Raw genomic sequence first — 69,084 nt, 5'->3', positions numbered from 1 at the left:
TGAACAGAGCTAAAGGATGAGGATCCTATAATATGGGGAAATTCAGCTCGAGGTTTGCATGACTTAAAGTTTCCCAGAGTCTGACGTTTCCTTCAGACCCCTTTTTCATGGGAATCGGAATTTTTCAAGGAGAATTGGTAGATACCAACCATCAATTTGTGTAGACTTGTCAAATTATCGTAGAAGGATGTTTGGTTTCTCTGTTACTTGCCGTAGTAGATATAAGTCCTTGCATCATTTGGCCATAGCTACAAGTTGTGACCGTTTTCTTTCTTGATTTGATATTTCACATTTAGTCTCAGTGCTTAGGAAGTAGGTGTGAAACACGACACATGCTAATTTCTCCAATTTCTAAACTATTCTTCTGCCATCGGTTTTGATTAATGTTGTTTTTATTGACTAAAGTAAAAGGACTGAAAAGGTGAATGAATACCAGTGCACCTGGAAATAGTGAAAATGGAAATATGTCAAAGAGAGGAGTCAGCAGAGTGCAGGCTGGGAATAGCACATTTGGCATTGCACAAGTTCTCATAAAGCTGACATGGGCAAAATAGGAATGTGTGTGTTATGGTGTACAACAGCCACAACATATTGCAGTAAATGGAAGGATTTGGGTTATATCAGGTGGCTTGCAGGCATGCTGGCTGGCACAGAAGCATATAAACTGTGTGTATAGACAAATACGAACCTCACTCAAGTTACACTGCACACACATCCAGCACAGAGCAGTCCAGGAGGAGTAATGTCAAGCAGATAGACGATACCATCCCAGCAAGAGATCTGTGAAAGAAGTGGGGGAAGATAGTGACAAGTTATTTTTGCATTTTTCAGAGGCTCTACTAGCACTAAATCAAAGCCAATTCACCTCCACAAGCAGGCAATTTGAAAAGAAACTGTTTCTATAATACCAACTTGTCAGCAGTATGACTTGGTTAAATCCTCTGCTCTAGCAACGAGGGAAGCTGGTGTGTGTCTCACCTGCCCTGCTGCTTTCTGAGCAAGCCTTTCCTAAATCTGGGATGGATTTTCACGGCTCGTGTTGAGATCTGGGTCTCGAAAGTGACAATTGGTTTTGTGGGCATTCATTTTTAATTAAACTACTTTTGTTAATACTTTTGAAATTGACTTCTAATGGCTCAAAAATGTATTAATATAGCAGATATGTAAATGTTTAATTTGGTGTTATGCATACACAGTAATTGCTTTCCATGATGGTTCTTGTAGAGGGAACGAACTCATCCTACGATTCTATTCTCATGGAAACATTCTTTTATCCAGAAATAGGAAGCACAAATTAATTACTGAATTATCACTTCAGAAAGAGAAACTTTCCTTCTGCCTTTCATCAGAAAACGTAAAAATGCCACTGCATAACCATAGCTCTGACACCTTGCATGTATCTTTCCAAGGTTGCCCTCAACCACATAGAAACATAAACAAATTTGTATTTGCCAACATTTTTAGCACAACTCTGCTCAGAAGCTTTGGTGGGTGGTGGGAAGCAAGGAGGGTCATGCTGTTTTGAAGTTCCCTATGTGGCAGGGGTTTTTATTTACAAAATTAGGCAACTAAAAGCTAAGTTGCAGTTTGTGCAGCTTAAATGAGGATTCTTTTGTGCCTGGAGTTGGAGATCACAAGAAGGTCACTCCAGTACTTAGCCCACACCATGCTGATAGTGCATACAATAAAATGTACTTTCATACTGAAAAACCACAACGTATTTCCTTTTATCTTTTCACTAGATTTTAGATATTTCCAGCTGTTCTGAATCACTGACATGAAGCTTTCAAGCTGTGTCTTATTATGAAATGGGAAATGTTGAACCTGTAAATCCTTATGACTGAATACAGGATGTCCCACTGAGCAGCACGTTTGTCTTTGATTCCTTTTTCACTGTCAGTGTGTTGTTCCTGTGTATTTGCAGTTACCGTATTTCATTAGTAACTACTTTAGTCCTGTGGAATTTTAATAGTACCTTGACAGCCTTGCCCGTGTCTCAGTTGTTTGTGCTGCAAGACAAGCAAGACAGTCTTGTTCAGACATCATGATGAGTTGATAATAAGAGGAATGAAGCAAAGAAGAAAGGAATAAACGGGCCTAAGAGCTTACTGTACCATGTTGTGGCTGCAAAGTGTATTAGATTTTTCTCCTGCATAATTCATTAGAGAATGTCATTCATTAGAGATTGTTAGAGAAGACTTGCTTACTGTGAGTTCAAAATGTTGTCGTTAAGAATGTCTGTTTCACACAAACCTCATTTGCTTAATTGGTAAAACAGGGGCAGTATGTCCAAATATTTGAAATTTCTCTGTCACTTTGGATTCTGGAGTGTTGGTGCAGCACCATTCATGCTGAACCATTCATGTCTTGACTGCTGGCCGTGCTGTCATGAGAGTGCCGCAGCGTGCTGTGCGACTGTTTCAGAGACAGTTCTCAAACCTGTTGGTCATCTGTGATGTTCAGCCTTTAGTGCTACACGTGCTGTTTCCGTTAGGTTCCCAGTAGAGGGCAACACACGCTGATTTTTGAGTGTAAGACATTTTCTTATCTGTTTCGCAAGGCAAAGAAACAGCAGTCCTTGTCCTGAGCTCTTCGAAACTGATTTACTGAGCATAGTAAATCTCGTTATGTCGAGCTGCTGTATTACAAGTGTCGGGATATGAAACCAGGTACTGTAGTGCTCATTCACTGACACTGGGATCATTTCTCACTAGAAATCTACTGAGTTGGATTTTTGCTGCATAGTGTTTGAGGTTAAATAGATTTTAAATATCTATATGCTGTGACTTTCTTTTTATAGCTTGACTGAGTTTCAACATGAAGATTTTGGGCAAGATAAAACTGGACAGGCTGTACCAGACAGTTTACAGTCCTGCACAGGTATGTTGCATATAGCTGTTACACTAACCTTAGGAGATTTAAGCCTACTTCTCTTTGGGTCCCAAACAGGCCACAAAGATACCTTTATAACCCCTCTTCGTCAAGACAGCTCTTCTGTATGTCTGGCTCCATCAGCCTCTGGGGAGCCACTGTACCAAGCTCTTGCTAATGTCATACTCTGCTCAGTTGTGTCCCTGATGTGTTCTAAAGGGTGTCGGGAAGGACAACCTTGGGCTGTTTCCCAGTATGGAGAATAAATTCTCAGTGTTGCTTTATACAAGTTAGTTTTGTACCTCAGAAGCCCTTGGTAGCATAAGACCTCACATTTTCTGTTGGCAATTTCTTGCTACAGTGATCTACGTATGATGAAATTGTCCCTCTCTGGGAAGGTAGTCCCAAAGCTATGTGAATACCTACTTCAAAAGGCAAATATAAGATGTGGGGAGGAAATGGATGAAACATACAAACCAGTAATAAGAGTGAGATTTGGCTTAGGGATTTTTCTAAGTTAGTATTATTTTTTCTTTCTTCCCTCTGCAATTGAAAAATAAACTCACATTCCGTGCAGTTGGCTTCTTCATGTCTGTTTGTGCATGAGGAAGGCTGTCTGATTTGTCAGTATATGCAGCTTGGTCTGGTTTTTATTTTAAGCAAATATTTTGACATGTTTGCCTCTTTTCAAAGCTGACTGAATATACTCTGAGTCACGTCATTTTATCTAAAAGTTCATTTACTACTAGAATCTGGCCCAACATTAATACCTGCCAGTTTCCATCTCTGTATAGCTGTAGTGCGTATGATGTTGCCCATCCTTTTATTTTTGCAAGACAGCAGTTCAGCTTTATTTAGGAATGACCACGAGAGGTTGTCTTTGTAGCCAGTTGATGATGATCTACTTCATTGTGCTGCTTTAAAGCAATAGAAATTAGTGTATTTTCCCAAATCTTTAATATATTAAGAGACTGGAAGGATGAGGAAACTTTGAAATTGGACAAGAATTAGTACAAGTGATTGTTTAAAGTGAAATTTTATGCCAAAGAGAGAGCAGCCTCAGGTACTGTGCAGAGATCCATTCTTCAACAGTAAGAATACATGAACGTGGTTGGGATAAGGGTCACTCACTGGAATTCCATTTACTCCATTTATTCCATTTACTGCCTTGGCAAGAAGTGTCAAAGGGGGAGTAAAAGGTTGCAGTCAGTGCTGTCAGATAACATAACTGTGAAGCAGAAGTGCACTGACTTGGATTTACTACCGAAAGTATTTGAAGAGAGAAGCTTTACCGTAACAGTGCAGGCTGACGGCCAGATGAACAAAGAAAGAAACATTTGCTTTGGACTCTGATGATACAGTAGATTTTTTTTTTAATCCTTCTGCTAACTGCACTCAAAACAAGGTTCATCTCAATTGTTTTTTTGGGAAATCAGATCTTTAGATGTGCACCGTAGCCATTTCTAGATTTTTGATGGGTTTCAAGAAGAAAGTCTTTGCTGCCAAAGGCTCTGGAGGCTAGAGGAGGTCAAACATTTCCTGTATTTTTTTCTAAAGCGTGGCCCGATCGTTAAAGATTTCAGCATCTTATTGTTGGAATAACAAGTGGGGGCTGTTCCTGCTGTGTTGTCCTAATTACACATCTGTTTAAGCTAAGTTAATAATGAGTGTACAAACAGGACACACAAATTACTGCACCAATTATATATTGAGGGAGAAAAATCAAGTCTTAATTGAAGTTTAAGAAAGAGAAAGGGTGGGGTTTAATCCCAGTGCTTCCATTCGGAATTGTTTTGTACTATATTTGCCTAACAACATAAAGTCCTCAGGCTTGCACACAATACCGTAATTCTCCAAGGAAAATAGTGAGAAAAAAATATGTTTCTTGGTGTAGCAGCTTTCACATGCCAGTGAGGAATTCCAGATCTGTGAGAAAAACCGCTGCAGACTGTTCTATGTAATGCAGAGCTCAGTTTCCACATTGGTGTCAACTTTCTTTGGATTGACCGTCCTTTCGTGTCTAACTCAGTGCATTAAGACTTTTATTTCCCTTGTTGAGTATTGTTGCATATGTTGTATCAAGTTTGTCCGTGTACATTCTGGTTTCTTCATTTTTCAACATCCTGATACTCATTCATAGCACTTAGGGCACTGAAAAGAAGTAAACTAGCCTGCGTTCATAGAGAAATGTTGGGGTGGAGAATATGCCCAGTTCAGAAGGCTACCTGATGAGAAGTTCTTTCACAGGCAATGGAGGAGACACAAGGCTTCTCTGGGAATATTTTGAAGTGAGCTTTCTAATAAGCTGAAAAAGATGATGTTTAACATTTACCTTCAAAATGTGAAGCTCCTACCATTCTCCCAAGTCCTCAAGTTCTATGAAGCAGGAAAGAATGGAGCTGCCATTGACTGTATAGCAAAACACTGTAAAATGTAGTCTAGTCCTCAACATAAGCATGTAGTTCTTGTGCAAGGGATGGAAGAGCGGGCTTTCACTTACAGCCATCTTAAACTCATTTTCATGGTTTCTGGCTGCTCATTAGACATTTCACATGCTCTGCAAACATGAGCCACGATGATGCTCTTCATGTGGTGAAATAAGTCTTTTTACTACAAGTCTGTTCTCTGCTATTACCAGTTTACTCCCATTTCAGCCCTCGCTGGAATTCGTTGTGTTGTATGTTTTGAATATTCTGCCACGTCTTCATAGCTGTAATCTTCTAATTGCAATATTTCTCACGGCTCAGAGGAGTGAGTGATTCTGTGAGCATAGAAGCAACTGCATATTTTTCTGTGTTTCTAACAGACCGAGAAGGAATGAGTGATACACCTGAAACTGAGGAGACTGGAGGAACTTGTGATTCCTGGCAGAGTGGCCTGTGGGCACAAGTGAAAGACAAGTTAATGAAATATTTGCATCACAGCAACATTTTCCCAGAAAGCATCCCACGTAAATTTGATTATCTGCACAAGGACTTACTGATGCAACAGTACAACCTTCATGCAGCAGTGCACCAGCCAAAAGAAACCAGAACACAGAAAAATATCACTGAGTTTAAAAGTGCTAGTGGCCTTGGGTCTTATGAAGTGACAGTTCTGGGTAAGTATTTGGTAGCTGGGCTTCTGAAAAAGGTTAAGCAAGAGCAGTATAAAATCATAGCTTTTGCCGTGTTAAATTGGGAGCGGCTTGAAGGTTCATCAGAAACTGAACGGGTTTCTCTGAACTGATCGGTTGATTCTGAGTAATTCTTGAAGCTTAAATAAAATGATTGGCATGTTAGATTTTTGTTGGACTTGTGATTTAGGATGGGTTTTTTTTACCAGAACGCTGTAATTCTCATTACAAATACCTTGAAATGAAATGTTTCTGCCATCACTTGTGATATCAGCACAATTTTGTGTGTACCATTTGAAGAATATGTGTAGCCCTTAAGCTTTTGGTTACTGCAGTTAGAGGGAGGTCCTGTTCACTAGTTCAACCAGTCTGCCATAATCAGGTGAATTATTCAGTTGCACTTGATTGTCAGCTGACTTTTCTGCTGGATGGGTATTCACCAGAAACAAGTTAGTGTTCTTAAAGGGAAAGGGACAACTATGAATGCTTCTTTGGAGCTTTAGTCTCAAGGTGTTTTTTGAGCACTGTTGCTCCCAAAGTGCCTTTTTTCCATACTAGAATTAAGGGCTGTGCTTTGGCCCTGCTCATCAACTGCTCTCTGCTGCTTCTGGGTGGCACAAAGGGGCTGTTGATTGATCTTTGTTAAGATACAAATATACAAGTATCTGCTTGTTAGTGTTACTGTGGGATCTTAATCTGTTTGATTTTGTTTTCCTACTAAAAGGAGAATGAAATTGCCCAGCTACAGATCCTTATGTTAAGCTCCCATAATTTAGTTGTTTCCATTGTTTGCTAAGGGAGATTTGCAGGGAAGGTTTTTGAATATTTACAGTCACTGGAATCCTGACACTGAAAATATACAAGATGAAGGAAGCACAGGTATTACACTACATACACACTGGTTCTAGAGTGAATTCTTCTGTCCTTGTAGTAGTGACAAGGTTTAGAAGGAGTGTGAAATGGCTTCCAATGTTGATTTAGTACTTTCTGAGCTAACAGCACCATTAGCTTTCAATCATAGTGTGTTACAACAGCATATCAATTTGAATGTGCTTATGTATAATATACATAGAAAGAAGTGTGGTTTTAGATGTCAGTTACAATGAAAGTAAATAAAAGTCAGTGTTCAGTCTGCAATATTTTGGGTGGCTTTTTTCAATGGTGCACTGTTGAGGTGAGGGAGCACTGGAACTGGCTGCTCAGATGGGCTGTGGATTCTCCTTCTCTGGAGACATTCAGACCCATCTGGATGAGTTCCTGTGTGACCTACACTAGGTGGTCCTGCTCTGGCAGGGCGTTGGACTGGATGATCTTTCGAGGCCCAGCCCTTGAGATTCTGTGACTCTGTGATGAAGTTGCTAATGGGCTGAAGCTGAAGTTTTCTGCTAACTTAAATATTGTTTTCAACAGGTATAAACCATGACGTAGCAATGGATGTTGCGTTTCTTCCACTGTTTTGCCCTGAAGATCCCCACTTATTTCAACTGGAAGACATTCAAAATGATACGTTGTTGTCTGGCATGAGTTGCATCTCTGCCTGTCAGCACCAGGCCACCAGCCATGGAGGGCTTCGCCACACCTTTCCACTTTCAAGTGAGACTGGCTTTCATTGGCCTTACTTATTGATCATTTCATGTTCTGTCTTTCAATGCAAGAGTTAATCCTCTGTGGAAATCTCTGGTTTAGGTCAGAAATTGTTCACCTCTTCAAGGAAAGTCCCATGAATTCTGTGTGACCACTTTCAGTAGAGATACAATACTGAACTTTCGAGGCAGTTTTTATCGGAGCTGTTCTCACACTCTGAAGATAGTATTTTAATATCCAAACCACAGACTCCTAAGTGACCAGTTCTTGATGCAAAATGTTCCCGACATAGCAGATGGTATGACTGCCTGAGCACTTGACTTGGTCTGCTTTGAAAGAGAGTAGAACAACTGTCAGTCAGTCAATCCATTTCACTGACGTCGCTCTGAAGGCACACTGCAATGCCTATAAACTGAAGTATTTACCTGCTATTCAGCTATTTTCTTTCAGATTACACATCTAATTACTAGCACCTCATGCCAGATATGGTGAATGCTGTTCATGTGCATCATCCTGCAAAGTGCTGTATGAGCATTGCGTTTATATAGACTGAAAAGGACGATTGTTGCCTTGAGTTGTTGTCAGTCGTGAAATGGATGACAATGATGGTCACTTGTGTGGAAGGACAAACAGGCAGTACAGTAAGCTTGTCTTTTGGTAGGCTACCAAGGAGTATGATTGTCATCCCTCTTTCTCTGCCTGCGCACGTACGCACACAGGAACGGATGTATCAGGGTGAGAACTGAGAAGAGAGACAGACTTTCCCAATATGAAAGGCAATGTTTGTAAAAGGATTCACTGGCTGGAATATAAATGTAGGCTGGAAATTAGAGTAACCTTGAGTCTCAGAGCTGATATGTTCCATAGTGACCTTCTGGTGGGAGGTACTAGGGGCAGCCTAGCTCTCTTTTGACTCAAAGCTTACTATGTTTGTGAAAGGGATTTAATGCCATGGTGCCTTTAGTACCAGGGGCTGGACTTAGCGATCCAAGAAGTCACTTTCAGTTCTTTTTACCTGAGCAAGGCCAACTGCAGTGCTTTTGTAAGTGTGCTTTTGTGAGTGTAGCACCCAAAGGTTCTTCATGTATTTATTAATTAAATATTTTTTAGAAGAAACTTTGGTAGTGGAACTTGCTTCTGGCTTTGCAAGAGAAAAACTCTGCTGCTTAGCATGGCAGGATGCACAGTCTGACACACAACTAGGGGATTTTGTGTTGATCACCTCTGTCCTCTTCAGTAACAGTTGCGTTCTGAGCGCACAAAGGAGCCCAGCAGCTCTGGGAAGCTGCTGCTACACAGGAGCCAGAGACTACGATTTGGACAACTTCTTTTCTGTATGCTAAGTAGCAGCTGGTTCCTCTGAGTTCTTTACCAAGTCCCACTTTTTCCTCCCATGTTGAACAGCCTCAGATCATTTGTGCAACTGGACCCTTAGGAAGTTATTCTCAAGCGGGAGCTAAGAGGCATTGCTGTTTGACAGCTTGTCTGTGAAAGAAGCTGCTCTCAGGTCAATTCTTTGAGAAGGAAAGATTGCATTATGGAAGTTTGCCAATTCAGTTGTAGCTTTATTGACCAAAGCCCACAGAGTTAATTCATAGGAACAGATTTCTCCTTTTGTGGAAAACTACGAGGCACGTTTTAGCAGCCTGTTTGTAACCGAGTGTCTGTTTCAGCTAGTAAGTCGCTTGTCTGCTCTGAGGCCAGTGGACTTTGTCTTCAGGTACTTAAAGTCTGTACCCTAACTTGAGGTAATTGAAGGAGAAACTATGTTAATTTTAGTACAAGTTTGTAGGCAACTTCAGATAAAAAGTAAAAGCCTTAACATTCTGAAGACATTGATACTATTATTCTGTCTCTCTAGTGTGGTTTACAATTTTAAAATGTGTTAATGCAAAAGTGGATCTTGAAGTGCACAGGGGCTGAGAATTAAATGTGACTGTACTGGACGTTCCTCCTTAGTGTGACCACACAGAGTTGGTGCTAGAGCAATGTATGTCAGCCCGTGGCCCTCAGCCTCTCGTAGCCTTGCACAGATGGGAAATGAAAACGTCCCCTCCTGAGAAAAGCACAGTGCTGCTTGGAAGATGGTTCTGCTCTGAGTTTGTTGTTCATGGCTATGTGACGATTAGAGGCCATTGTTCTGGAGTGAGAGAGATTTGCACCAGCACTTCATGTACCAAACTGAGCCGTGCTGACCGTGTCAGCGAGTAGTTTATCTTTAGATATACTTCTGGTCGAAGTCTAATTTTAGGGACACCATTCTTTACAGAAGTAATTTTGAAGTCCTCCTCTTTGTAGGACAGGAGTGATGTGGCTGTCACAGAGGTGCTCTGCTCAGTTGCTCTGGCCACTCCATCCATCCCACGCAAAGGCTGTTGCTGCATTGCACCGCATGCTACACTTTAAACACGTAGCATTAATCATTTCATCCTCCACGTTAGGGCTTCCTAACTCTAAAAGAAATGCCAGAATGGTGTGAGAGATGTGTAATACACACCTGAGGCTTTAAAGTATTTAATGGTATTTTACAAAAGTGTTGTTTGACATTTTTATGGCAAAAGCCGGGAAGGAAAGAGATTTCTTTACTCTTGCAGAATGAAGTGCCAGTGTTAGAAGCACGGGCACTGTGTATAGCTAGAGAATATTCAGCTCTTCTGGTAGAGTTGGAATTCCAACACTCAGGGTCATTTCATAGAGGCCCTTGCCCCCTCCCTGTAAATTACGCTGAACTTAATATGCCAACTTCAGTTGCTGAAGTGTTGCACTGTTAATCCCAGGCTGCACCACTATGCCTGTCTCCCTCTGCCCTGCCAGCCCAGCACAGGATAAAGATCCTATCTGCAAAGAAACTACTCACTGGTTTATATCACTTGGTGTCTGTTGACACCAGTATGAAACCAAAGTATTTTTGGTGTCTGAGTCTGAGTCATGTTGATTTTGCCATGTTAACGGAACCTTGCAAGATGTCATAGGAATCCTCTTTCTTGTTGCAGTGTATTGCCCCTGCTGAGGGAAGAAATACCATCAGAGCACATTCCCTAACTGTACAACTCATACCCAACCAAAGAACCGAACTCTCAGAGCTTACATTGGTACATTTCTTGTGGTTCCAGCACTAATTTCAAAGAAAACAAGAGGAAGATAGACTGTGTGTAGCCAATGGTACTTCAGAGTGTATAAAACTTAAGTCATTGATCTGAGAGGTAAGAACAATTTTTATTTCATGTGATGTAAAACCAGAGTAACACTGCAACCTGAGGAATATAAATAACGGGATTAATCTCTGTCAGTGTCTTGCATTACTTCTCTCCATTATCTTTTCACTTCTGAAAGCCATCTCCATTTTCCAAGAATCTGAGGGGAGATCTTCTCAACACTTAGAAATAAATACCCAAAGGGCAGGTGTTGAGAGGATGGGGCCAGTCATTTTTCTGCAGTGCCCAGGGACAGAAGGGGTAATGGGCACAAGCTGGAACACAGGAAGTGCCACTGGAACATGAGGGAGGCACATGTAAGCACAAGCTGCCCAGGGAGGGTGTGGAGTCTCCTCTGGAGGTTTCCAAACCCACCTGGGTACGTTTCTGTGCACCTCAACTAAGGTGACCCTGCTTTAGCAGAGAGTTGGACTGAATGATCTCTAGAGGTTCCTTGCAACCCTGACCATTCTGTGACTGTAATAAAAAGCTTCTGTGACTGACAGGGCCTCCATGTAAATGCACGCTTGTGATGGGGTTCTGTGCAGCCACTTATTGCTTCGGGCGGCTGCAGGGCTGCTCCCTTAAAACAGTTCTGGAAACTGTCCTGGCACTGAGGGGGCCTCTCCTCCAGCCCAGTCTGGCCAGTCAGGCGCCTCTGCCAGCACTGTTGAAGAAGGAAAATCTTCAGCCAAAGAGGAGATGTCGGAGTGGGACAAGATGGAGACGACCATATGGATCCCACAGACAGAGACGGAGGGACGACAAGCACCAGGCCAGACACCCCTCTGCAACCCACAGTGAGAACGCAGCTGTGCCCCTGCAACCCGTGGAGGGCAACGGCAGGACTGAGAGCCACCAGCAGCTCCGGGTGAGTGTGCCTGCACGGGCAGAGACTGTGTGAGGAGGGGCCACGGCACAGGCTGTGCTGGAAAGCCCAGAGGCACACACAGGGGACAGGAGCTGCAGTCCTTGGGATGAACACACACAGAGCGGCCTGTGCAGGGCTGCCAGGGGGGTGAGGGACAGCGTGGATGACTGAAAGAATCTGTCAGGAGCAATGTGGGGAATGACTTGGTTATGTCAGTCTGCAACATGGGGAGTTTTGGAAAATTTCCTTCCTTACTCCCCTCACTCTGCCCCTTTTGAACAAGGTCATTTGCACCACAGATGGCTTTGAGAAGTGAGAACTCCGAGCTTCCACAGCCAAATGAAAGATGGCCTGGGCCTCTGGAGTGACCTTCAGGTTGAAACAGTGCTGGAGGAGGCTGGAGCCATCTCTAGTGGAGCATCATCCAAGCTGGAGTTTGAGCAGTACTGGGAGAGAGGAGGGGCAGAACTGTGCTTTGTGAAGAAGGAGCAGAAGGTTGTGAAGGGGCCAAAGGCTGACGCGTCACAATGGGAGGGCGGGTCACTCGAATCCCAGGCCCGGCTCCAGAGCAACTCAGTGACACTTGGAGGTCTCAGTGGCACAGGGTCAAGTGCCTCTTGGAACTGCCGTTCCAAACTCCTCGGCAGGTTGTGGGCTAACCACCCACTGCCAGACAAAAAGACTTCCAGGCCACTACATTTGTGCTTATAGCAACCAGCAATGGAGAAAGCAGCAAGCTTCCATTTCTTCTGCCTTCTGCTGGTTGCCAGCACTTTATTTGAGACCACAGAAGCATTTGTCTTCAGTGCCTCTCTAGAGCTGGTCTATTTTAACAGCACCAGCAACAGCAGTGTCACCCAGCAGTGCAACTGTGGCATCTATGGCTCAGGATCTCCTCGCCGTAGCGCCTCGGGGATCGTGGCCATTCCTGCCTCCGGCAGCCTTCAAGCCTGCGCCCCAGACACCCAGTTCAGCGCCAGCCACCGGCTCTGGATCGCGCTGATCCCAAGCGGCAGCTGCAGCTTTGCTGACAAAATCCGGGTGGCAGCCAGACGGGGAGCGGCGGCCGTTGTGATCTACAACGCGGAGGGCAAAGGCAACGACGTCTTCCCCATGAAGCATCTCGGTGAGTATCGCTATGTGGGGTGCTCAGACCTCAGCCTTGCTCTGAGGTTCGGCCCAGGGCTGCCCTGGCAGGCTGTGAGGAAGGAGGAGTCTGTGGATGATCTCTGGCTTTGGTTGCTCGGTGTCTGGGGAAGTACTGAACGTTAAGGAGCAGCAGCAGAGCAGGGAGAGAGGCAGAGCTGGTGCAGGAAGCGTCCCTAAGCCAACAGCTGCGTGCCCGGCACCCCTAAGATCCTGCACATTCCACAGTCCCTACTGACCTCACTCCGGACAGGATTGATCATCACTTTAATACAGTTCAAAGGCACATGAAAATGGAAATGGTCCATGTGCTGGGTCTGAAATGATGAGCACGTGTGTCCTCTACGGGAGTGAGGAGTGCTCTGGAGAGAAGACCTTCTGAACATGGTTCCCATCTGCACCTCCCAGGGAATCAGCCAGAGCTGTGAGCTCCACAAGCCCATGGAGATGACACGGTCCATGAGCTCAAGTTGAATCTGCAAATGCTCGTTAGAGACTTTCCAGTCTGTTCTGTAGCACTTGAACTGGGACGTGTATAAGACAAGGGCTTTTATACAACACCTTGGAACTGAGCAGAGATTCCTCTTCTCCTTTGCAGGTGATGAAAACATCGTTGCCATTATGATTGGCAACCTGACAGGGACAGAGATCTTACACCACATCGAGAGCGGCCTGAGAGTGACCATGGCTATAAAAGCAGAGAAAACACATCATCTCTCGATGCTCCAGTACACCCTCATCATCATCATTGTGGTTTTTCTCATAATAGAAGTATCAGCCCTGTACAACTACATTCGTTATTACTTTCAGAGACGCAGGATTGCGACGGCCCTGTCTGACAGTCAGGTGAGTTTGTGTGCCCTTCCTTGTTACACCCCTGACTTTGTATCTTGAGGGCAAAATACTGGTGGAGGCAGGAGCTTGAGCAGGAATTGCACACGTCAGGAATGTACAGCTATGCCATGGGTTTCTTTAGAAAGCTGAGCGTCTCTTGAGAGCCAGTCAAGCTGTCTCGCAGTCCCAGCGAAGGCCTACGTTTGGTGGCACATCTGCTTAGCTCTGAGTTAAAAGAGAGAAGCCTTTTCCTCATGAGCCACCTAACTAAACTGTTGACAACCTGCTAGTTCTTCTCTGAATGTGTATTTTCTTCTTACTGCATGGTGGGGCCTGTGTGCAAGAAGGTGGACAAACAAGGCAGGTGTGGAAGGTGGCTCACTGCCTTCCAGTCAGCACAGAACTGTCAAGTTCACTTCCTCAGGGTATTAACCCTCCTTAACAGTCCAGATGGCCAGTGATGTTGTCTGTGGCCTTGTTGATGTGTCATCCTGAGTCAAGAACCACACCAGTACGTCCCAAAACTCGGTTTCACGTTGTCTCTAAAGAGCATGGCCGTGCTTACTCTGCTCATTTGATAACATCTGGGTTCTAAACTTGGTCCCTGCTGGCAGCAGGCACTTGGGAAGGATTCCTAAGCATTCCCTAGAGAGGTGAAGGACTGTGTTAACCTGGACTGCTTTCTATTACAGCAACAGCTGCGGGCCATGACTAAGTTGGCCATAGAACATTTCGAGCTGCGCACCATGAAGCAAGGGGACAAGGTAGGCCTGAGCCCATCAGCACCCAGGCGTTACAGCCCACTCTGCACAGAACCCCCAGCGTTGTCCTTAGCACTGGTGCAGGATGTGCAAGTCTCTCTGAGCCTGTCCCTGTCTGCTGCAGAGATGGTTCCTCTGTCAGACCAGGCCCTTTCCTGGGGTGCAGGACTGTCCAAGCTGCACGTTCTCCTCAGCAATCCGGTTGCTTTTAGCTGCTGCTTTGGGCTCGCTGAGGTGAGGGGTCGGCATCGGCCGGCAGGGATGCTTCGAGGCAAACCAGTCTGTCTCATCAGCTTCCCTGGTGCTTCTTTTTGTGACAAAAGCTGGAGGCAGCAGTTTCTAAACCTCTCCAGAAGTGTCTCAAATAACCCAGTGCTGGTTTGCAGCTGTTCTTGCCCACCATGGGATGAAACCTTCAGTGGCTCTGCTGAAGTGTGGGCTTGGCTCGGAGTAATCCACACGGTGTGTTTCTGTGCCATTCGATACAGGAGCAGGCTCAGCTGGCTGTAGCCAGACCCCTTTGCGTGCAGTATGTGTGACTGTAGCTCAGGGGAAGCTCTCCAAGTCTGTTAATGCTGTGAATTCGTTTCACCCCTTCAGGAGCTGGGACCTGAAGGAGAAATCTGTGTTGTGTGTCTTGAGCCCTTCCAGCCGAAGGAAGTCGTGCGTGTCCTGACCTGCAAGTGAGTTTCTTTCAAACTGTCCCTCAACGCAAAGTGTGGAAGTGAGCATCTTCCTGCTTGTTCCTTCTGCTGTGGGAATTTGAATCAAGCACTGTAAGAATCTGCATCTCTGTCAAGGAGAGTTTTGCAGAAGAGGAATGGTAGAAACAGACCCTTGGAGTGTGCCTTGATGGCCCGTGTTCATAACTTCCCCTGTGAGGGGGCTGACAAGTGGGGTTGGCAGTGCCTCTCCTGGGGATGCCAGGGCTTTTGAAAGGTTTCTTCCTTTGCAGGTGTCTCAGGAGGTTACCTGTAAACTGCAGGTAACTGGCCAATCGATGCCCATTTCTTGCCAGCTTACAGGTTACTAAGAGGGTTGTGCTCCTGCAAAACCTGTTCAACCATGCTGACTTGGGTAGTTTAGCAGAAAGCACTTCTTTTATGCTAAAAAAACCCAAGTCCTGCATCAAGGAAATGTCAAGTTGCACTCCAGACGTTCAACTGGTGCAGCTGGAAGGAGATGCCGCTCCCGTGGGCTGAACTAGACAGTCTGGGCATCATCCTGGGGTGCAGGATGGGAGCATTGGCTGTGGTGGTCTCTGTACTTGTCTCACAGTTCTGATTACTATTGAGCAGTGCCTGTCTGCCTTGCTGTTTCTGTTCAGGCTGAGGGAACTGGTAGACGACAGGACCTGAAGGAGTCGTCTTAAATCTGTGCCCTAATTCAGACCCACTGTGGCACTAAATGTCTTCACTGAAGCCCATGTTTGCACTTCTAATGGCTGAAGGATATTTGCTTTCTTGAGTCCACAGCCTGCCAAGTATCCACTGGGAATAAACAGGATAATGTGTGGCAATAGGGTTTATCTTGAGGGCTTAACTCTGTGAGATGATCTTTCGATGCAGCTTTAACAGAAAGAAGTGCTACTTAATCATCTGCATCTGCAAGACAGAAGATAACCTTAAAGCTAAGGCTGAGATGTCAATATGTGCAGTAGTCAAATGATCAGCTGGCAACAGATTGTACACAGATTTAACAAATAAGAAAGCTTAAGGCTGGTGTAGCAAAGATGATAATGCTGGCTTCTCACAAGTTGTATAGAGATCCTAATAAGCATAACCCAGCTCCAAACATTTCAACTGGAATTAGGTAATCCATGCTAGAAGGAATACACTCTGTTTCTAGGTGGGCCTTCATAGCTGCTCCATCAACAGCTTTCCTGCTCTGAGCCCTAAGCTGTGGTTCCTTCTCCCCCAGGCACCTCTTCCACCAGCACTGCATTGACCCCTGGCTCCTGGAGCACGCGACATGCCCGCTGTGCAAATGGGACATCGTCAACGTGCTGCGTGTTGAGGTGAGGCCGGACCTTTCCTGGTGCAGGTGCCATTGCAGAGTGAGGCTGGTGCGGCAGCCACGGCTGGAGCTATTTCCTGCTGCTGGGCTGCAGAGCACAGGAGCCAAGCACAGGCGTTGCCGTGTCGGCGGCGAGAGGCTGCAGGACTGGTTGTCGTGTCCCCTTCGGCGAAGCCTGATGCTGCCCTGCTCTGAGCTGGGACCATCCAAAGCCTTGGGCAGAAGCCCAGCCCCAACTGATTGTAAAGCCTGGCTGAAGAAGCGCTCGTCACTCTTGTGCCTGCAGCTGAGGGTGTTTCTCAAGGCTTCAGGCTGACTTTGACAGCTCCCTCTGTCCCTGCCACCAGCCTCTCTTCAGTTCCTAAGGCCCCACAGTCCTTCAAAAGGGAAAGTGTTAGTGTGGGTGTCTGAGGAATTTCTGATGTGTTGTGGCCAGTGCTGGGGGAAGATGCTGTTGCCGGGGGCTGCCAGTGCCTGGGCCCGCTCAATATGTGCCAGAGCTTGCCATGGGGAGAGAGAGATGTGCCCTGAGTGGAAGGAAGAAGCTCTTGTCCTGGTACTGGGCAGTACGAGGGAAGAGCTGGCTCAGGAAAGCAGAAGCTGCACCCGAACTTCCCGCTCTATTAGGCAGCAACAGTTTCCCCCGAGATGCTGGAGGTTAACAGCAGAGCTTTGTTCAGCCTCTGTTTATTTCTGTGTCAAAGCTCACTGCAGTCCTTGCAGGCATTGCTCTCCTGGGAAGATGCAGCCTCCTGTGAAGTTGCAACTGAACTGTTTCCTCTTGTTTCACCAAGGTGGACATAGAAGCGGCCGAGCAAGCCAGAGGATCCAGTGGCACAGAAAATGTCTCCACAGTTGATGAAGTGGGTGACGTTGGTGGAACTGCACCATCTGAGCAGGCTGCTGTACAAGCAGGAGATGAACACGTGGCGGAGGAAGAGGCACCACGTGGGAGAACTGGATCCTGAGGAGGATCCAACAGCAGGGCGTAGGCCTTCGGCAAGGAGCAGCCTGCTGCCATACATGGGTACCAAACCCTGACAGATTAGTTGTAAATAGTTCCTAATTTATATCCAGTTAGAATATTTAAATAAAGCTTTGTTTTGTTGAGTCTCCTTGGAGCACTGTGCAACAGGTCTTTGGGTTGTGTGGAGATGCTTTAGGCTTGAATGGAAGATGCTGGAAATGATGTGGCCACGAGTGGTGATGGTTGCTAAATGGATACTAAATGTTTCTAATACTTGACTCTGGTAATATTGCCGTGGAGTCACACAGACATTTATGACAGCCTGTTTAGGGTTCTGCTGACATCATCTGCCTTGACTAACCAAAATTGCATCCCTGAAAAATAGCAGGTGTTTAGAGGAGTCAGCACAAGGGTGGAGGGTCAATGACCAGAGACAAATTTCTTCCTTGCATCTACTCTAAATCGTCTCTCTTTGAGTTTCAAGCCATTACTCCTCGTCCTCTCCTTATATGTCCTTGTGAAAAGTCACTCTCCATCTTTCTTGCAGGCCCCTGCAGGGACTGGAAGGCTGCTGTAAGGTCTCCCTGGAGCCTTCTCCAGGCTGAACAACCCCAACTCTCTCAGCCTGTCTTCACGGGAGCTTCTCATCACCTTCATGCCCTCCTCTGGCTCACTCTAACATCTGCGTGTCCTTCTTCTGACAGAGGCCCCAGAGCTGGATGCAGAACTGCAGATGGGGTCTCGCCAGAGCAGAGCAGAGCGGCGCTGATTCTATAACACCATCGAGCTGCCCAGGACTCCCTTTGCACCACCACACACGCCCACTCTCCCTCCCCTGGCCCATTCGTCCTCCAACCGGAGCTGAAGAGCGGCTGTGAGAGCCTGCTGGGAGCTGGGAACTTGGTGAGGCACATCCCTGCAGCCTGCTTTGGCACACCACGTGGGTCCATCTCATGACCAGCTGAGAGAATGAAGGGCCAAGAGACAAAAACGCCTCATTAAGCAGGTCCAAAGAACTGCTGCACTTTTGCTCAAACAGAGCCAGGCCACCAGTCGGTCTCTGGAAATGTTTTGGGGAACACAACACTGATCTTTCCTACAAGGTGGCAATTAAAACAGAAATTGCTCATTTAACAGACGTTCAGAAGCTGACAGGTGATATCCAATGGGCACGAACCACATGTGGTGTCACGAATGAGGCTCTTGCTAAAGGCTCAGCAGAGGCTGACAGTGCGCGGGAACTGTCCTGGCAGCAAATACCAGCGATAGAAAAGACAGGAAACAAGACAGTCAATAACTACAGTCACTGACATGATCCTGACTTGTCAGTTAACGTTGCTGTGATCAGTCCAAACCAGCATGGAATGGCACTCTTGATGCAATGGGATTCAGGAGCGAGAGACCCATTGAGCATCCTGGAGTGCATGTTTTTGCCATAGAATTTGCCAAAAACAATCACCACGAGACCAGAGGCTGGTTTTTCTCCCTCCATCTTTCCCATGACTAATCTTACAATTGAGCTGTGAAATCCTTGGGGATGTGTCTGTCTCGGGGAAATCTTGTCCCAGCAGCATGGGGGAGCATCCTCTGCACGGTGACAGGCCTTTGATAAGAGGGATGTCAGAGTGCTCCACTCACTCAGCTGCTGGCAGAGGCATCCTTGTCTTTGTGCAAATGCTCTCTGTTGACTCAGTAGTAGAGACAGTCGTTTGTCTCTTTGTCCAACTCCTGTTGCAGGAAATAAGTGGCCATGAAGGTTTCATCAAAGTCCAGGTTGTTCACGCTGGCTTCAGTGAGGAGCTGCTGCTGCTCCTGGCCATCCTGGAGCTGGTGGATGTGGTGCCCGTGTGCCGTCCGCTCTGGCTCGTGTTCTGCGGGGCTGTTTGGTTCTGTGAGCTCCAGAAGTGGAGAGTCACGGTTCGAGATGGTGATGAAGCTGCTTTCTGAGTCAGAGTCACTGTCCACATTGCTGTTGAAGCTGGTTTTGGTGTCAAAGCCTCCACGTCGGTTGGTGTAGAAGAAGGCTTCCCAGTCCAAGTCCCCTTGCAGTGGCTCCAACTCCGGCTGCTGCTCCGGGCTCAGCAGGGCAGGGCTGCAAAGCCGAGCCACCTTGGCCATTCCTGCAGGTGATGGCTTCTTGCGCTTCTGCCCCGCTTTGCCATCTCTTGCAGCCAGGGTCTGGTTGCTGGTGGCTTCTTCAAACTCCTTCAGCCGCTGCTGCACCTCCCTGTTGACAGTTAGGATGGAAGTGTAGGTGCCAGAGGAGGTGTCTGTGCAGGTGAGGCTCCCTGTGCCTTGTGGGGCTGTTGCAGGACAGGCCGGGTGGCTCTGTGCTTGGGGCATCCTCCGCTGTTTGCAGGCAATGTCTCTGCTCAGTTTAGTGACAAGTTCTCTACATGAGTTGGTGTTGCAGATGGCTTCACAGTCAAAATCCTCTTCCAGTGGCCCCAGCTCCGGCTGCTGCTCCTGGCTCAGCAGGGCAGGGCTGCAAAGCCGAGACACCTTGGCCATTGGTTTGGGTGATGGCTTCTTGTGCCTCTGCCCTGCTTTGCCATCTGCTGCAGCCAGGGTCTGGTTGCTGGTGGCTTCTTCAAACTCCTTGAGCAGCTGCTGCAACTCCCTGTTGACACCGAGGATGGAAGTGTATGTGCCAGAGGAGGTGTCTGTGGTGGTGAGGCTCCCTGTGCCTTGCGGGGCTGTTGCGGGACAGGCTGCGTGGCTGTGTGCTGGGGGCATGCTCCGCCGTTAGCAGGCAATGTCTCTGCTCACTGTGGTGTCAAACCTTGTTTTCCTGTCAAGGTCTCCACGTGGGTTGGTTTTGAAGGTGTCTTTTCTGTCCAAGTCTGCTTTCAGTGCTCCCAGCTCCGGCTGCTGCTCCTGGCTCAGCAGAGCAGGGCTGCAAAGCCAAGACACCTTGGCCATTCCTGCAGGCGATGGCTTCTTGCGCTTCTGCCCGGATCTGCCATCCGCTGCAGTCAGAGACTCGTTGCTGGTGGCTTCTTCAAAGTCTTCGAGTAGCTGCTGCGACTCCCTGTTGACACTGAGGATGGAAGTGTAGGTGCCAGAGGAGGTGTCTGTGGTGGCCAGGCTCCCTGTGCCTTGCGGGGCTGTTGCAGGACAGACCATGTGGCTGTGTGCTGGGGGCATCCTGCTCTGTTTGCAGGCCCCACTCTTGAGCCTCTGGGCATATTCCGGGTGAAGTGTCCAAAAGCCGCCTCTGCCTGGCTCCCCCTTCTCCTGGGGCACCCTGATGAAGCTCTTGTTCAAGGAGAGTTTGCGCCGGATGGATCTCTAGAGCCAGAAGAGAAGCAGCAAAGCAAAAGCAATGGTGAGTGTTGGGCTGGTGCTGCGGCACCGAGCTGTGTGGGGCTGGGGGAAAGGCACATTGTGGCCTGGGGACAAAGAGAGGAGACAGCAATGTCAGGGCATCCTGGGCTCCATGGACAGAAGAAGCTTTTGTGTGTCATGTGCAGAGCTTGGTTAGGAACATAGCCAAAAACGAAAGGAAAAGAAGAAAGAGGAAAGTGAAATAAGGAAAGGAAAGGAAAGGAAAAGGAAAGGAAAGGAAAAGGAAAGGAACAGGAAAGGAAAGGAAAGGAAAGGAAAGGAAAGGAAGAAGGAGAAAGGAAAGGAAGAAGGAAAAGGAAAGGAAAGGAAGAAGGAAAGGAAAGGAAAGGAAAGGAAAGGAAAGGAAAGGAAAGGAAAGGAAAGGAAGAAAGGAAAGGAAAGGGAAAGGGAAAAGGGAAAGGGAAAGGGAAAGGGAAAAGGAAAGGGAAAGGGAAATAAGAGGGAAGGAAGGAAGTTCAACAAAAATGTTGAAAAACACACACAAAAAAGGAAAGAAAGAAAGAAAGAAAGAAAGGAAAGAAAGAAAGAAAGAGAAAGAAAGAAAGAAAGAAAGAAAGAAAGAAAGAAAGAAAGAAAGAAAGAAAGAAAGGAAAGAAAGAAAGAAAAGAAAGAAAGAAAGGAAGAAAGAAATAAAGGGAATAAAGAGAAAGAAAGAAAAGAAAGTAAGAAAGAAAGAAATTAGGAAAAAAGAAAGAAAGAAAGAAAAAAGGAAAGAAAGAAAGGAAGGAAGAAAAGAAGAAAGGAAGAGAGAAAGAAAGAAAGAAAGAAAGAGGAAGAAAGAAAGGGAAAGAAAGTAAGACAAGAAAAGAAAGAAAGGAAGAAGTAAAAAGAAAGAAAGGAAGGAAGGAAAAAAGAAAAGAAGAAAGGAAGAGAGAAAGGAAGAGAGAAAGGAAGAGAGAGAGAAAGAAAGAATAAAAGAAAGAAAAAAGAAAGACCAAAAGAAAGAAAAAAGACAGAAAGACAGAAAGAAAGAAAGAAAGAAAGAAAAAGAGAAAGAAAGAAAGAAAGGAAAGAAAGGAAGAAAGAGAAAGAAAAGAAAGGAAGAAAGATAGGAAGAAAGAGAGATAGAAAGGGAGAAAAAAAGAAACAAAAGGAAAAAAAAAGGAAGGAAGAAAGAAAGAAAGAAAGAAAGAAAGAAAAGAAAGAAAGAGGAAGAGAGAAAGAAAGAAAGAAAGAATAAAAGAAAGAAAGAAAGAAAGAAAGAAAGAAAAAAGGAAGGAAAAAGAAAAGAAAGACTAAAAGAAACAAAGAAAAGAAGAAATAAGGGAAGAAAAGAAAGAAAGAAAGAAAGAAAGAAAAAAAAAGGAAGGAAAAAGAAAAGAAAGAATAAAAGAAACAAAGAAAAGAAGAAATAAGGGAAGAAAAGAAAGAAAGAAAGAAAGCAAGAAAGAAAGAAAGAAAGAAAGGAAGGTAGAAAAAAGAAAGAATAAAAGTAAGAAAGGAAAGAAAAAAGAAGGAAAGAAAGAAAGAAAGAAGGAAAGAGAAAGAAAGAAAAAAGAAAGAACGAAAGAAAGAAAAAGGAAGAAAGGAAGAAAGAAAAAATAAAAGAAATGAAGAAAGAAAAAAGGAAGAAAGGGAGAAAGAAAGAAAGAAAAGGAAAGAAGAAAAGAAATAAGAAAGAACGAATGAAAGAAAGGAAGAAAGAAAGAAAAAGGAAAGAAAGAAAAAAAGAAGAAAGTAAGAAAGAAGGAAAGAAAGAAAAAAGAATGAAAAGGAAGAAAAGAAAGGAAGGGAGGAAAAACAAAATATAAAAAAATATAATTACAAACAAAGGAAGTCACAAAGATAAAGAAAGAAGGGGAGAAAGAACTTTAAAGGAAAAGAAATAGAAAGAGAAAGAGAGAAAAGAAAGAAGGAGGGAAGAAAGGAAAAATCAAAATATGTAAAATTAAACAAAATCCCATTTGAAAAAACACTGAACAACAGAGGAAAAAAAGAAGTGGAAACGAAGAGCAGGAGCACAGAAATCCCTGCAAACAGTCCAGGCTGTGCTCAGTGCACGGCCACAGCTGAACGGCACTGTACAATGGTCACACACTGCAGCTGATGTCTCTGCTCCCCATCTGCCCTCCTCAGCCCAAACTCCCTGCAGCCCGGGCTGCCTCTGTTCTTCCCTGGCTGCTTCACACCTTGAGCATTCCTGCCTGCAACAGCCCTCTGCAGAGAAGGGCTGGAAACCTTCCTGCCTTTGTTACTAAGCACAGTTGATGACGAGCACGGTGAGGATCCAGCCGTGAGTTGGAAGAGAAACCACCCCACTGGCACACAGCTCCTGTCCTGAATCCCTCCCGTAGGTGCCCCCAGCACAGGGGATGGGGAGGGCCCAGGTGAGCCTGGAGAGGAACCAGCAGGTCCCCTTCTCCCTTCCCTTCCCTTCCCTTCCCTTCCCTTCCCTTCCCTTCCCTTCCCTTCCCTTCCCTTCCCTTCCCTTCCCTTCCCTTCCCTTCCCTTCCCTTCCCTTCCCTTCCCTTCCCTTCCCTTCCCTTCCCTTCCCTTCCCTTCCCTTCCCTTCCCTTCCCTTCCCTTCCCTTCCCTGTGCTGGGCTTCAGGAGCTGCTGCACACCCCCCTGCCTGAGGACAAGGTGGCCACACCTGGGCAGGGGGTTGCAGGGTCGTGCCCAGCCCTGCCTGGAGCAGCCCCCAGGATGGTTGGCACGCTCTGGCTTTGGGCTGGCAGGGACACAAGGGGAAGGATGAGCCACCCGGGTCTCTCCTGCCCTGCCCCGGCCCACAGAGCCTCAGCCCCAAGCTGCTGCCCATCCCAGCCCCTCCTCAGCAGCTGCCCGTGCTGCTCTCCTCCCAGCAGCACCCAGCATCCCCGCAGGCCCTTCCCCTGCACGCTGGGGCTCTGCAAAGCCTCCCCAGCCCTGTGGGCACAGGGGCGCAAAGGCAAGAGCTCTGCCAGTCTCCTACCTGCCAGCTGGGATCAGCGTGTCGGAAGTAGCTGAAGTTGTCCCTGATCCACTTGTAGATGTCAGAGAGGGAGATGCTGGGCTTCTGGCTGGCTTCCATGGCCATGCAGATGAGGCTGGCGTAGGTGTAGGGTGGCCTGACAGAAGGGTTGCTCCTGTGGCCAGTGTCCTGTGCGAGCTCAGGGCTCGGCACCGTTCTGGAGGCTGAGGAGGAGATGGGCTGGCAGGGGGAGTGGGACAGAGCCCCGCAGGCGGGCTCAGCAGCCAGGGCTGAGCACGGGGCAGCCAAAGTGGAGCAGCGCTGAGAGCTGGGGGGGTCAGGGCCACCCAGGCAGCAGGAGGACTTGGCCAAGCCGGTGTTGGCCAAGGAAAAGTCCTTCAGCCACAGGAGACTGGTCAGATTGTCGTCAGAGTCCTCCAAGCTGAAGCTCCTCCCTGCCTCAGTGGCTTCCCAGTCGCTGCTGGAGCTGCCTTGAGCCATGTCTGGGCGTGCTGGCTGCTCCTCCATTCCCCGAGCCCACGGGAAGGGAAGGGAAGGGAAGGGAAGGGAAGGGAAGGGAAGGGAAGGGAAGGGAAGGGAAGGGAAGGGAAGGGAAGGGAAGGGAAGGGAAGGGAAGGGAAGGGAAGGAGACCCGGGGCAGCCGCTGCACGGGCGAGAGGCAGCGGGCTGAGGCTCCCCGAGGCTCCGCGGCTGTTTTCTCTCGGCTCGAAAGCCGCAGCGCCGGCGTGTGTGAGGCAGAAGGCAGCGGGCAGCGAGCAGCCCGAGCAGCCGGCTGGCGAGTGCGGCCCCGCTCCCGGCCGAGCCCCCGCAGCCGCGCACCGGTCCCGGCCCGAGCCGCGCGGCCGCGGTTCAAAAGACGCCGCAGGCGCGGGACGGGGCCGGCGCTGCCCCGCGCACACACAAACGGCCTTTTCTGCCCCGACACGAGGCTCGGGGCGGCCACAGCCCGTGCCCGGCCCCGCGCCGGCAGCACACGCGGCCCGGGACGCTTCTGCTCGGCTTCTCCGGCCGCAGACGAACGAGCCCGAGCCGCCGCTTCCCGCCCCGCCGGCGGCTGCGCTCCCTCAGCGGCAGGAGCTGTCCCTGCCGGAGCTCTCCTGAAGCCGGCGAGGGCCGGAGCGCGGCCTCCGGCGCGGCCCTGGGCTCTTCGAGCAGCCGGGGACAAAGCACTTGAGGCCCCGCTGCTGCCGTCCCCGTGCCGCCCCTTCACGGGCTCTGGCACTCGCCAGCCTTCCCCCACCGCTGCCCCGTGCTGCCCCACACCGCTCTCTGCAGAGCTTTGCAGCCAAGAAGATATTCTCTCCGCTCTGGTACAGCCCTGTCTGGGTGATGCACCATTGCCAAGAGGTTACAATACGTAGCAAGAATACAATACAAGACAGCTCCCACAGCACAGTAAATCCATCAGCAACAGAATGAGACTCACAGCTATTATTTGGGCCATCATGTTCCCAGGCCCCTTCATCCTTTTCACAGTCATGCAGCCAGCTTAGCAAAGCTGTCAAGGTTAGAGCCCAGCTCAGAGCCAGGGTTAGTAGCAGTGTGTTCCCAAACATTGGGAAGGGAGAGATAAGCTGCATTACAGCAAGGCTCCCAGACCAGCACAGGAGCTTTGCACTCAGGAGCTTACTACAATGACAATGCATGTGCTGTAAAACTGCTGTTATCTCGCCCCATCTTGGGCGCTAACAAGGTGTGTGGTGGTTCGACCCTGGGGATTTTTGGGAAGCAAAGTTTGGTGAAACAAAAGTTTGGGAAAGTAAAAGTTTGAGGAAGAAAAAGTTTGAGGAAGCAAAGCAAAGTTTAGGGAAGGAAAGCAAAGCAAAGTTTGGGGGAGCAAAAGTTTGGGTAAGAAAAACGTTGGGGAAGCAAAAGCTTGGGGAAGCAAAGCAAAGGTATGGGAAGGAAAGCAATGCTTGGGAAAGCAAAGCAAAATTTGGGGAAGGAAAGCAAAGGAAAGTAAGTGGATGAAAGAATAAAAAGAAAAATAATATGGAAGAGAAGTAAATCAAAGCAAAGCAAAGCAAGGAAAAGCAAAGGAAAGGGAAAGGGAAAGGGAAGGAGAAAATAGAGAGAAAAGAGAAAAGAAATGGGAAGAAAACAATCCCCACTGATGAAGGAAGTAAGGAAAACACCAAGCAGTAGTAAAGGGAACGAAACAGGCACAGAAAGAGCAATGAAAACTCCATGGGTGTTTGGGAACTGAGGAAAAAAAGTGATGGAACGGGGAAAGAGACGAAAATGGATGAAACGCTTTCTGCCTCACATGCTCACGGCACTGCAGACACACAGCCTGGCTGAACTCAGCATTCAAGGCAGCTCTTCAAGGCACAGAAATCATGCATTATTAGATAAAACCCATTTTACTCTTTCCTTGAGCTTATGCCAGGGAACAAACAGCAAGTGCTGTTCTCCTCAACTCCCCAGGGGAACCCACAGCCCAGCCCAAACTCATGACGTGGCTGGACTGCTCCCCTGGGCAGCCGTGCAGCTTGTGTCCACACTGAGCAGCAGCAGCAGAATGAACCAGAGCTCGAGGAACACCACAGGGCAAGTGTCACCCAGTCACTTGTAGTTTTAGGACTAAGCCAAAACAGGGCAACGAGAGAAGATTTAAGAAATGTAAAGAAAATGGCCATGTAAGATTTGTCCAAGTCACTCTCCCTCATCTTGAGCTCTGCAACTGAGAGAAACAAAGCCAAGCAAAATCCCCCACACAGCGCCACTCAATGCACTGACCACAGGATTGGCCTTTCTCACCCGCTCTTCCCGAGAGCTGTTTTTGCCCAGGTTATTGAAGGCATTTGCCACTTGGGCCAGATCACCTGATGGTAACAGCAGGAGGTTGATCATTATGGCAAAGTCTCTGACAAACCTCTTCAACTCCTGGAACCTTTTGGCTTGCAGTCTTCTTTCACAATGGCCTCTGCCTTCTCCCCCAAGCTACTGTTTGCTTGCATCTCTTCCAGAAGAGTCTCTCGTGCTTCCCTCAGCATCCACAGCTCCCTCCCAATGGCGTCAATGTGTTCTTGCTGTGGAAAAGAAAGAGGATGAGAAAGCAGTTTACTTTTGTGGCAGAAGACGAAGTGCTCCCACTGCTCAGCAAAGCTTTCCTGCCTCTTCTTTGAGCAGCTCCAAAGCCTGCTGTGGAACAGCCTCCAGTACAGTGCATCCTTTCTCTCCAAGGGCCAGGTCCGTGACACCTTCCTGAGGACTGACACTTAGGAAGCTGAACTAGGAAACCAATGCTGTCTTTTTCATGTGACACAGCTGAAGCCAGGGCACTGTGTAGCTTGTCCTTATTCTGCATAACGTTAGCATCTCTGCAACAGCAATCCTCCCACTCTCAGAAAATCTGAGTGTTAACACTGCCTGGCCACGTTGCTGTCAGGAAATCATAATCCCCGTGGCACAGGAGAGGCAACAGAATCCATTGCTGCACGGCACAAAGCAGCCCCGTGGGAAGCTGTGCAAAGTGGCTCTGCCAAGGGACCAAACAAGCAGCCAGGTGAACAGACCACCTCCTCTGCAGCGTGTCAGGGATTCTCTAGCAGCATCCCCCATGAGCTGGCACCACGTGCCCTGGCCTAGAAAACACACCTCAGGTGCACCACCAGCAGAACCAGAGCGAGAGCCCAGATCTCCTCCCTCAGGACCCATCTGTGCTCTGGCCACCTCCCTGCCCATGGCTCCAGCCTGGCCAGGGCCCACTGAAGCTGCTTCCTGCCCTCACACAGATCTACACACCCACCCAGCTTGCTGAGGTAGAATCATAGAATCACAGCATGCTGGGGGTTGGAAGGGACCTTTAGAGACCATCCGGCCCAATCCCTTGCAGAAGCAGCTCCCACCTAGATCAGGGCACACAGGAACGTGTCCAGGCTGGTCTTGAAGAGCTCCAGGGAAGGAGCCTCCACACTCTCCCTGGGCAGCCTGGGCCAGATCCTGAAAGGATCGTCCTACTCACCGAGGCTGCACTCGAGAGTCAGGAACAAAAGCCTCCACAAAGTGAAGGGATGTGTGTCCCTGTAATAGCTGTCAATCCTAAAATCAACCCAGAGACAGATACATGGGCACATCCCACTAAACACTGATATGAATGACTGGTCACTCAGAGCAGCTGCATTTAAAGACCTTGAGTGTTAACAGCCACCTGGAAAGGGAGGCAGTGCTGGGAAACAGAGGTGTGAGCTGAATGGGCCAGATTGCCTGCAAGGAGCTGTCAGCTTCTCTGGCAACAGATCATGGCCAGTTCAGCCTCACCCCACTGAGCCTTGCCTGGGGAGAAGGAACATTTCCTTCCCTTCCAGCTGTTTGCAAACAGACTTTCCTCACAAGCCCTTTCCACCTAAGCCACGGTGCTACTTTGCTCAGGAACTTGGCCTCTAAAGAGCCGGCAGGAACATTTGTCTGATGACACGTTGGGCACTGATGTTCCTCAGACTCCAGCAGTGCTCTTCTAATGCCTGTGAAGAGTTAGAACCACCAAAATAGCTCTGAGCCCAACTGAGGAAAGGTTTAGGGTTCCAATCAGTTCCAAAAGCCTGTCTCTGATTAAGGGGTGAGTTTGGCCTTGAGCTGAGAGCGTGAAGCTAGAAATGTCCAATCGCCTCAAACGTTCCCTTGTCTGCAGTCAATGACTCCACAGCTTTGCTCTGTCCCTCCTGGACCATTTGCAGCTGTCAGTGGGCTGTGTCCTCAGGTTTTGACTCGCATTCTTTCCACTCTCTAGTACAGTGAGAAGTCACCAAGCTCAAGGTTCATCCTCAAAGCTCGGCAGGTTTTAACCCGCTCTCCTGTGGAGAAGAATGTGGATGAAATGCCTGACTGTCTGTCGGTGGCAGAGCACAGCAAGCGACCAGAGCTGGCTGTACAGTCTCGTGGGAACAAAGGGCTGTGAGCAGACTAAATGCCTTCAGTATCTACCCTGGAATTCACCTGCACAACTCTGCACTCTCCTCAGACTCCTTCTGCCTGTAGACATCCTCTAAGTAGATACATTAAAAGCCAACAGACAGCTCGCTCCCTCTCTTTTCTCTTTTGCATGAGAAGAGCCCTTTCCTACTCCAAGTGTACTTCAGTTTTCAATACAACAGGTAAGAAAGTTCTTTTGTCATCATCTCTTTCAGGTTTCACAAGGTGAGATGTGATGTTTGGAGTTAACAAACATGGATGTAGCACTTACAGTAGTCGCAGTAACTGTTTCCACAGCAGGGAATAACAGCTGCGTCCCTGATTAACTCTTTACAGAGGGGACATAAGAGCTCCTCGGGAATCAGAACAGCTGAGGAGGAGGAGGAGGATGGCTTCTGTGGCAAGAAGGGAGGTTTTTCATCCTTTTTTGAAGCAAAAGCTGCCCTGGAGGAAGAGTAGGGAAAGAAAAAGGAAAACATTAAAGATGGGGAAAGGAAAACTCATCCTCTCAGACCAGTAAAATCCTTTCTTGACAGCTAGAAATCCACGGCATGAATCCCACCTCTGCTCTGGCAGGGGGTCAGTGCAGAATGCAGGCTCATGAGAAGTTCAGTCTCCAAGTAATTGCATTTTAGAAAAGGAAGAAACAGCTGCTGCAAAAGGAGGCCTGTGACAGAAACCCACAAGGGCTCCCGTCCTTTTTTCACACAGCCACTCTTGTCAGCACACAGCAGTATCTCTGCAGATCAGAGCAACAGCACAACTTCAGCCTGTTTCACACCTGGGATCTGATCAAAGGCAGAGCGGGAGGAAATCTCCAGCCAACAGCCAGCGGTTACATTTGGCCAGAGGCCTTTGAAACATCAACCAGAGGCAAAAGGAGCTTCCCAAGAGAAGGACTCCCCATTAAACAGCACTGAACTCTTTGGCAGAAATGCAGACTCCTGGCACACCACCAGATGAAGCAACTTCCAGGGCAGGAACGGCAGGAGAGCACCGTTTTCATATTCAAAAGGAGGGCAGATTGGAAGGGGAAGATCCAGTGACACTGCTGCCTCCCTCCCAAGGACAGATGCTGGCCAGCCTGGCTGCTCTGCCTCTCACACACGCACACACGGCTCCTCTCGCTCACTTTGGGGCCAGTGCAATCGATGCCACACTTACGCATTAGTGGCTGCCATGGCGCATTTCCCATCTCTTGTCAGCATCGCGCCCTCCGTGTTGGGATCACACAGCTCCACCATGAAACTCCTGTGAGCATTCTTGGGCACTCAAACCCCTTGCCTCTGCTGATGCATTATACCTAAAGACCTGTGCAACTAATCCACCTTCCCTCCAAGTGGACTGAAGCTACGTGCAGAAAATAATCACACTGTCCACTCTTTGTCAGATGATTTTTGGGCTCCAGACCATCTGAAGGAGAAGCCGTTCAAAGCACACGCCACTGAGATGTAGGCAAGCATCGCTCTTTCCATTTTGCAGCATGACAAGGACCCATAACTTCAGAGTCAGGGCAGGTGGTTTTGCTTGCTGCAATTTGGCTTCAGACACAGAAGCATTCAAAGAGATGCAGCTTCTCACAGGTCAGAGTAAGGAGCAGTTTGGAGCTGCTTTACCTCCTGTTCCCGTCCTTTTCGGAAAGATTTACGTTTACTCCAAAGCCTCAGGGTGCACATCCCTTGGAGAGCTTTTACCCAAGTCCAGAACTGACAGACAACTACATCCTTTTTAACAACTGGGTCAGCTTCCAGGGCCAAATTAACAAACCCTCTGAGCAGCAGGAAGCAGCTTCTGAAGTGCTGCTGCTTTGTGCCCGGCAGCTGCGGAACACGGCAGTGTCACGTGGAGCCTGAGAAGGTCCTCGCCTGCTGTCTGCCCAAACTCTGGCAACCACAGGGTAAATTAAGCACTTGAGCTATTACGACTGAGGCTAAGGTTTTGCTCACATGGCAAGAGTTATCCTGCCCTGGGTCACAGTATGAGATGTAAAAATACGAGGCAAACACTTTTTCTTTGCAGTATGTGACAGGAATATCGAGATCTACCTTAACCAGCTGCTCCAGAGGAAGCCGTGGAGAAGCATCAGTCACCTGACGGGCCTCAGCAGTCTGTTCATAAAGAAAGAAACGTTACCTTGAGGCTGACAAGGGGATCCCTTCTGCCTGTCTTTCCAAACTGGGAACTGCCCTTTGCAGGATGGGACCAAACTTTCACACACAGTAAAGTTATAAAGGCACTTGAAATTAGTACACATGACAGCTCTGTTCACAGGACAACAATGATCCAGCTCTAGATTTTAAAATAGGAAGCAAACACTTCTTTTTCAGTATTTGACAAGAAAATCTATTTCTATCTCCATAAGCTGCTCCAGAGAAAGAGACACAGAAGAGTCATCAGTCTGTTCCAAAACAAGCAAACACATACTCCAGTTTTACAATGCAAAGGTGGCAATAGGGAACCTCTGCTGCAGGCTGAAAGTCGACACTGGCCTCTGAGTGTCTCTGGAAGAGCCATTTCCCACCCCAAGTCAGTTGCATTTGTCACAAGCCAAGTGCAAACTTACGAGAGCTTCAGAGGGCTGATGTGGTTCATGACAAGAAGCTAAAATAACCAAACCTGCCTGAGACTGACTCATTGTTCCAGACTATCTCAGACAGGGACCCTTGTCAAATGCTCACCACAGCTTCAAAGCCAAAGGGGTAAGGAAGCTGCAGTGTTTCACTGGGGAGACCGAGAGAGAGGACTTGGAAAGAGTGACGCAGGGCTTCCGCCCTCCCTGGGGCTCCCCAAAAGGGAATGAATGGGTTTGCTTTGTCTGTCTTTTCAAGTTCCTTCAGTTGCTCCACACTAACCCTGAGCCTCCAAGACTTTTTCTGCTTGGTATTTTTTTGAGATGGCTGTGAGAGCTGATGGGAAGATGCTCCTTAACAGGGAAGGCACAGATGCCAGGGAACACACCAGCCTAGAAGAATGTTCACCTTACTGTTGAATGTGGCATTTGTGCTTTTACACCTGCTCATAAACAAAGAGAAAAAGAACCAGAAGGTGAGGAACAGGACCAAGTGTCCCAGCAGTGGTTCTGCAGTGGTTTGGGGTTACTTTTTCAAAAGCCATTGGGCAGAAAAACCCAAAACTGTTTAAAACAAAACAAAAAGCTACCTGATACAGTGTGAAAATGGCAAAAGCTACACACCAAACAATGTGAACTGCAAGAAACAGCAAGCACACAACAACCTGTACAAACATCCCTCCTGCCGGCCACAGAGAGATGTAGAACACAGCAGCAGGTTCGGTTGTGCAAACCCAGAACCGACACGGCCCCAAAGCCAGCACAGCCCAGCTGTGCAACACCACGTCCCACAGCCCCAAAGCCAGCACAGCCCAGCTGTGCAACACCAGGTCCCACGGCCCCAAAGCCAGCACAGCCCAGCTGTGCAACACCAGGTCCCACAGGAAACCTTCTGGCAACTTCAAAGGAAACACAGCGCACCACTGGGCACACACACACACACCAGAGGCTCACCCTACAGCCGTGCAAGTGATGGCAACAGGCAGTTTGGGCTCTGCTGAGCCAAACACACTGTGCTTACAGCAGAGACTGTGTTTTAATGGAAAATACACCAAGTCAATCTTTGGACCATTCATACAAGGCTGGAGTGGTTAGAATTCAGTGCCATGTGCAGAAAAGGTAGGAGATTGTGATTTTCCTTACCACTTCTGCTGTTCTGCTCACTGGCTCAGTTGGATTTCTAGAAGAAGAAATAAAAGGGATCAGAACTTAAAACAAAGCACTTGCCCCCAGCACAAAGCAGGGAAAACAGAGTCTCAAGCCTGAACATCAAAGCCTTGTGTTCTGAGAGCCCAGTGAGTGTGGAAATGCATCTGTGCACATCAACTGCTCTCTCTCGCTGCATTCACTGCAGCTAAAACCCCCCAAAGCCCCATTTCTCCTTTGTCAGCCATTGCTCTGAGACTGACAGGTCGAGAGCAGAACAGTGCAAGAGCAACTCTGCAGGTATTTTGTCTCTGCTGCCTGAGGATCACAAGGGTGAAGGCTGTGCTGCACTTCTGTGCTCTTAAGCAATCAGCCACAACACAGGAAGACAACTTTAGGCGATCTGTATATCCCTGGTACTGCAAACGGGAACCAGAGACGGGACTTGACTTTCTGAGCAAGAGCAGGGGTCGACTGGACACTTGGAAGTGTGAGTTACTTGAGGGGAAAAATCAGTGAGTGAGATTCCACTCACGGACTGATCGGTGTCTGCGTGCTGCTGGCCACGAGTGACACGCTGCAACCCATCAGGCTGCTGTCTTGAGAACCAACACGAACAAGCCCAGGGCATCAGCTGAAAGGTTCCCATTGCTGTGGTTTGAACCCTGTGTCTCAGCAGGCCTATAAATGTAACTCTGCTTTGGGTCAGATACATTAAAATCCACCCCATGGTAACAAAAGCCAGGAGCAGCTGCAACCAGAAAGGTACCATCTGAATGCCTCTGCTCTTTAGAGGGACCAGGACAGGCTGGAGCAATGGGCCCAGGGGCTGAAAAGCTGCCCAAAGGGAAAGGCCCTGGGGGGGTTATTTGACAGCCCTCTCAGTGTGCCCAGGTGGCCAATGGCTTCCTGGCTTGGACCAGCCATCGTGGTCAGCAGCACCAGGGCAGGAAGGCCGCACCTCCAATACTGTGCCCAGTTCTGGGCCCCTCACTACAAGAAGGACATTGAGGTGCTGGAGTGTGTCCAGAGATGGACAGCAAAGCTGGTGAAGGGTCTGGACAACAAGTCTGATGGGGACAGACTGATGGAGCTGGGGATGTTCAGCCTAGAGAAGAGGAGGCTGAGAGGAGACATGAGCACTCACTCTGTACAACTGCCTGAAGCGGAGCTGTAGTGAGGTAGGAGTTGGTCTCTTCTCTCTAGGAATAAATGACAGGCCATGAGGAAATAGGTTCAAAATTCTTCCAGGGTAAGTTTAGATTGGCCATTAAGGAAGAACTTTTTTCCCTGAGAGGGTTATTAAGCATTGGAACGGGCTGCCCAGGGAGCTGGTAGAGTCCCATCCCTGGAGACGTTCAAGAGACACACAGAGGAGGTGCTGAGGGACAGGGGGTAGTTTAGTGATGAGCCTGGCAGTGTGAGGTGAGGGGTGTGACTCTATGATCTTCAAGGTCTTTTGTAAGCACAACAATTCTCTGATTCTCTGATTCTAAATGAAAGCACATCACAACCTGTGCAAACATACCTGTTACACACAGAGGTAGAACACAGCACCAAGCTCAGCTTGTAGACCTGAAACCTACATGACCTCCAAACCATCACAGGTCACCTGTCCAGGTGCTACAGGCCATGTCCTGGCATGTTCCTAGGAAATACAGAGCATCACTAGGCACAGACACCAAGGGTCACATCAGAGCCGTGCAAGTGATGGCAGCACACAGTTCGTACTGCACTCAATCACACACACTGTGTTTACAACATGTACAAGGTTTTACTGGAAGATAGATTAAGTCAATGTTTGGAAGATTAATACAAGGCTGCAGTGTTCAGAACTAACTGCAGTGTGTACAAAAACAGTGGGAGATTGTGTCTTTACTTACAGCTTTTGATGTACCATTCACTGGCTCAGCTGGACCTCTAGAAGAAGAAGCAAAAGTCCTCTCCCTTTCAGGCACCATTTCCATACCAGGAGAGGGGCTCCTGACCAGGGACTGCTGGAAACCACTGCCACAGCTGCTGGAGTCATGTGCCCAAAGTTCACAAGCAGAGACACGTCAATTCAGGGGGTTTTGCTTGCAGATGGCTACCAGAATGCTCTTGGTCTGAGACACACTCTGACTCCTCAGTCTATTGATTGAGAACAAACATTAGAAAGACACAGCAGAACCACAAGCCAAGGACATGTACTAATTGTGGGGGAGACACATCTCTTTAAGGGGGCTGGAATACATGACCATGCCAACAATGCTCGAGTGGCTGAGACAGAACTGGACTGTACAAATACATCCATGGCAGCAACACTCCTGGAGCCAGGAGTGCAGCTGAATAGCTGTCACTGTAACCAAGACACCTGATTCTCTCCCCTCCATAAAGCTCAGGGATACAGAATTCAACCTGGAGCATAGAGTCAGCTTAGGAGAAAAACAGACTTGGAAAGAGAACTCATTGCATTTGCTGATGTGATCAACTGCTTGCAGAGCTTCAAGTTGGGGAAGGATTAACTATCCCTTCATCCCACTCCACACCACAGGCAATGCCCTGCAGGGTATTGCTCTTTTTCTCCAGCCTGGAATGGACATTGTCTTTAGGAAAAGAAGAGCAGTTGCTTACAAATGAAGTTGTTGTTGGCATGTTTTTGCTCTTTCCTCTATCACTTGGACACAAAACCCCCAGTTGGAGGTTTCAGAATGCAAGAAATAGTCAAATACTGAGAATCAGACTGAGAATCAGAGATGGGAACAAATCAGGTGTTTACGCTACACTGGGTGTTTGTCTTTGCTCTAAAAGCAGTAACAGCAAACAGAGAATAAGGAACCTCTCAGCGTAGAGGAAACAGCATCTGCAACTTGGGTTTCAGAAAAACAACCCCAAGAGCCAAGCCCAAGACAAGCATCTTAAAAGTTGCCATTGTTGCAGTTGGAAACCCATGTCCTAGCAGGCCTAAAAGCAAGTCTGCTTTGGGACAGGTACATTAACATCTGCCCCGTGCCGACACAAATGCACAGCAGCTTTGACAGGAAAGATACAGCCTGAAAGCCCTGTAAGCTCATAGAACAGGCGACCACCCTGAACCCTCCACAAGGAGCACAATGCTGTAATGACACTTCCTTCTGTGATGCTGGTGGCTTTCACTCCTCCCACGGGGATTCTTCTCCCAGCCCCGAGCAGTTGGTGGGTCCCAGCCAGCAGCCGGCGCCGGGGCCCGTCAGGGTGCAGCAGCAGCAGAAACGCTCCTGAGCCTCGGGGCTGGCACCAGCTGGGGCTTGGCTGCGGACACCAGGCAGGGGTGGCCCTGACACCCTGCCCATGTACCTGGCCACGGAACCTGGGAACCTGCTCCTCTGCCCAGCCCTCTCATGGGATGGCAAAAGCAGCTCCATCAGCCCTGGCATGGTCCTGAGACATCTCTTGATGGGTGACTCTGGAACCATCAGGCCTGGAAAGAGGAGAGCTTGCCCAGAACTCAGCTGCTCTCAGTTTTTGGCACGCAGGGTGGGTTTTTGAGCTGCCTGGTCCTGCCACTGCTGGGAGCACCCAGGAATCAGCCTGTAGCTGCTGTGGAGTGAGGGCAGCAGGAGTGAGCAGGGCTGTGTGCAGCTATTGAACAGGTTCAGCCTTTAAAGGTGTCCCCCCTGGGAAGCCTGCTTCCTTTTTCCTTGCAAGGTGGTATTTAGAGCTGAAACAGTTGCTTTTGGAAAGCAAAACCACCACCCAAATGCAAAGCACTGGCTGGGTGATTTCCCTTCCCCAGGGCTGGCCACTGGACAAGGTGCTGGTCGGCAGCACTCTCAGGGTGCAGGGCTGGGCCCAGGACAGGCCTGCTGCAGGCACCACACTTCTGGAGGCTCCTGCTAATGCAGTTCCTGGGCAGTGCTCAGGGAATGAGGGCACTTGTCCATAATTGCTAGCTTTGGTCCCTCCCCATCGGTTCTGGCTCCCTGCCCTCATCTGTTACTTCCTCCCTCTCTGTCTTTAGCCCAACACTGGTTTTTCTTTCTCTTCCTCTGTAGGACTCCTTGTCTGTATTTTCTAACCCCTCCCTGTGTGTCCTACATCCTGTTGCTATTTTTTCTCCTCTCCTGCTCCCTGTCCTTTGCCTTTTTCTATCACCATGTTGTGATTCCTGGCCTTATTTTCCCTCTCTCCCCCACAGCCTGTCCCCACTTTCCTGCTCATCTCTCTTGCTCAGCTGGCTGGAGCTTCTCTCTTCTCTCCAAACCTCCATCCTGCTACTCACCCCCTTTTAGCTCTTCCTCTGACTCTCTCAGCCCATCGCTATTCCACCCTCCTGCGCCTCCTTCTGCTGATCCACATCCCTCTGTTCCTTGCTCTCTCTGGATGCTTTCCCTTCCTTCTCTTCTCTGTCCCTGCCTTCTGTCCCTGTCTCTCCCTCTCTCTCCTTTCCCTTGTCTCTCTGTCCTAATCCCTGTCCCATTTCTCTGTCACTCCACTCTCCTGGTGCCTTTTCTGTCTCTCTGTCCCCCTGTCCCACTCCCTGCCTGTGTCTGTGTATCCCCCCCATCCTCCTTTCTGCCCTTCCAATCCTCTCTCTGTCCCTCTCTACTGCTGCTTGTTGCTCTTTTTCCTCCTGCACTCGCTGTCTCCTTAAGCTCCATCCCTTTCCTGCTCTGTCCCTCTGCCCTGCTCCTCCCCCGTATTTTCCTCCTCCTCCTCCTTTGGCTCCTCCTGGGGCTGGGCCTGTGCAGCCCCGGGGAGGCGCCCATGGGGCTGCAGGGTCAGGGGGGCCTGGCCAGGGGCTGGTGTCCCTGCAGGGTCAGGCAGCAGGAAGGAGGCCCCGGGGCACGTGGGAGCTGTAGTCCTGGGCTGGCAGCCGTCCCTCTTCATTCCTGGGCCAGCCAAGGGCACTGACAGCTCATTTCCCCACCCAGCAGCACTGTCTGTGCCTCAGTGTGTCTGTGCTCTCTGTGGGGCACTGACACAGCACACAGATCCCGGCCAGAGCTGCTGTGGCCTGAGCCAGAGGCTCCCTCAGCGCCCAGCCCCGGGGCAGCCAATGGCAGCGCAGCAGGCGGGAACAGCCCTGATTGACGTGTGGGCGGCAGCCAATCGGAGGCGGCGGTGCCTCAGGGAGGGCGGGACCAGGCAGGGCAGTGACAGCCCCGCAGCCAATCAGAGGCGGCGGCGCCTCAGGGCGGGCTCTGGCCCCTCCCGCCCTGTGATGCAAAGCCCCTGAGCCACAGGCAGAGGCAGAGGCAGGGCCAGAGAGACGGGAGCTGCTGGACACAGGCCCCGAGGGGCCGAGTGCTGAGGGGCCGGCACATGGCTGTGGGCAGCAGAGGCTGCGGCCCTGCAGAGGAGAAGGCTGAGCTCAGGGGCCCTTCTCAGCGCTGAGGGCTCCCTGCAGGGCGGGGGGCGAGAGGCTGGGGCCGGTGTGTGCTGTGTGGTGGGCAGGGACGGGACACGGGGTGCCGAGCACACGCTGACACAGGGGCGGCCACCCAAGGCCCTCCCTGGGTACCCCCAGGCACTGCCCATGTGCAGCCTCGGGTGTGAGTGGCTGCACGTGCACAGAGACACACAAGGGCAGCATCTGCCCAGCTCCTGCTTGTGCCCTCCAAGGGGAGGCCTTGGCAGCTCAAAAGGAGGGGGTTTACCTAACAAGGTGTGTTAGAAAGCTAAAACAAGGCTTTAGATGCTGATAACTGAGGTTGAGACCTGAGAATGAGGGATTGAAAGCTGAAAAGGAACAGGTTAAAGCTAAAAAGAACAACTTGGGCCACAAAGTGAGACTTTGGAATATAAACCTGGAGGACTGTGTTCCAAGCAATAAGGTTAAAAAAGGCAAAAAAGAGGCTTTGGAAGCTCAAAATGAGCATCTGGGACACAACACAAGCCTTTTGAGGTTAAAATTGAGTGTTTGGAAGCTAAGAAATGAGGGTTTGAGCAGAAAAATGAGACTTTGAAAATACAGGTGATGGTTTGGACCTAGAAGAGGATGATTTGAAATCTAATCCCAAGGTTTGGAATGTGACAATCAGGCTTTGGGAATAAGGGTTTGGGTCACTAAGTGACATTTGAAAGATTTACATGGGGGCTTAGGCCTCAAAATAAGGCATTGGAAGCTAAAAAGGAGGATTTGGGCCCCCAGAGGAGGGTTTGGAAGCAAAAACTCTCGCTTTGAATGACGAAAATGAAGCTTTGTTCCAAAAAGTACCACTTTGGAAGCTAAAAATGAGGTTTTGGATGCAAACCAGGAGGTCTTGGGTCCCAGATTGAGGACTGAGCCAGCCAAGTTCTACCTTCCCAGCCCTTTAGGTGTGGGAGCTGCCCTCAGTCGTGTGCAGTTCGTCTGCTCAGCCCAGATGAACAAATGCAGGGTGCAGGCCAGAGAGATGGGGTGGGCACTGAGGCACACAAGGAAGAACCCAGCCGCAGCTTTCCTACCTCTGTCATAGAACCATGGAATTGTTATGGTTGGAAAAGGCCTCTCAGATGATCGAGTCCAAGCCCTCACCTCACACTGCCAGGCCCATCGCTGAACCACATCCCTCAGCGCTTCATCTACGTGACTTGTGAATATCTCCAGGGGTGGGGACTGCATCAGCTCCCTGGGCAGCCCGTCCCAGTGCTTCATAACCCTCTGGGTGACAAACTTCTTCCTGGTGTCCAACCTGAACCTGCCCTGGCGCAGCTTAAACCCCTTAAACCTGTTTCCTCGTGTTCTGGAGAGAAGAGCTCGACCCCCACCTCACTACAACCCCCTTCAGGCAGCTGTAGAGAGTGATCCTGTCTCCTCTCAGCCTCCTCTGGGCTCAACATCGCCAGCTCCCTGAGCCTCTCCTCATCAGACCTGTTCTCATGACCCTTCCCCAGCTTCGCTGGGACTCTGACACCCAGCTGAACCCACGGTGCAGTTGATGGCAGCAACAGGTTCCCCAGGTGCTGGTGGGCTGCTGGGGATGGACACAGCGTCTGCCAAAGCTTGTGCAGATGTTGAGGCTGCGAATAGTGCATCAGGAGATGAGAGAAGCGACTGTGCAGAGGGATTTCTGAGCTTCCCCAGCCAGCCCTCGGCACAACCAGCTCTGAGCCAGAGGCATCCCTGTGGGGGCAGAGAGGTGCAGCCGTCGGCTGCTCCCAGGAGTCAGAGGCAGCCTGAGCTGGAACCTTCCCTGACGGATTCACGATGGTGTCTTCCCTAACAGCCCCTTTCTTAAGCCATTTTTACAGTCTCTTTCCCTGTGAGGTGGGGCTGGAGTGACTCTGGTCACACAGACCTTCATCTGGATTGCTGTGTAATGCTCTCACTTTGCTTTTAAAGGTGTGGGGTAAGGACAATGCAGAGCACATGCTCAGTGAGGGCTGGTGGCACCTTGGAGCTGGGTGGGCTTTGGGATGGAGCTGTGTTTCGGTGCTATAATGAGAGTCGAATGAGCAAAGTTCACCCAAAACCCAGCGTTTGTCAAACAATATCAGGCTGTTGGCCCAGGTGTCAAATGAATTGCAGATGTTACAGAAGCATCAGAGCACAGAAGCGTCATTCAGCCAGAAATCTGCAAGAACACATTTGTAAGTGTTTGGTATCTGAAATATTGGCGTTAGGAACTGGTTCCCTTGTGGCAGTACAAGCTTCAGGACATTGCTGATCTTGTAGAGCCGCTGAGCAGTTGAGCACACGGCTGCCAGCAGGGATGCTGCGGGGCTGCTGGCGGCGGGCAGCGACGCGCGTGGTGCGGCAGGTAAGGGCTGTGCCGGGCTGCTCGGCACCTGGCTGGGCCGGGGCCGAGACAAACGGCTGCTGCTATAGTTGGGGCAGTTTTGGTCAGCACTGGGGTCTTCTCCCTGCATGCTGAGACCCCTGTGAAGAGTCGCGATGAAGCCATGGGGAAATGCAGCAGAGCTTGCTGCAGCAGTTGCTGGCGTTGGCTCAGCTCACATTGCGCTGGGAACTCAGGGTCGCCTCTGTATGAAAGGATCTCTTTTCCTGGCCTGGTGTCTGGGAGCTGCATTGTGTGGGCTGTCTGAATGCTGACACGGGTGCCTGTCTTGCAGGTGTAAATGGGACTGACTGGGGCTTGGAGGACACTGGCTGTCCCGTGAGGAAGACAGGGACTGGCCAGAAGTCTCACTGCAGAAGAAAATCCAGGCAGTCCGACATCATTGCCAGGGAAATAGAGGTGCCAAAGGTAAGCAGCCACTGTCCTGCTCTACACAGCCATCTTCTGCATCTTCCAGTCTGGTAAAATCTCAGTGCCATCCCAGGGGGATCCACAGTCAACCAACGAAGGTTTCAGTGTTGAACTCCCATCAGGACCCAGCAGCAATGAAGAACCAGAGCACAGCTGTAACCAAGGGGCCTGCTGTTGACTTTGGTGGTTGTCGGAGTCCTTCTTCTCCATCACCTTCAACGCTGATCTGTCAGTGCGATGCTCTGAAAGCCTTCAGAAGGCTTTGAGGGTTCACAGTCCCTGAGAGCAGGGGATGAGTTGCTTTCTTCCCCTCTTTAGGAGGGTCACGATTCAACTGCCTGTGCAAACCCACCCTCAGAATGAGCTGTGGGAACTGGGAATATGGGCAAAAGAAGGCCCAGGGGACAGTGGTGGTTGAGCTACATTTCTCTGCCTGACTCTTGCTTTCTTGTCCGTCCTCTCAAGGCATTAGTGAGACACTTGGTTGGCAAACAAGGACAATTTATTAATGCCTTGAGTAAAGAGTCTGGGGCCAAAGTTTCCGTCTGGACGCTCCCTCATCTCCGTGACTCTGAAATCTGTCTCATCAAAGGTAAGAGGAATGCCTCTTCATGAGATGGGCAAGGAACTGAAATGGGTTCAGGGGCTTGGGGAGGCCGGTGCTTTTGCCAAAGTGTTCTGCTCAGGGCTGTTCCAGCAGAGGGATGCGGCCAATGGCCTGGGCCTGGGCACGGGAAGCCTGTGCTCTGGGGCTGACAATGCATTTGAACAGCTTTGGCTGCTGGAGCTGCACCAACCCCTTTGGCAGGGTCCCTTGGGGCGTGCAGGAGCAGCTGTGGGATGTGTATCAGCACAGGCAGTCTGGGCTGGGAAGGGTGTTGGAGGAATTGTGGCTGAAAAGTGTCTGCCAGCGAGATGGGTTCACACTGGAGGACAGAGCTGTTGGGCAGGGGCCTGGGGGTGTGAGCTGCTGCCATTGGAACAGATTGGCCACAGAACCTGACATCAAAGCCACTGAGCTTGTTGATGCAGCACAGGAGGTTTCTGGCAGCTGGATTGCTTCCCGGGGCAGGGGTGGGTGTCCTCAGCCTGCCTGTGCTGCTGACTTTCTTTCTGTGGGCTTTGTTCTTCCAGGCCTCCCCCATCAGGTCGACAGAGCGCTGAGCCTGATGGCCGAGAGGTTCCACGTCAGCCACCTCTAACATCTGCCCTCTGCGTCCCCCTGCACCAGCCACACAGCCTTCCGACCTCAGCACTGCAAAGTTCTAGATGCCTGACTGCTCTCTGCAGAGAGAAAGAAGAGCAATTGCCAGTTCCTGCCCAGCCCCATGGTGGTTAATCTGTTTCTGTTTATTCCAACTCTGTGGATATACTTTGAAATAAAGTCTCATCCTGGAGCAGAGAAACCCTGGCAGCCGAGGGAACTCAACAGAAACGTTTTCACCCCCAAAATGTCCCCTGTGGGTGGCCCTGGCTTGGGGTGCATCCGGGGACCTGACAGAAATCTACCTAAACCCTACTTCTTTATCCTTAGAAGTTCATTTGAAACCCCCTTTCCTCCCTCTCCCAGACTCCTCAACAAACTTTTTCTCAGATTTCTACCTAAAACCCACTCCTTTTCCCTCACAGGTCAGCCTAAAGCCTTCTTATCCACTCCACATTCCATCTCAACCCAACTTTTCCCCTCACAAGTCCATGAGACATTATTTTTCCTCTCAGAAATCCACCCAACACCCAACATCTCACCCAAGAGATCCACCTCCAAGCTCTTTCCCACTCAGAACCAGAAATGTGCTTTTTCCCCCAAAAACCCACTTTTCCCCTTCCCCAAAAGGCAATAAATCCCCACTTTTCCCTTACATGTCCACCTCAAACCACTTTTCCTCTCAGAATTCTAAAACCCAGTTTTCCTTCAGAATGCCCCCTAAAAGCCACTTTTTATCTAGGCAGGCCACCTCAACCCCACTTGCTGTCAAAACTCCAACCAATACCCCATTTTTCCCTTAGAATTCCACCTGAAAGACAGGTTTTCTTTCTGAAGTCCACTGAAAATCACACTTACTCACAAATGCACTTAAGATCTATTTTTGTCACTTCACACTCCAGCAAAACCCCAATTTTTCCCCAGAGAAGTCCTTTAAAGTTCCCTTTAAAACTCACTTCTTTCCCCTAAAACTCAAATCATACAGTCACAGCATGGTGGGGTTGGAAGGGACCTTTAGAGATCATCTAGTCCAACCTCCCTGCAGAAACAGCTCCCACCTAGATCAGGTCACACAGGAACGTGTCCAGGTGGGTCTTGAAGAGCTCCAAGGAAGGAGCCTCCACACCCTCCCTGGGCAGCCTGGGCCAGGGCTCCCTCCCTGAAACACTGAAACAGGCTTTTCTTAGGTTTAAATGGAACTGTTTGTGTTCCAGGTTTATCCCATCACCTCTCTCCCCCTTGCTGGATACAATAGAAAGGAGGGATGTCCCAACCTCCTGACACCCAGCATTGAGATATTTGTAACTAGTAATGTGATGCCCCCTCAGTCTCCTCCAGGCTGAACAGCCCCAGGTCCTGCAGCCTTTCCTCGTATGAAAGATGCTCCAGTCCCCTGATCATCTCTGTGGCCCTCTGCTCAACTCTCTCCAGCAGTTCCCTGTCCCTCTTGAGCTGAGGAGCCCAGAACTGGACAGAGGACTCCAGATGAGGCCTCACCAGGGCAGAGCAGAGGGGGAGCAGAACCTCCCTCAACCTGCTGCCCCCAGTCTTCTTGATGTCCCCAGGCTGCCACTGGCTTCTTGCCCACGAGGGCACGTTGCTGGCTCATGGTCAGTTCATTACCCACAGGCACTCCCAGCTCTCTCTCTGCAGAGCTGCTCTCCAGCAGTGTGAAACATGACCATCCTGTGCTGTAGGCAGCCCAAACTGTGTGCTCCCTCCTACTTGCTTCCTCATATGAAGTGACCAGACCGCAGAAAAAAAACAAAACCTGCTGTTTTTTTTCCAGCTGACTGTGTCCTTTTGATATGCAAACTGTCCCATAAATCTTCTGCAGCACTGCATTTTCAGACTCCTGCAGCCAGCTGTGGGTGTTTTAAGTAGCACTTGCTCCAATGCTTTCATTACACGCTGGCAGGGCTGACAAGGGAGCTTCCAGGAGTGCCTGGGTTTTAAATGGCTTTCGGGATTCCAGGCTCAGCACTCCCTTTTGATTTCAGTGCTGCCCTCTATATCCAAGGGATAGTTATTTTTGCTGTCTCTGTCTTTCTTTTTCCTGGTAAGAGTGACTTGGAAGCCGAGGGTTTAACCTGGTAGCTGTGCTTATGAGCCTGTGGTGGGATATGGATTATACCTACTCATTCCCTAATTTGGCTGTAGCCACAGTCCAGACTAGAGCAGCAGAGGCAAAGCAGCCTGTTGGATCCACACTGACAGCCCATCCTCTACCAGAAGTCAGCTCTCCTGGGTGTCTGTCCCACTGCATCCTCAGTGGCACAAGGACGGGCATCTCCGTGGGCAACTGTCACTGCAAAGGGAAAGGATCCTGACCCTACGCCACGGAGGGTCTATCACGGGTCTGAAAGGAGACTCCTGTGTGTGCTCAGAGAGCAGAGCTACTGACAGCCTGACTCTAGGGGCTGGGAAGTGGAAATGCCCACTGTCGTGGTTTGGCCCAGCTAGCACAACAGCACCACGACAGTTTCTCGCTCGATGCCCCCATTCACCCCTACCCTCGTTAAGATGGCGGAGGACCCAGCGAAATGGGAGTAAAAAGATAAGCAAGATTGTTGTGGATTGAGACAAGGGCAGGGAGGGCTCACTGCCAATTATGGTTCTGGGCAAAACAGACTCCAGTACTCGACTTAGAGAGGAAAGTAGGAAAGTTTATTCTACAAGAAACAGAACAGAATAAAAGCAAAAAGGGAGTAGGATGATGAGAAAATTACAACCAGAGCTTTAAGATCTCCCTCCCCCATCCCTCCTTTCTTCCCGGGCCCAGCTCACTGCTCCCGATATCTCTACCTCCTCCCCCCGCAACAGCTCAGGGGGGCAGGGAGTGGGGGATGTGGTCAGTCTCTCACAGATGGGCTTTGCCGCTTCTGTCTTCTCAGATGAGGATGACTCCTGGCATCCTTCCCCTGCTCCAACACGGGGTTCCTCCCCCGGAACACAGTCCTTAACAAACTTCTCTGGTGTGGGTTGTTCCCAGCAGCTGCGGCTTCTGCCGATACAGGTTCCCTCACACGGGACACAGTCCTTGGCGAATATCTCTGACATGGATTCTTCACCGCGGTTGCAGTTTCTGCACTTGCAAGGTCCCTTACACGGGACACAGTCCTTGGTGAATATCTCTGACGTGGATTCTTCACCGCGGTTGCAGTTTCTGCAGTTGCAAGGTCCCTCTCTCAGGACAAGGCCTCTTCTGGGCATAAGTTTAATGAGCTGCTTTGTCGTGGGTTCCTCCCCACAGTTGCAGCTGTGGATATTGGGTCCCTTCCTCGGGACAGGGCCTGCTCCGGCCATAGTGATAAAGGGCCCCTCCTTCGGGACAAGGCCTCCTCCGGCCAAAATCACTGTCCCTGGCTCAGGGCCTATAATGAAGTGAATCACTGCCCCTGGTCCGGGGTCAGCTTTAGCAAAATGAGTTTCTGCCCCTGATGCGGGCTCATTATCAAAATGAGTCTGTACCGCTGATGCAGGGTCTTTAAAGAAATGAAAATAAATCTCAGCTTCACCAGGTCTCTCCATGGAATGCAGGGGAGTCTCTGCTCCAGCACACCTCCTCCCTTTCATCACTGACCTTGGAGTCCGCATGGTTGTTTCTCTCACCGTTCCTACTCCTTGCACCACCACCAGCCAGAAGAAGAGAAGAAGGGGCAGAAGAAGGAAAGAAGATGGAGGAAGACACCTCCCCTTCCGGCTTCTTCTTAAAAAGTGATCGTGGAGGCATCTAATTGGCTCAGCCCCAGAAGTGAGCCTTTTCTGAGCTGGGGAGAGTTGTGAGCAACTTCTTGCAGGAGCCATCTTTGCAGCCCCTTCCCCCATACCAGAAAAGGCTGTCATGTCAAACCATGACACCCACAGAGCCTCCAAAGTCACAGAATGGATGGAAATGGGCAATTGAAAGCTTGGGACCATACAGAGGAACAGGGGAGTCTCGTCCTGTCCCTGCCAGGGCAACGTTGGAGAGGTGGAGAAAGGGCATTCGAGGATTTGCCCTCAACCTGAGCTCAAGAGGGGATCCCAAGTGTATTAATTCCATCCCCACAGCTCAGAGCCAATATCTCTCTGCCTCTGGAGCTCCAAGCTACTGAAGTCTACAGGAAAATGGGTTACAGACCCCTGACAGAACGTGGCACTGAGCTCCACCTCTCTGTAACAGCCTTTATCCCACGGCTGGGGGCTGCAAAACTGGAAAGAGCTCTTGCAAAGGTGCTGAGAGAAGGAGAAAAAGCCATTCATGACAGCACAAACACTGCTACAGCCCTGCAGGAAGAAACCAAATTGTTATCACAAGCGGTTACAGTGAATGGATGAGCCCCAGAACCCCCTGTGGAAGCAGAGGACACGAGATGTGCAATAATGAATCACAGCTGCTGGGGTCTGGGTGTAAATCCAGACCAGAAACATTAACAAAAGGGAGATCAAGACTCACTGAAAACATGACATGCAGTAAGGCAGGGATATCCCCTCCATCTCTGGCTGCTCAATCTCCTGGCTCCCAGATGTTAGGAGAGGACAAGTCCCCATGGCCACCTGCATCTCCTTTTCCCTTCCAGATGAGTCAAGCCCCAGGCACCTGCAGCCATTCTCTGTACACAGCAGTCAGTGTGTGAACAACTCCCCTGATGCTGGATGTGCCTCAGCACAAATACTGCATGATTGGACTAGAGGACAGCACTGACATCAAAGGGTAAGCCACCAAGGAGGCTGCAACTGCACCCAATTGCCTTGAAAACCTTCCCCAGCCTGGATCCTGACTGCTCACTTCAGCCTGGAATAGTCCCATCCGTCACCTGCAAGCTCCTGCCTGCCTGGCTGAGGCCACACACAATCCACACAGAGAGCAACCAGAGCATTTGCAGGGCTCCCAGCCCAGGACAGAAGCGTCTGTGACTGTTCTGTTCTTCTCCATTTGCCTTCCCAGACCCAGCCCAGCTGTGACACAAGAGTTTTGGTCCTCTCTGACTCCCAAGCCAAGCCAGGCCTGGCACCATCATCGTCATCGAGCTCCATGGCATCTAAAGACAAAGGGTTCAGGCAGCCTCTGTGTCCTGCTGTGCAGGCTTTGAGCTGCCCCTGGGGAAATCTGACCAGCAGGTTGTGGGCAGCAGAACAAGCTCCTGTGGAGACATGGCTGACAAGAGTTGAACACGAGAAGCTGACCAGCTGGGACCTCGCTGACCTGCTGGGAGAGAAACCAGAAGGAAACCAGCTGAAAGTTGCAACAAGATAGTGCAAACTCAGCTAAAACAAAGTGCATTGGGTGTGTTTGCACAGGGGTTGTGTGTACAGATACTCCAAAGGGAATGGTAACAGCAACCTCATGGCCAAAGCCAACAGGTCTTTTAGACTGTAGCAGTGAGTCTGGGAGTAGCCTTAACAACGCCCATGAGGAATGAATTGGAATGAGGGTCCTTCTCAGGGTCCCAGCCAAGAGACAGGCTGGCAAGGAAAAGGGAGCTAGCTGTGTGTACATCTGCTGCCTTCTCTCCTGGACCCAGGCATGAACGAGAGGAACAGTGCAAGCCAATCCATTTTGGTAAAAGTTCAGGTCAACGTTTACACAGAGAAAACCTGGCACAGTTACACTGGCCCTTCCTCAGCTGTTGATTTTACCTTCCTTTGACATGGATCTAGGCACATTCCCTCCTACCCAGTCTTTCCTCCCAGCCTCACAGCTCTACTACATCAGAAACACAAGCTGGAAACATCTCCCCTGCTTTGGCAAACAACGGAAAGGGCTTTCTCAAACCCTTCCCTGCTCCACCGGAGCGTCAAGGGACGGGAACTCCCAAAGGCTCTTTCACAGGCACTGCCCTGAACCCCCCACCCCCCCACTGCTTCTCTACCAGTGCACAAAGAGATTAGGAGGAGCTTCTGACATTAGACAAGTAGGTTTTATCCAGGAGAAGCCCTTTGCCTTCCAGCTGGCAAACCAACAGGGATGTGGAGCCAGCAGCACAGAGCAGCTGCAGGCACAAACCACCACCCTACGCACAAGGAAAGCACAACAAGTCACACAGGGCACCCAAGAACACCCAACCATGGCTTTCCACGTCAGTTCTCTGTATGAGCAGTCAGTTCTTTTGAGTCAGAGGCAGAAATTTGAAGTGGTTTCTTCTTCCCCAACTTGGGAGTCTCCTCCAGCCCCCTCCAGGCTCTGATCCCAGCCCACTGTTCACTCTGCCCATGGCTGTCTCTGCTGCCAAAAGCACCCTGATTCCCGTCTCTCTCCACTCCATCCACTTTTAACAACTGCCTTGCTTTGCTTTCCCATTAACACTTCTGCCTTCCATCAGCAACACACAACCCCATCCTCCCACACAAGCAGTTCCTACCAGCCTCGTCCTCAGGATCTCATTCAGCCCAAGCCAAAGGAGATTTAGGGAGACCTTTTTCCTGCTAAAGCAAGACATCAACACGTGGGATCTCTTCAGCAGGCTTTGCCTTGCTAGTGAATAACAAAAATAGCACTCTATGCCAGGACAGTGCCAGTTCCCAGCTGAACTCACCCGCTGCAGACACTGGATGCTTGCAGACAGGAGAGTCTGAGGCCCACGCACACACTCGCTGCCAGCTCGCCATGAAAACCCTGGAGATTTGTTCCCCATGCATTCACAAGGCCTGTTGCAATCTTCCCCCACAGCTGCTGGGCTGTTCCTCCTGGCCTCTGGCTACGTTTCTGTACTTGGTTCCATTGACTCTTATCTCTTTGTCAACTTCCATCTCTTCCCTCAGCGTTGGGGTTTGAGTCGGGCTGAGCTTGAGGAACAAAGCGACTCGGTTTTTGGGGGGAGCAGCAGTAAATATGGGGGGGGAGAGGGGGTTTTGGGGGGTGGTGTCACGAGTTCCTGCTCACAAACACTCAGATTGAAACTCCTCGTGGGGTTTCATCCTTCAAAGCGCCTTTTTGGGGGGGGAGGAGCGGGGTTCCTCTAGAGACTGATGTGACTGGAGAAGCATCTCAGATCATTTTGCCTCACCTCGACCCCCCTCAACACACCCATCCACCCCCACCCCAGGGGCTCTTTAAACACAGCTTTTGGGGTGTTTAAATCCTTTTCCAAGCCACCCCCTGGCTCCAGCGAGATTTTATCCCCCTGGGGGAGGATCCAGCTGAGGTTTGATGCCGCTTTCCCCGGGGGGGGTGTTTGGGGGAGGGGAGTGTTTGATCCCATCCTCAGGGTGGGGGAGACCGAGGTGACGCTGATTTGGGTCCAAAAGAGCACAAAATGGGGTTAAAAAGGAGACCACGAGGTGCTCGAGAGCATCCCTCTCCCTCGATAGCATCAGCCTCCTCCCCTCAAACCCCTCCCCGATCCATCTCAGCCAAATGGCTTTCGGGGTGGTTGCGAAGTGGATTTGAGCCCGGAACGGGTTAAAAGTCGCTTTATTTGAGCCTTAATTGGCTGACCAAAGGTCTCAAGAGGGAGCTGAGGTTTCGCTGGCCCTGGACAGAGCTTCTCGAGGAGGAGAAGCTGCTCCTCAGAGGGTTTTCGGGGGACTGTGCTCAATTCTTTCGAGGTATAAACGTGGGGTTCAGGGGGTCCCATTTCCCCCCCCTTCAGTTTTCTCTTGTTTTACCCGTTTTTCCTCAGTTTCGGGGTTAAATCCCAGACCAAGGGATGGGTTTGGGTTTGATTTTTTCAGGTGTTGAGGGGGATGGAGCTGAAAACCAGCTCCGTTTTGGGGTGGAATTATTTGTTTTCAGCCTGAGGGAGGTTTGGGGGTGGTCGGAGAATCATTTCGGATGCTGACGACGTTCCAAACTCTCCTTTCCCCTCCAGGCTCAACTCTAGGAGCAAAAACCACCCCCGGGGGCTGCAACCTGGGGGGGTTTAACCATCGCCCCCTCTCCTTCCCCTCTGTGCTCAGCTCTGGAAGCAAAGCCCCCCTCAAAGGGCATGGAACCAAGGGGGATTTAATCATCACCTCTCCTCCCCTCAGGTTCTTTCCTTCCTCCTCCCTCCCCTTTCCCTTCTCCGGGTGCCAAGCGAAAGCGTCCGAGGAGGTTCCAGAGCTCTGAGGTGGGGGGGTCCCATCCCCATGGCCTCGCCGAGCCCCGTCCCGGAGCTGCCCCGCGAAGCTTCGTGTCCCATCTGCCTGGAATATTTCCGGGAGCCGGTTTCCATCCGCTGCGGCCACAATTTCTGCCGGGGCTGCATCAGCCGCTGCTGGGAATGGCCCACGAGCAGCTTCTCCTGCCCGACGTGTCGTGAGACGGCGCCGGAGAGAAACCTGCGGCCGAGCCGGGAGCTGGAGCGGGTGCTGCGAGTAGCCCGGAGGCTGAGTTTAAAAGCGGAGGAAGAAGAGGGAGAGGAGGAAAGAGGAGGAGGAAGATGCCAGAAGCACCGGGAGCCTCTCAAGTTCTTCTGCAGGGACGAGGGAGCCGCGATCTGCGCCATGTGCCGCGAGTCGCGGTCGCACCGCGCTCACACGGTGCTGCCGGCGCGGGATGCGCTCCAGGAGCACAGGGTAGAAACGGGGGCTTCGGGGGGCTTTGGGGGTCGTTGTCAACCCCTAAACGTGCGGCAGGAGACAGACCCAACCCCCAATCAGGGTTTGATAATCCCCTGGCAGCCTCTGCCCTGCTCCCTCCCCTCTCTCTGCCCCTTTTTTTCCCCCTTTTCCCCCTCTTCTCTGCCCTGTCCCCCCCCCCCAAACTCCTCCCCACCCTAGGGGGATCTTTATTTGTCTCCCTTTCAGGGACAAATCCAAACTCAGCTGCAGACCCTAAAGGAGACTCGAGAGCAGCTCCTGGGGCTCCGGGAGGTGGAGATGAGGAGAAGTTGGGAGTATTTGGTAAATGGGTTTTAGCTTCACGGGGGGTGGGGGGTTGGTGTCACCACCCAGGTGATGAAATTGATACCAAAACAAGTGATTAAAAGGATGGGGAATGTTTATTTCTGGGTGTGGGGCTCTGCTTCATCCTCCTCATCCTCCTCCCCGTGTCCCCTCCTGGCAGGAGCAGACTGCAGCCGAGCAGTGACGGGTTTTCTCCTCCCTCAAAGGGCTCCGTCTGTTCCTGGAGGATTTTGTCCATCTCCTGATGGTCCATCTGGGGCACCTGGAGAAGGAGGTGGAGAAAACCCAGGAGGAGAAGGTCACCTGGCTGACCCAGGAGATCTCCCACCTGGAGACGCTGATGCAGGAGGCAGAGGAGAAGCTGCAGCAGCTAGAGGGAGAGTTCCTGCAGGTGAAGGAGGAAGGAACAGCCTGGGACATCCCCTCCTGGGGCCAGAGCATCTCCTGATGGCCCAGGACATCCCCTCCTGGGGCCAGAGCATCTCCTGATGGCCCAGGACATCCCCTCCTGGGGCCAGAACATCTCCTGATGGCCCAGGACATCCTCTCCTGGGGCCAGAGCATCCCCTCCTGGGGCCAGAGCATCTCCTGATGGCCCAGGACATCTGCTCCTTGGGCCAGAACATCTCCTGATGGCCCAGGACATCCCTTCCTGGGGCCAGAGCATCTCCTGGCCCTGGGTGTTGTCCCTTGCCACAACCAAACCCACCCTTGGGCTCCTCTCCACGCACTGCTGAGGCTTTTTTATGGCTGCCAAGACCCATTTACTGAGTTTTCTCTCTCCTTCCCAGGACATCAGAGGCGCCTTGAGCAGGTACAAGGCTCCCTCAGCTTCTCCAGGATGGGGGGAAGGAGGTTGGACCCTCATGTTCCTCAGCAGAACCTTCACAGAACCTCACCCAGAAGCCAAACATTTGGGCTTCCTCAGGGCAAGGTGGGCACAGAAGGTCTCCTGGTGTGTTTCTCTCCACCAAGATGAATCTTTGCCTCCTTCTGTCCTTCCCCAGGCTGGAGGAGGAACGTTTCCAGCAGCCTCAGTCGCCTCTTCCAGAGCTGGAGGAGAAAATCAGTCACTTCAGGGAGAAAAACGATGCTCTGGAGGGAACCCTGAGGAGCTTCCGAGGTACCAGGGTGGGGAAGGGGCTGGTTTTGAGTCACTTGGAGGGTAAATTGGTGGGGGTTTGGGGGTTATAGGTGTGGTTTCAGCGGGGCAGAACCCACTTGCCCGTGCTGATGTGAGTCTGTGTCTCCTCCCCCCATTTCAGACACCCTGATGTTCCAGCTGCCTGAGAAGGGTGAGTAAATCCTCACCTCCTGAGGGCTGGGTGCATGGGAAGGGCTGAGGGAAGGCTCAGCCCACTCTGGTGATGGGCCATGAGTTGGAGGGTCACCTGGGGAAGATGCCAAAGCAGGTTCCTCTTGATCTGGGGGGGCGGGGGGGCACAGGAACGTGTCCAGGAGGGTTTGGGAACCTCCAGAGAAGGAGCCTCCACATCTCCCGTGTCTCTCTGGAGCTGGGGAGCCCCGAATGACCCCCCCCAGGACCTGGCCAGTCCCTCCCCCTCAGCCTGGTGATGGGGCTGAGGATGCTGCAGCAGGCAGAGCCCTGGGGAAGGGGGTTGGTTTCCCTCTTTCACTCTTCTCCTCCCCCTTTTCCAGTGAAGGTGACGTTGGATCCCACCACATCCCACCCTCAGCTCGTGGTGTCAGCAGATGGGAGCAGCGTGAGGTGGGAAGAAGCTGAGCAGGACCCACCTGAGTGGTTTGAGGTCGACCCCCGTGTCCTGGCCCATGAAGGAATCACCTCAGGGAGATGCTGCTGGGATGTGGAGGTGACCCCCAAAGGCTCCTGGGCTCTGGGGGTGGCCAAGGAGTCCCTGAGGAGGGGGGAAGAGGCCACCACCAGCCCTGAGATGGAGCTTTGGTCCATGGGGCTCTGTGAGGGTCAGTTTTGGGCTCTCACCTCCCTGGAGCGTGTCCCCCTGCCCCAGACCCGGGTGCCCAGCAGGGTTCGTGTCTCCCTGGACTATGACAAGGGTCAGGTGGCTTTTTTTGATGCTGATGAGAGGATTTTGATCTTCACTTTCCCAGCAGCTTCCTTCAAAGGGGAAACTCTCCATCCCTGGTTCCTGGTCTGGGGTGAGGGGTCCCAGATCACCTTGTGCCCCTGAACCTTCTCCTTCCTTACCCCAGCAGGAGCTTCATCCTCCTCCCATCCCCCATCCCAGCACTTCAGAGGACTTGCTGCCCTCCTCGATTCCTCACTGGCCCTTCTGGCTTCTCTTTTCCCCACCCTCAGAAGCCCAAAGGGTCTGACATCAAATCTGGGGAGGCAGCAGCGGCTGGGAAATGAAGCCACATCTGCCCCAACCCACCTCCTCCTCCTCCTCTTCCTCCTGCCTTGGTGGTGTTTAGATGAAGTAAAAGAGGTTTCCACGTGCCACAGTGTCGTTCTCTGCCTGGTTCTTTGATGGGGCAGGGAGGGGTTGTTTGGAGGGAGGGGGAAACAGGGTTTTGTGGTGGCACAAAGCCTGAGGTTGCACCCAGAAAGGTCCCACGAGCCCCAGGGACCTCCCTGGAAGAAAATGAGGAGAAATGGGAGAAAATAACAGGTTTTATTGTTAATGATGGAGAGGGAAGGGGCTGCAAGGCTGGCAGTGGGAGGAGGAGGAGTGAGGAAAAGGGTCTTGGCAGCTTTGCCACAGGTGGACTTCCCATCATCCAGCCTCAGGATGAACATCCAAAGCCTTCAGGAGCTCTGTCTGTGCCAGAGCTGCCTTGTTTTGAGGTGAAACCGCCTGCTTTTGGGCAACTGCACCCACAGGGAAGGGGAAAGGCGGTAAAGTCGTGGGGAGTGATGGGTTCTGGTGGGGAAAGGGGGAGGTGAGAGACACAAAAGCGCAAGGGAGGACGTGGAGGGGACTGAGAGGGGGTTTGAAAGTGTATGAAAATGGGGTGGGAAACGCTGCTTTGGGTACTTTTGGTCAGGGTCTGAGCCTGAGGTGGGATTTGGCCCCCACCACCCAGAGCCAGGGCCGGACCCTCTCCCCAGTGAAGGCAGCACGTGAGAAGAGGAACATGAGCCCCCCCTCCTCTGCATCAAAAAAGGCCACAGACCCCCCAGCATAGTCCAGGTGGACACTGACCCTGCGTGGAACCCACCTCAGGGGCACCAGCGTCACCTTACGGGGGGTCAGGGCTCGGATCTGTCCCCCCCACTTCTCCATCCCCCAAATCCCACCTTGAGGGGAGAGGCTGAGCCTCCCTTTCCTTGGGACTGACTCTCGAGCCACCCCCACTGCCCAATCCCCTCCCTCACCCACCTCCACGTCCCAGCAGTGCCTCCCCCCCGCGAAGCCCGGCCAGCCCAGCACGAAGGGCCAGTACTCGAAGCGCTGGGGCAAGTCAGGGAGCTCCTGGGGGCTCAAGCCCCCTCCTCTCCTCACGCTCTTACGGTCCTCAGACAGGATGAGCTCGGGGTGAGCGGTGTCGGGGTCCAGGGTCACGATGGCTGGGGGTGGGAGGGACACAGAGAGGGGGAAAAAGGGGGTCAAGGGGGGGGCTGGTGGGGGGCAGGTTTGGCTACCAAAAGGTACTGGAGGGGAAAGGTGCTGGGGATGAGATGAGAAAATGTTCTTAAGCCTCCCTAAATTGCCCCAAAAAAGGCACAGGATGGGGGTCAGGGGCTCCTGCAGGAAGCTCTGCAGATAAAGCAGGAGAATCTGCTTTTAACCCTCCCCAAAATGCCCCAAATTGCCCCAAAATAGGGGCCACGAGCTCATGTAGGATCCTCTGCAGATAAAGCAGGAGAATTTCCTTTTAACCCACCCCAAAATGCCCCAAAATAGGGGCCACGAGCCATGTAGGAACCTCTGCAGATGAGGCAGCATAAACCTGCTTTGAACCCTCCCCAAAACACTCCAAAATTGCCCCAAAAAGGCACAGAATGGGGGTCAGGGGCTCCTGCAGGAAGCTCTGCAGATAAAGCAGAGGGATCTGCTTTTAAACCTCCCCAAAATGCCCCAAATTGCCCCCAAAACCCCCAGAGCAGGTGCCAGGAGCTGCTGCAGAAAGCTCCGTGCATTTGAAGCCAAAATAAACACTGAAAGGGGGGTGAAAATTGCTGAAGAGAAGAGAAATTGGGGTGTAAAGCAGCAAATCTGGTCGGACCAGGCACGGGGGGGGGTGTGGAAGGAAAGCAGCTGGAGGCTGGAGATGAGCCAATGAATTAAGGCTTTTGCATCTTTGTGTGGTGCAAAGGAGTCTGGAGGCTGAGGCTCAGCCCTGGGGGAGGTTCCTGCAGCTCCAGGGCTGAGAAAAACCCATCGGGTCACCCAGATTCGCCTGTTTCCCTGGGGTTCGGGAGGTGTTTTGGGTGGGCTGGTGAGGCTGCTCTGGTGTCCTCAGGTGAGGAGGAGCTGAGCACGTCCTTCAGCCCTCAGGCTCCTGCAGGGGCTTGGGGCAAACCCCACAGAATCCATCAAGGGATGTTTTTCTCCCCAAAATGAGGTCAGTTGGGGGTTTTTCCTCCCCAAACAAGGTCAGTTTGACTTTTTCTCTCCAAAATGAGGTTGATTTGTGGTTTTTCTTCCCAAAAAGAAGTCAGTTTGGGTTTTTTTCTCCCCAAAAAAGCCAATTTAGGGGGGTTTCTCCCCAAAATTAGGTCACTTAGAGTTTTTTTCTCCCCCAAAATCAGGTCAATTGGGATTTTTCTCCCCAAAATGAGGTTGGTTTGGAGGTTTTCTCCCCAAAAAGAAGCCAGTTTAGGGGTTTTTCTCCCCAAAATGAGGTCAATCTGGATGATCTTCCCCAAAATGAGGTTGGTTTGGGGATTGTTTTCTCCCCCAAATCAGCTCTATCGGGATTTTTCTCCCCAAAAGGATGTTGCTTTGGGGCTTTTCTCCCCAAAATGAAGCCAGTCTGTTCTTTTTCTCCCCCAAACGAGGTCAGTTTGGGGCTTTTCTCCCCAGAGCAAGGTCAGTTGATGTTTTTTCTCCCCCAAATGAGGTCACTTTGGGTTTCCCACCCCCCGTCCAGCCCCTCCCCGGCTACCTCGGAGCCTCCTCAGCGTGTCCTTCAGGATGCTGCTGCGCCAGGAGCTGGGACCCACTCGCTCTTCTGCCTCAGTTGCAGCCCCAGGCAGCTGCAAACTCACTTTCTCACACCTGGGGGAGGGAAAACCAGCCCCAAAATAACCCCAAAACAACCCTAAACCGCCGCAAAACAGCTCCAAAACAACTGATTTTTATTTCTCCCCCTTTCCCCTCCCCCCTTTTCTTTCCCCCTTTCCCTTTCCCCCTTTTCCTTCCCCCCTTTCCCTTTCCCCCTTTTCCTTCCCCCCTTTTCCTTGCCCCGTTTCCCTTTCCCCCTTTTCCTTCCCCCTTTCCCCCTTTCCCTTTCCCCCTTTCCCTTTCCCCCTTTTCCTTTCCCTCTTTTCCCTTCCCCCCCTTTTCCCTGCAGAGGCCACATACCTGCTGACCGTGCTCCTCACATCCTGAGGGAAGGAAAGGGGAGAAAGAGGCTCATCAGGAGCTTCAGTCCTCAAACCATCATCCCCCCACGACCCACAAACACCCCCTGACCCATCCCCCTCCTGAGACCCCAGCCCAGCTGCTCCCTCTAAGCTCAGTTTTGGGCTGTTTACTCCCTTTTTTGTCCTCCAATTTGCCCTCCAAAGGCAGTGACTGGGATGAATCCACACACCAGCTGCTGGCTCTTCTCCTCTTGCCCCTCTGTCGAGGTCTCCAGGAGCTTGGTGCCATTTTTGCTCTGTCTCTTCTCAATCTCATTTCTCAGGTCTTCCAGCTGCAGAAAGGAGAGAGGGAGGGAGGCTCAGGTCCTTCTGGGAGAGCTGCCTGCTGCCCCCAGACCCTCAGCCCCAGCTCCCAGGGCTCAGCTGCTTCTGTCCTGAGGTGCCAAGGAAGGAGCAGCGAGACGGGCAACACCACGAGGAACATCTCCCCCAGGAGATCACCCACCAACCCCAATCCCTGACGGTTTTCCTCATGTTCACAGAGAAACCTGAGCCTGGGTGGGAAAGAACATCAACAAACCCAACTCAGTGGCAGAAAGCACCAGGGGTTTGGCTGGAAAGAGGCTGAGAAAAGCTCCAGAGGCCACGTGGATGTGGTTTGGGGGCAGAAAGGAGTGATATTGCTGCACTCACCAGCTCTGGAGCAGCACAAAGCAACTGAAAAGGGATCTAAATGACCCAAAAGCCAGTGCCCAGGGATGGGAGAGGTCAGAGAGGTCAGCACCTACCAGATCCTCCAGTTTTCTGCACCCCAGGGCTGGTCCTTCCCTCACAGACCTTCTCTCCCTCTCTCTCTTTCTCCCTCTCAGATATCCACCCTGGTTCCTCCCTCAGAGAACCAACAGAACCTGTTGTTTTATCCCTTTGATGGGGCCAAAACCTTCCCTTCCTGTTCCTCCCCAGCCAGGGACAGAGCTGAGCCTAGGAGGTGTCTCCTGGGCAGGGGGAGGTGGTGGCAGCTTTGCCTGGAGCAGCATCACGTTTCTCCCTTCAGCTCCTGACTTTTCCCCTTCTTTGGGAGCTCTGAATTTGCTGCTTTTTGTCCTTTATTTCCCCCCTTTTTAGGCACAAGCCATCAGCTTGGAATGGGATGCAGGACACCCGAACGTGGGTGAGAAGCTCTTGAGGGGTCTGTAAAAGACCCTCAGGGCACCTTTTTGTTCTTTTTTGACCTTGTTGTGGTTCCTAGGAGACAAGAAATGTCTTTCCCAGGGACGTGTGGCCTGAGGGGAGGGGGCTGGCAGTCCCCTGGGGACTCACTGGGCTCAGCAGCTCAGGCACAAGCTGCTTTCATCTCCAGACGAGGTGCCAGTGCCTTAGCTTGGGCTGGAGCTGCCCCTGAAAAGCATCTGCAAGAGATGGAGAAAGCAGCTGGGGTGGGGAGATGTGTTTGCAGAGAGAGGTGGGAGAGAGCAGCGGAGGGTGAGTGATGGGGGAAGGACGTGGGGATTGTGGCTCCTGAGCTCAGGGCTGGGCTGGGATGTGGGATCCCGGCTCTGAGGGGAACGTTGCGGGGTCTGTGGGGGTCCAGGGACCTCCAGCCACCCCCAGATGGGTGTTTGCAGAGCAGCTGCAGAGTTTTGCCCCCGACTCATTCAGGTTTTCTCCCGCTCTGACGGTCTCTTGGGTCTGGATGTGGATCCAAGGAGCAGGATCCTCCAAGCTGTCAGGGAAATGATGATGGAGAAGGAGCTGAAGTGGGAGAAAGAGCAAAAACGTCCCCAAGTCGGTGCCATCAAGTCAATGTCAAAATGATGGATGACTGAAAGGAATCAGTGCAAGCAAGCCCCGAGGAAAGGAAAGGGATGGGCAAAGGAATGAATGAAGTGTCAGCGAAGGGCAAGGAGCAGAAGGCACGAAATGTGCGGGCAAGGGAAGGAACGGGTGCAGAAAGGGCTGGTGCAGGCAAGAGAGAAACGCAGGGCGAGGCGAGGGCAGCGGCGGCAAAAGCGAGAGGTGCCCGAGGTGGTTTCGAACCCTTGACCTCGAGCGTTTGAGTCGGGTGCTCTGCCGGCTGCGCTAGCCGGGAGGCGCTCGGCTGCCCTCTGCCGGCCGCACAAGGCCTCGATCGCACGACGCCCCGCCTACGCTTTGGCACCTTTTCGCTGCCTTTTCACCCCTTTTTGCTTCGTTTTGGCACCTTTTTGCTGCCTTTTCACCCCTTTTTGCTTCCTTTTTACTACTTTCTGGTTCGTTTTTGCACTTTTTTGGCTCCTTTTCACCCCTTTTTGCTTCATTTCTGCACCTTTTTGGCTCCTTTTTACCCATTTTTCGTTCATTTCTGCACTATTTTTGTTCTTTTTCACCCCTTTTTGGTTCGTTTTTGCACCTTTTTGGTTTCTTTTCACCCCTTTTTGGTTCCTTTTTACCCCTTTCTGGTTCGTGTTTGCACTTTTTTGGCTCCTTTTCACCCCTTTTTGGTTCCTTTTTACTGCTTTTTGGTTCCTTTTTGCACCCCTTTTTGGCTCCTTTTTACCCATTTTTGGTTCATTTTTGCACCTTTTTGGTTCCTTTTCACCCCTTTTTGGGTTTTTTTTAATGCTTTTTGGTTCGTTTTTGCACATTTTGGTTCCTTTTCGCCCCTTTTTGGCTCCTTTTCACCGCTTTTTGGTTCGTTTTTGCAGCTTTTTGGTTCCTTTTCAGCCCTTTTTGGCAAAGTGCCCTTTTGCAGCCACGGGCACAGACACGTCTGTGATGGACACACGGCCCTGCCCTGGGCCATGGCGGAGCAGCACAGGGAGCCCGGGGCACGGAGGGGACCCTGCGTGGCCGTCCCTGGGCTGGGCTGGGGCGGGAGCTCAGAGGCAGCCAGGAACAGTCTGTGTCCCGGGCCCTGGGCTCCCGTCACAGACCCGAGCAGATGGCTCCGGCGTCCTCTTTGTGCCCGCAGTCGTGCCGCCCCCAGGGCCCGGCCGGGCGGTCCCAGAGAGCGGCTTCGGCCCCTTTTACCCTGGCAAACCACCCCCACGGCCTCGGCCATGCCTCGGCGCGGCCTCAGCCGGGGAGGCGCTGCAGAGGCTCAGCTGGGCCTCGTGCCCCTGGCACCGCACCCCTCGCAGCCCCACGGGGCCCGGCCCTCGCTCGGCCGTGGGCGGGTTGGAGGCCGTCTCTGCCTCTCTGCACCGCAGCTGCCGACACGCCACACGGGCCTCCGCCACGGCCCACTGCTCAGACAGGACTCTGCCCCACGGCTCCTGATGGAAGAGCTCCACTCGCCCGGCGCACCGGCTCCCTCCCCCCACCAGCCGCAGGGACCCGGAGCCGGCGGGGCCTGGGCAGTCGTGGAATCACCCAGCATGGACTCACACAACCCTTTGGGCTGGCGCCAAAAGCCCCTCAAGCTGCTGCTGGGCTTGGCAGGCTGAGGGCAGGGCTGGGACTGCAGCAGCTTCAAGGCCTTTTCCAGCCTAAGCCGTTGGTTCTCTGCTGGAGATGGGCCCTGGCAGCCAGTGTCCCTGGCAGGGAGCAGAGCTGACGAGTCACTTTGGGTTTTTTTCTCCCCAAAAAAGCCAATTTAGGGGGGTTTCTCCCCAAAATTAGGTCACTTAGAGTTTTTTTCTCCCCCAAAATCAGGTCAATTGGGATTTTTCTCCCCAAAATGAGGTCGGTTTGGAGGTTTTCTCCCCAAAAAGAAGCCAGTTTAGGGGGTTTTCTCCCCAAAATGAGGTCAATCTGGATGCTCTTCCCCAAAATGAGGTTGGTTTGGGGATTGTTTTCTCCCCTAAATCAGCTCTATCGGGATTTTTCTCCCCAAAAGGATGTTGCTTTGGGGCTTTTCTCCCCAAAATGAAGCCAGTCTGTTCTTTTTCTCCCCCAAACGAGGTCAGTTTGGGGCTTTTCTCCCCAGAGCAAGGTCAGTTGATGTTTTTTCTCCCCCAAACGAGGTCACTTTGGGTTTCCCACCCCCCCTCCAGCCCCTCCCCGGCTACCTCGGAGCCTCCTCAGCGTGTCCTTCAGGATGCTGCTGCGCCAGGAGCTGGGACCCACTCGCTCTTCTGCCTCAGCTGCAGCCCCAGGCAGCTGCAAACTCACTTTCTCACACCTGGGGGAGGGAAAACCAGCCCCAAAATAACCCCAAAACAACCCTAAAAAGCCTCAAAACAGCTCCAAAACAACTGATTTTTATTTCTCCCCCTTTCCCCTCCCCCCTTTTCCTTCCCCCCTTTACCTTTCCCCCTTTTCCTTCCCCCTTTCCCCTTTTCCCTTTCCCTTTCCCTCTTTTCCCTTCCCCCCCTTTTCCCTGCAGAGGCCACATACCTGCTGACCGTGCTCCTCACATCCTGAGGGAAGGAAAGGGGAAAAAGAGGCTCATCAGGAGCTTCAGTCCTCAAACCATCATCCCCCAGGACCCACAAACACCCCCTGACCCATCCCCCTCCTGAGACCCCAGCCCAGCTGCTCCCTCTAAGCTCAGTTTTGGGCTGTTTACTCCCTTTTTCGTCCTCCAATTTGCCCTCCAAAGGCAGTGACTGGGATGAATCCACACACCAGCTGCTGGCTCTTCTCCTCTTGCCCCTCTGTCGAGGTCTCCAGGAGCTTGGTGCCATTTTTGCTCTGTCTCTTCTCAATCTCATTTCTCAGGTCTTCCAGCTGCAGAAAGGAGAGAGGGAGGGAGGCTCAGGTCCTGCTGGGAGAGCTGCCTGCTGCCCCCAGACCCTCAGCCCCAGCTCCCAGGGCTCAGCTGCTTCTGTCCTGAGGTGCCAAGGAAGGAGCAGCGAGATGGGCAACACCACGAGGAACATCTCCCCCAGGAGATCACCCACCAACCCCAATCCCTGACGGTTTTCCTCATGTTCACAGAGAAACCTGAGCCTGGGCGGGAAAGAACATCAACAAACCCAACTCAGTGGCAGAAAGCACCAGGGGTTTGGCTGGAAAGAGGCTGAGAAAAGCTCCAGAGGCCACGTGGATGTGGTTTGGGGGCAGAAAGGAGTGATATTGCTGCACTCACCAGCTCTGGAGCAGCACAAAGCAACTGAAAAGGGATCTAAATGACCCAAAAGCCAGTGCCCAGGGATGGGAGAGGTCAGAGAGGTCAGCACCTACCAGATCCTCCAGTTTTCTGCACCCCAGGGCTGGTCCTTCCCTCACAGACCTTCTCTCCCTCTCTCTCTTTCTCCCTCTCAGATATCCACCCTGGTTCCTCCCTCAGAGAACCAACAGAACCTGTTGTTTTATCCCTTTGATGGGGCCAAAACCTTCCCTTCCTGTTCCTCCCCAGCCAGGGACAGAGCTGAGCCTAGGAGGTGTCTCCTGGGCAGGGGGAGGTGGTGGCAGCTTTGCCTGGAGCAGCATCACGTTTCTCCCTTCAGCTCCTGACTTTTCCCCTTCTTTGGGAGCTCTGAATTTGCTGCTTTTTGTCCTTTATTTCCCCCCTTTTTAGGCACAAGCCATCAGCTTGGAATGGGATGCAGGACACCCGAACGTGGGTGAGAAGCTCTTGAGGGGTCTGTAAAAGACCCTCAGGGCACCTTTTTGTTCTTTTTTGACCTTGTTGTGGTTCCTAGGAGACAAGAAATGTCTTTCCCAGGGACGTGTGGCCTGAGGGGAGGGGGCTGGCAGTCCCCTGGGGACTCACTGGGCTCAGCAGCTCAGGCACAAGCTGCTTTCATCTCCAGACGAGGTGCCAGTGCCTTAGCTTGGGCTGGAGCTGCCCCTGAAAAGCATCTGCAAGAGATGGAGAAAGCAGCTGGGGTGGGGAGATGTGTTTGCAGAGAGAGGTGGGAGAGAGCAGCGGAGGGTGAGTGATGGGGGAAGGACGTGGGGATTGTGGCTCCTGAGCTCAGGGCTGGGCTGGGATGTGGGATCCCGGCTCTGAGGGGAACGTTGCGGGGTCTGTGGGGGTCCAGGGACCTCCAGCCACCCCCAGATGGGTGTTTGCAGAGCAGCTGCAGAGTTTTGCCCCCGACTCATTCAGGTTTTCTCCCGCTCTGACGGTCTCTTGGGTCTGGATGTGGATCCAAGGAGCAGGATCCTCCAAGCTGTCAGGGAAATGATGATGGAGAAGGAGCTGAAGTGGGAGAAAGAGCAAAAACGTCCCCAAGTCGGTGCCATCAAGTCAATGTCAAAATGATGGATGACTGAAAGGAATCAGTGCAAGCAAGCCCCGAGGAAAGGAAAGGGATGGGCAAAGGAATGAATGAAGTGTCAGCGAAGGGCAAGGAGCAGAAGGCACGAAATGTGCGGGCAAGGGAAGGAACGGGTGCAGAAAGGGCTGGTGCAGGCAAGAGAGAAACGCAGGGCGAGGCGAGGGCAGCGGCGGCAAAAGCGAGAGGTGCCCGAGGTGGTTTCGAACCCTTGACCTCGAGCGTTTGAGTCGGGTGCTCTGCCGGCTGCGCTAGCCGGGAGGCGCTCGGCTGCCCTCTGCCGGCCGCACAAGGCCTCGATCGCACGACGCCCCGCCTACGCTTTGGCACCTTTTCGCTGCCTTTTCACCCCTTTTTGCTTCGTTTTGGCACCTTTTTGCTGCCTTTTCACCCCTTTTTGCTTCCTTTTTACTACTTTCTGGTTCGTTTTTGCACTTTTTTGGCTCCTTTTCACCCCTTTTTGCTTCATTTCTGCACCTTTTTGGCTCCTTTTTACCCATTTTTCGTTCATTTCTGCACTATTTTTGTTCTTTTTCACCCCTTTTTGGTTCGTTTTTGCACCTTTTTGGTTTCTTTTCACCCCTTTTTGGTTCCTTTTTACCCCTTTCTGGTTCGTGTTTGCACTTTTTTGGCTCCTTTTCACCCCTTTTTGGTTCCTTTTTACTGCTTTTTGGTTCCTTTTTGCACCCCTTTTTGGCTCCTTTTTACCCATTTTTGGTTCATTTTTGCACCTTTTTGGTTCCTTTTCACCCCTTTTTGGGTTTTTTTTAATGCTTTTTGGTTCGTTTTTGCACATTTTGGTTCCTTTTCGCCCCTTTTTGGCTCCTTTTCACCGCTTTTTGGTTCGTTTTTGCAGCTTTTTGGTTCCTTTTCAGCCCTTTTTGGCAAAGTGCCCTTTTGCAGCCACGGGCACAGACACGTCTGTGATGGACACACGGCCCTGCCCTGGGCCATGGCGGAGCAGCACAGGGAGCCCGGGGCACGGAGGGGACCCTGCGTGGCCGTCCCTGGGCTGGGCTGGGGCGGGAGCTCAGAGGCAGCCAGGAACAGTCTGTGTCCCGGGCCCTGGGCTCCCGTCACAGACCCGAGCAGATGGCTCCGGCGTCCTCTTTGTGCCCGCAGTCGTGCCGCCCCCAGGGCCCGGCCGGGCGGTCCCAGAGAGCGGCTTCGGCCCCTTTTACCCTGGCAAACCACCCCCACGGCCTCGGCCATGCCTCGGCGCGGCCTCAGCCGGGGAGGCGCTGCAGAGGCTCAGCTGGGCCTCGTGCCCCTGGCACCGCACCCCTCGCAGCCCCACGGGGCCCGGCCCTCGCTCGGCCGTGGGCGGGTTGGAGGCCGTCTCTGCCTCTCTGCACCGCAGCTGCCGACACGCCACACGGGCCTCCGCCACGGCCCACTGCTCAGACAGGACTCTGCCCCACGGCTCCTGATGGAAGAGCTCCACTCGCCCGGCGCACCGGCTCCCTCCCCCCACCAGCCGCAGGGACCCGGAGCCGGCGGGGCCTGGGCAGTCGTTAAATCACCCAGCATGGACTCACACAACCCTTTGGGCTGGCGCCAAAAGCCCCTCAAACTGCTGCTGGGCTTGGCAGGCTGAGGGCAGGGCTGGGACTGCAGCAGCTTCAAGGCCTTTTCCAGCCTAAGCCGTTGGTTCTCTGCTGGAGATGGGCCCTGGCAGCCAGTGTCCCTGGCAGGGAGCAGAGCTGACGAGTCACTTTGGGTTTTTTTCTCCCCAAAAAAGCCAATTTAGGGGGGTTTCTCCCCAAAATTAGGTCACTTAGAGTTTTTTTCTCCCCCAAAATCAGGTCAATTGGGATTTTTCTCCCCAAAATGAGGTCGGTTTGGAGGTTTTCTCCCCAAAAAGAAGCCAGTTTAGGGGGTTTTCTCCCCAAAATGAGGTCAATCTGGATGCTCTTCCCCAAAATGAGGTTGGTTTGGGGATTGTTTTCTCCCCTAAATCAGCTCTATCGGGATTTTTCTCCCCAAAAGGATGTTGCTTTGGGGCTTTTCTCCCCAAAATGAAGCCAGTCTGTTCTTTTTCTCCCCCAAACGAGGTCAGTTTGGGGCTTTTCTCCCCAGAGCAAGGTCAGTTGATGTTTTTTCTCCCCCAAACGAGGTCACTTTGGGTTTCCCACCCCCCCTCCAGCCCCTCCCCGGCTACCTCGGAGCCTCCTCAGCGTGTCCTTCAGGATGCTGCTGCGCCAGGAGCTGGGACCCACTCGCTCTTCTGCCTCAGCTGCAGCCCCAGGCAGCTGCAAACTCACTTTCTCACACCTGGGGGAGGGAAAACCAGCCCCAAAATAACCCCAAAACAACCCTAAAAAGCCTCAAAACAGCTCCAAAACAACTGATTTTTATTTCTCCCCCTTTCCCCTCCCCCCTTTTCCTTCCCCCCTTTACCTTTCCCCCTTTTCCCTTTTCCCTTTCCCTTTCCCTCTTTTCCCTTCCCCCCCTTTTCCCTGCAGAGGCCACATACCTGCTGACCGTGCTCCTCACATCCTGAGGGAAGGAAAGGGGAAAAAGAGGCTCATCAGGAGCTTCAGTCCTCAAACCATCATCCCCCAGGACCCACAAACACCCCCTGACCCATCCCCCTCCTGAGACCCCAGCCCAGCTGCTCCCTCTAAGCTCAGTTTTGGGCTGTTTACTCCCTTTTTCGTCCTCCAATTTGCCCTCCAAAGGCAGTGACTGGGATGAATCCACACACCAGCTGCTGGCTCTTCTCCTCTTGCCCCTCTGTCGAGGTCTCCAGGAGCTTGGTGCCATTTTTGCTCTGTCTCTTCTCAATCTCATTTCTCAGGTCTTCCAGCTGCAGAAAGGAGAGAGGGAGGGAGGCTCAGGTCCTGCTGGGAGAGCTGCCTGCTGCCCCCAGACCCTCAGCCCCAGCTCCCAGGGCTCAGCTGCTTCTGTCCTGAGGTGCCAAGGAAGGAGCAGCGAGATGGGCAACACCACGAGGAACATCTCCCCCAGGAGATCACCCACCAACCCCAATCCCTGACGGTTTTCCTCATGTTCACAGAGAAACCTGAGCCTGGGCGGGAAAGAACATCAACAAACCCAACTCAGTGGCAGAAAGCACCAGGGGTTTGGCTGGAAAGAGGCTGAGAAAAGCTCCAGAGGCCACGTGGATGTGGTTTGGGGGCAGAAAGGAGTGATATTGTGTTGTTGTTGTGAAGGCAATAATCACTCAAAGACGTAGAGGGTCTAAGTAATGCACGTGCAGAGACGTACAGGGGCAACGTAGTACAACCACCAGAGCTGACTCGAAGCCACCCTTCCTTTGCTAGCTACCTCCTTATATGCTGCTTCTGCCCATGAGATCACCCAGGGCCCAATTGATTAACTTGCAGCACCTGTTTCTGAAGTAGCATGCCAGCTGCATTAACTTATCCCTACCATCTTTATTCAAGCTGGTTGGTCCAAGCTACGTCTGTGCCTACAATTCCCCCCTTTTTCTTTTTTGAACCAGCCAGCCTTTAGCAACACATTTCAAAATTAAAGGTACATGAAGAAAACATCAATATTTTTACCCATGGCCATGAGTTTACAACAAAAGGTCAATAACAGCTACATCGCTGAACAATACAATACAGAAATCCATAAAGTCAAAATAAACAATCTGATATGTGTTGGTAGGAGGGACGCACACTGGCAGGAAGGGATGAGGTCTTGGTAGCTCCACTGATATTTCTTTTTCCTGATGTAGTTCTGGACTTTTCTTCAGATCCTTTAGCATGCTGATCTGTGAGCATTATCAATAAGATGGAAGTATCTCTTCATCTGTTGGTCATCTTAAGTTCTTTAATTCTTTTATAGCTGAAGGAATTTACAGCAGCCTAAGTGGTGCCACAGTTGCGAGGGTTTACATTTTAATAGAGTGATGGATTGAGGGTGGATCACTTGGTTCTTTCCTCAAGATTGTTTTTTCCATTGGTCTTACAGTTAAGTCCTTTCTGTTGATGTGGCTTGATCCATTTTGCCGGAATCCATCGGGGACCTTGATCTGTAATGACACAAGCATAGCCTCTTCCCCACGTTAACAGATCTGCAGGTCCTTGCCACTCTCCAGTAGTGGGATTCTTACACCAAACTTTAGGTTTGTCAGTAAAATCCAAATCCCGACTCATTTGGGCAAAGTGTGTTAATGCCGGTGGTTCATTCCGGTTTGCCACAATTCTGAGATGATTCATTGTATAAAGGGCTTTCATTAGTCTGTCTTGAGGACTCACCCCCTCTTCCCCCGTTTTTTGTTTTTCTAGAAGGCCTTTTAAGGTTTGATGTGTCCGTTCAATAATGGCTTGACCGGTGGAATTTCCTGGGATACCAGTAGTATGTTTAACACCCCATAAGTTTAGAAACTTACGTGTTTTACTGGCTATGTATCCCGAGCCATTATCAGTTTTTATCTCTCTTGGAACACCAAGGACAGCAAAGCAACTCCTCCAATGTCTTATGACGTCTCGAGAACTGTCACTGGTTAAGGCTGTGGCCCAAACCATGGCTGAATAAGTATCAATAGTAACATGTATACGTTTAAATCGCCCAAAAGGAGCATAGACAGTGATATCTGATTGCCATATACCTAATGGTGCCAGACCCCTGGGATTGACTCCTACTCCTAGGCCGATTTGATTCTGGCATGCAGGGCACGTGGAAACAATACCCTGAGCGTCCGATATAGTCAGGTCAAACTGCTTCGCCAGCATTTTCGCACTTTGATGAAAAAAATCGTGCGATCTTCGGGCTTGAGAAAATTTGTCAATTATTGGCCCCGTAGGTATCAATAAAGGAGCTGCCACTATCCTGTCAACAATTTCATTGCCAACTGATAGGCCATCTTTTAAGCCCGAATGGCTTCGAATATGTCCAATATAATAAGCAGTTTGCCGTTCATTTATCTGATGCCAGAGTCTCAGAAATAAGTTATACAGATTCTGATTAGAGATTTCTTTCAACAGCGCTCTCTCTAATCGAGTGACAGCATCGACCACATAGAGGGAATCGGAGATGATGTTTAATGGGACGTCTGACCATTTCTCAAAAGTTTTAACTACAGCCATCAGTTCCAGCAGTTGAACTGAACTGCCTGGGGAGTGGACAGTTAGATTTTGCCATTTTCCATTTTCCCACCAAACCACTCCTGCTTTGGCTTGGATCTTACTGGCGTCGGTAAAAACAGTCAGGCCTTTAACGGGTACTGCTGATCTCAACGGCCGGTCTTCCATTTGAAATTTAACAGAGAACAATTTATGGGCCGGATAATGATTATTTATAGTTCCTGGATATGACAATAAGGCCCACTGTAATTCATCAGATTGTTGCAGTGCCCAGTTCAAGAACTCATCTGTGAGAGGAACGAAAATGATGTCTGCCTCAATCCCTGCTATTTCCAGCAGACGTTTCCTGGCCTTAACTATTATTTTTGCAATTGCCTCAAGCCTTGTGGTAATTGTTTTTTGTAAATTATATGGCAAAAATATCCACTCCAAGATCCTCAATGGGTCTTTCGCTACTGAATCCCATTGCATCAAGATTGCCATTACATGCTGGTTTTGACTTATCACAGCAATGTTAATTGACAAGTCAGGATCATATCGGTGACTGTAGTTATTGACTATCTTGCTTCCTATTTTTTCTATTGCTTGGATTTGCTGCCGAGACAGTCTTCGCGCACTATCAGCCTCTACTGAGCCCTTTAACAAAGGCATTAGTGGCGCAAGATCCTCATTTGTGATACCACATATGGTCCGTACCCATTGGATATCACCTATTAGCTTTTGAACGTCTGTTAAGTTAGCAATATCTGTTTTAATTGCCACCTTCTGAGGATAAATGCGCGCATCAGTGATAATATTACCTAAATATTTCCAAGAGGCGTGCATTTGTACCTTCTCTGGCGCGATCACCAACCCGGAGTTGCTTAACTGTCGGTTCACTTCTTGTAGAATGCGATGCTGGTCCAGGCCTTTCCCTGCAATCAAGACATCATCCATATAATGGTAAAATAAGACACGAGGGTATTTTTTGCGCAGAGGTGCCAGCGCCCAGGCAACATAAGTTTGACAAATAGTTGGTGAGTTCTTCATTCCCTGAGGTAAAACAGTCCATTGATATCGTTTTGCTGGCTCTTGTTTGTTAATCGATGGTACTGTAAAGGCAAACTTCTCACTGTCATCCTCATGTAAGGGAATTGTGAAAAAACAGTCCTTTAAGTCAATCACCAACAGGGGCCACTCTTTTGGAAGCATTGCAGGAGAGGGTAATCCTGGCTGTAAAGCACCCATGTCCTGCATCACTGCATTAACAGCTCTTAAATCATGTAACAGCCTCCACTTCCCTGATTTTTTAGGGATAGTAAAAATTGGTGTATTCCATGGACTGGTGGATGGCTTAATATGACCCTTCTCTAGTTGTTCATTTACTAATTCATGAATGTGGGCGAGCTTTTCTTTGCTTAGCGGCCATTGATCAATCCAAACTGGTTTATCTGTTAGCCAAGTTAACTTCAGGATTGGTCGCCCATCAATGGCCGCCATTAAAAATTTTCATTTGACAAACGAAAGCCCATTTGGCTTAAGGCGTCTCTACCCAAAAGCCAAACTGAAGTATTCATTACATAGGGCCTAATTTGCACACATCTATTCTCTTCGCCCTGTATGCATACCGAAATCAGGTCTGTGCTAATTTTTGTCATCTGTATTCCTCCTACTCCAACAACAGGGGTGTCTAAATTCTCTAAAGGCCAGCTTTTTGGCCAATAGGATAATGGCACAATAGTAACATCTGCTCCCGTATCCAGTAATGTGTTGTATCCAACCATGTGTTCACCATTTGGATGTTGGAATACAACCGTCTGAGTGGGCTTTCCCTGTGAAAGCGGCACCGCCAGTCTTACCTCAGGTACTCCAGTGGATCCAAAACCACCGTCTCGACGCTTACGACTTCCTGCGAAAGGAACTTTAGCTCTGAAAGGAACTAATTGCGCTATTTTAGTTCCTTTAGGTATATGAACTGGTGGCTGCCAAACTTTAACCATTATTCCAATATT

General features: G+C 51.0%; 3 protein-coding genes and 1 pseudogene across 3 annotated transcripts; 2 read left to right on the top strand and 2 right to left on the bottom strand.

Moving 5' to 3' along the window:
• Nucleotides 1–12,355: 12,355 nt before the first annotated feature.
• On the top strand, nt 12,356–17,360 carry LOC133627479 (E3 ubiquitin-protein ligase RNF128-like). Its single transcript, XM_062013219.1, has 6 exons — nt 12,356–12,761; nt 13,380–13,627; nt 14,308–14,379; nt 14,977–15,059; nt 16,297–16,393; nt 17,187–17,360. Exons 1-6 carry the CDS (start codon nt 12,356–12,358, stop codon nt 17,358–17,360), a joined length of 1,080 nt encoding a protein of 359 aa, XP_061869203.1.
• A 1,688-nt stretch (nt 17,361–19,048) lies between these two features.
• Nucleotides 19,049–24,127, bottom strand: LOC133627478 (forkhead box protein J1-like). The gene is made up of 4 exons (XM_062013218.1): nt 23,621–24,127; nt 20,530–20,650; nt 19,363–19,725; nt 19,049–19,302 (listed from the first exon to the last, which is right to left on the bottom strand). Exons 1-4 carry the CDS (start codon nt 24,125–24,127, stop codon nt 19,049–19,051), a joined length of 1,245 nt encoding a protein of 414 aa, XP_061869202.1.
• A 25,531-nt stretch (nt 24,128–49,658) lies between these two features.
• LOC133627462 (E3 ubiquitin-protein ligase TRIM7-like) lies at nt 49,659–52,588 on the top strand (annotated as a pseudogene).
• Nucleotides 52,589–53,298: 710 nt separating this feature from the next.
• On the bottom strand, nt 53,299–56,216 carry LOC133627463 (E3 ubiquitin-protein ligase TRIM39-like; the record flags this gene model as incomplete). Its single annotated transcript, XM_062013116.1, has 4 exons — nt 53,299–53,928; nt 55,470–55,582; nt 55,889–55,911; nt 56,121–56,216. Coding segments are annotated over 4 exons (759 nt in total), but the record flags the coding sequence as incomplete, so codon positions are not given.
• Between the last annotated feature and the right edge of the window lie 12,868 nt (nt 56,217–69,084).

This window comes from Colius striatus, chromosome 21 (assembly GCF_028858725.1).
Source record: "Colius striatus isolate bColStr4 chromosome 21, bColStr4.1.hap1, whole genome shotgun sequence".
Taxonomy (NCBI): Eukaryota; Metazoa; Chordata; class Aves; order Coliiformes; family Coliidae; genus Colius; species Colius striatus.
Note: the sequence above shows the minus strand (reverse complement) of the source record. Positions and strands in the feature narration are given on the sequence as shown.

Bases quoted from the DNA above. Each gene is read 5' to 3' on its own strand.
- LOC133627478 (XM_062013218.1), bottom strand. From the start codon at position 24,127: ATGGAGGAGCAGCCAGCACGCCCAGACATGGCTCAAGGCAGCTCCAGC. The intron at 20,651-23,620 runs GTAGGAGACTGG...TTCTGGCTCTAG, and splicing joins ACGCTGATCCCAGCTGGCAG to AGATCCATCCGGCGCAAACT. The intron at 19,726-20,529 runs GTGGGGCCTGCA...AACTGAGCAGAG, and splicing joins ATATGCCCAGAGGCTCAAGA to ACATTGCCTGCAAACAGCGG.
- LOC133627479 (XM_062013219.1), top strand. From the start codon at position 12,356: ATGGAGAAAGCAGCAAGCTTCCATTTCTTCTGCCTTCTGCTGGTTGCC. The intron at 12,762-13,379 runs GTGAGTATCGCT...TCTCCTTTGCAG, and splicing joins CTTCCCCATGAAGCATCTCG to GTGATGAAAACATCGTTGCC. The intron at 16,394-17,186 runs GTGAGGCCGGAC...TGTTTCACCAAG, and splicing joins TCAACGTGCTGCGTGTTGAG to GTGGACATAGAAGCGGCCGA.